Genomic DNA, 71,701 nt, shown 5'->3' with positions numbered 1-71,701 from the left:
TCGCGCTTGTGAAAAGTTTCATCTTGAAAAAAAAATCATTAACCTTAAGATAACCGAAAACATCACCTTCCCAGAGGGGCGAAAGAGGTTCGCCTCTTTCCCCCTGGGGAGGTATGCCGACGCAGCTCGCCGGGGGGCAGAGCGGCGTTTGGTTTCGGCGGGGACCCAGTACCGCGAGTCGGACCTGGTCCCGCCCCCGCCCCCCCCCCCCCCTGGGTTGCCTGTGGCCGCCCAACCCGCCACCACGCCGCTTGCTGAGGCAGCAGCGGTTGTGGTGGCAACCTCTTCCATCGGGACCGGTGCCGCTCCCGTCCGTGCCTCCCCATCGTCCAGTGCGTTGGAGTGTGCCATGGACACCACGAGCCCCGCACCGGCTCCCACCGCCACCGCACCGCCCGTGCCGCTTCTGGTGCCTCCGACACCACCGGCGGTGGCGGGTCAAACGAAGGGCCCCCGAAGGGGGGCCAAGTCCGGGGGGCCCGGTTCGACGGGCACACCCAGGACATCGGAGGACGAGATGGACGTCGTGCCGTTCTTGCCTGCAACGCAGCGCATGGAGCGGCCTCCGACGTCCAAGCCTTCAGATAGGCCGCCCAAAAAGCCCAATCCAAGAGTCACAGCCCCGAAAGACGACACATAAACATACACACTCCAGTAGCTCTCACACTAAATAATGGAAAGAGAAAATATTGTTCAATGGAACTGCAGAGGCCTTCTGAATAATCTTGACGACGTGTATGAGATTCTGCATACCAATCAGCCAAGTGTAATGTGTGTTCAGGAAACACATTTGAACTCTAAACACACAAATTTCTTGAATAGTTACCTGGTATACAGGAAAGACAGGGATGGCTGCACACACTCTTCTGGCGGTGTGGCCATAATCGTCCGGAAATCCTTAGCATGCCACCCTGTCACCTTGAACACTATCCTTGAGGCTGTAGCAATACGCTTAATAATATTTAATAGGTTGATAACGGTATGCTCCATATACATTCCTCCTGATGTTTCACTTACGAGCTCCGACTTCGAGGCGCTGGTTGACCAGCTGCCCGAACCATACATCCTTACAGGCGACCTTAATGCTCACAACTCTCTTTGGGGCTCTTCCAGAACGGATGCCCGAGGTCGCCTGATAGAAAAATTCCTTACATCTTCTGGAGCATGCCTTTTCAACAATAAACAGCCTACATACCACAACATAGGTCACAACACATACTCATGTCTTGACTTGGCTATTGGCTCCGCAGTTCTCTTTCCTCTTGTCGAGTGGGGAGTGGGAACTGACCCATATGGCAGTGACCACTTCCCCACCTCACTCACATACATAGGTAAAGGCCCAAGCAGTCCATCTTCCCATAATAGGTTCAATGAAGCACGAGCTAACTGGAATACATTTACACAGACATCCGAACTACACCACACATCCATAGGACACCTACACGTTGAAGAAGCTACCCAACTCCTCACGGCGCACATCCTCGACGCCGCCGAAAATTCCATCCCCCACGCCTCTGGTGCCCCGCGCAACCAGCGGAGGCCGTGGTGGAATGAGGACTGTAGGCGGGCGCGAGAGGCCCAGAACAACGCGTGGGGTATCCTTCGTCGGTACCCCACGTCGGGAAACCTCCTCTTGTTCAAACGGGCCAAGGCGTTAGGAAAACGTGTGCGCCGTGAGGCAAAACGAGAGAGTTGGCGTACATTCATAACATCAATAAACTCCTACACAGACACAAGGAAAGTATGGACACGAATACGGAAACTCAAGGGACAACAAACACAGAGCCTGCCTCTGGTCAGCACTACAGGGGACACACTCGAAGACCAGGCTGACACACTCGCACAACACTTCCAACACGTGTCCAATTCAGCACACTACACGAACACTTTCCTGAAACATAAAGCCTGTTGTGAAAAGAAGTCCCTACGCGACAACAACAAATCACAGACTTCTTACAACTCCCTGTTTTCACTACATGAGCTGAGGGCTGCTCTAAGCACGTGTAAACCCTCAGCTCCAGGCCCAGACAACATTACATATACAATGATACAACACCTGCACGCAGACACGCTTCTAACACTCTTACACCTATATAACAAGATATGGCTTTCGGGGCTCATTCCAAACTCTTGGAAGGAAGCTATAGTTGTAGCTTTCCTGAAGGAGGGAAAGGACCCGTCATCCCCCTCAAGTTACCGTCCTATTGCCTTGACAAGCTGCCTGTGCAAGCTCTTCGAGAAGATGATAAATCGCAGGCTCGTGTACTTCCTTGAGTACAACGGTCTTCTCGAGAGCTGCCAGGCAGGCTTCAGGGTGGGGCGATCGACGAACGATCAATTGTTAGCTCTTGACTCGTACATCAAGGATGCCTTCGCGCACAAGCAGTATTGTTTAACTGTGTTTTTCGACCTTGAGAAGGCATACGACACCGCTTGGCGTTATGGGATCCTTAGGGACCTCAAGTCATTCGGTGTTTCGGGTAACATGTTGAATGCTCTTGTCAGTTACTTGTCAGACAGAACGTTCCGAGTAAGAGTCGGTAATGCACTGTCAAAGGTTCACGTGCAAGAAAATGGCGTGCCACAAGGTGGCGTGTTGAGCTGCACTCTCTTCATAGTAAAACTGAACTCTCTTGGTAAGGCACTGCCACCTACAATCTCTTATTCCATGTATGTAGATGACGTCCAGATATCCTATAAATCATGCAATATGTCAATCTGCGAACGTCAAGTCCAGCTTGGTGTAAAGAAACTTGCCGGCTGGGCAGACAAGAATGGTTTTAAATTGAATCCTGTAAAAAGCTCCTGCGTTGTGTTCTCCAGGAAGCGCGGGGTCCATCCGGACCCAGACATTACTCTGAATGGCGTGTCGCTTCCTGTGAACAAGGAGCACAAGTTCTTAGGTGTTGTGTTTGATCACAAACTCACATTCATTCCCCACATCAAGGAACTTAAAAATAAATGTCTCAAAACAATGAATATACTTAAGGTTCTCTCCCACCAATCCTACGGTTCCGACAAAGAACTCCTGCTTCGCTTGTATACTGCATTGGTTGGGTCTCGTTTAGACTATGGCAGTGTGGTGTATGGGTCGGCGACTAAGACAGCCTTGCGAATTCTGGACCCAGTGCTACACTTGGGGCTTCGTCTTGCTTCGGGTGCTTTTCGCACTAGCCCTGCCGAGAGTCTTTATGTCGAGTGTGATAAGTGGAGCCTTGAGAACCAACGAACGTACATGGACTTGCTTTATGCTTTTAAAATTTCTTCGCTGAATAATCATCCTTTTTATCCTGTCTTTAACGGTACATCAACATCTCTGCTGTTTGTAAATCACCCATCCGTTCCTCTGCCTTTTTCACTTAGAGTGAGAGAGCGAGCCTCGGATCTCAGTGCTTCGTTTTTAGATGTGTACAGGACATCCTTTTCTAACAGTTTACCGCCTTGGCAAGTTCGCCCTGTGTCGTGCGACCTTTCTTTTATGAGACTTGACAAAAATCGTGTACCACGAGCTGCAATACTGCAGCACTTTCTGTCATTGCAGTTTAAATACACATGTGCAGAATTTTATAGTGACGCTTCTAAAACTTCCACTATGGTCTCGTGTGCTGCTCATGGTCCAAACTTCAATGCAGCCAGAACCATGAGCGTGCACACAACAATTTTTTCAGCAGAAGCGTATGGAATTTTACTGATTGTACGACACATTCTTGAAAATCTTATTCCCAATTCCATCATCTATACAGATTCTTTGAGTGTTGTCCGCGCACTGTCATCGCACAAGCCCCCCAAAAACCACATAGTTAATCTTGTATTCAACACTATCATGTCCGTGTATGCACAAAAGCACGAGCTGGTCCTCTGCTGGGTCCCAGGACACGCAGGGATCGCTGGGAACGAGTTGGCAGACGAGAGGGCCGCTGCAGCTGCACTCAGGAACATTGTAGACATTACAACGATACCCTACACAGACCTCAAGCCTCACATAAGACAACACCTGCGCAGAACATGGCAAACACACTGGGACGAACAGACAGACAACAAACTACATGTAATAAAGCCACACTTGGGACGGTACACATCTGACTCACACAACAGACACACGGAAGTCGCCTTGGGTAGGCTGCGGATGGGGCACACCCATGCGACGCACTCGTATCTGCTGACGGGATCTTCTAGACCCCAGTGCAGCAGGTGCGGAGAGGCCCTATCCGTAGTGCACATACTAATCACATGCAAGGCACTTCACACAACACGACACAAACACTTCAGAGAACTCTACAGACAACATATTCCCCTACATCCATCGTTTTTCCTAGGTGACGAAGCCATTGTTTCCGTGAAACGTGTTTTTGAGTATTTGTCGGACGTCAAGTTTTCAAACCTCATTTCCTATCACGCATCATGAAATCTGGCCCTATACACCAGCCATGCTCATTGTCGTGCTGTGATTTTACTTTTGTTTTTGCTGATTTTACTTAGTGTTTAAGGTTCCACCCCTATCATCGACTATTGTTTTGGCGCTCTTTGCCCCAGTTGGCCTTGCGCCATAAACATCCAACGATCATCATCATGGTTAGACTAAGCAGTGCAAGTGACCAGCGGAGGATCAGGCAGATGTTTGCCAGGCTGACTGCTGCGGCTAGGTCCCATCGCCACAGCCTGGTGAAACGGGCCTGTACCGAGGACTCCACCCGCAAGAACCGTGAGGGTGCAACTTATGCAGCAGGAGCGTTCTAGTTTTAGTACCTCAATGTGGACATTTCAGACTATATCCCCACCAAGCTTCATGTTGTTTGAGCAAGAATTTCTAAATCTGCCAAAGAAATAAACTTTCAATTGCGTTTTTCTCAGTTTGATGTTTTTGTCCGTTTTCTGAGTTTGTGCACACTTATTTTCCCACTTAAAGTTGTTGTATCACGATGAAATTTTGCACGGATGTTCATTATAACACGTAGAGTGCACAAATCTTGTTCATTATGCAATTTGTGTCCTTAGATATTTCTGACGGTCATAAAACAAAAATATACAGAACAAGAAAAGGCACACTACCAGTCATTTTTTTTTCGTGGTGAGGAAAATGAATATGAGGCTTTTTAGGTAGTTTTGTGCACTCTGCAGATCCTAAGGAACCACCTAGGCTATTTTAAAAGTTTCAGGAAAAATTTTTACTATAAAAGAAAGTGTGCACAAAAAAGCCATTTTTCTGCAAGTCATGCTGCATAACATTTTATCCGGAGCAGCTATTCTAAATCTGATTGCATATATGACCAGAGGAGCTCAATCTCTACAAGATGTGAAAATTTCAGCCTCCTAACTTCATTATTAAAAAAAAAGTTGTTTCGAGGAGCATGTCCCCTTTCATAACGCCGTGTTCGCATTTCTTAGTTGGTGGCGACGTAACTGCCTCCCTTCCATTAGTATTCTGATTGTGCGCCTTTAGGCTAAATAAAGCGAAGCTAAGCCGTATCTTTGCAAGGTATGACCTTCGCGTTGCGCACATGCCGTCATACAAGCTGAGGAATCAGTTTGTGAACGTGACAGATTGCTTGGACAGCAAGAGATACCCCGGTGTTGTCTACAAGATACCATGTGCAGACTGCAGCTGCAGTTACATCGACGAAACTGGCAACTTCATCAGGAGATAAAGGAACATCAAAGGGACGCAGGCAAGAACAGGAAAGTGCCGAACACGCTGGCCGTGCACGCCAATAATCATGGTCATCCCATCGATTGGGATAACGCCACCAGTGGCGTAGCGAGGGGGGGGGGGGGGGGGCTGAACGGGCTTCAGCCCCCCCCCCCCCCCCCCCGAACTTTTTCCGGCCGTCGCCGTGCTGCCAGTATGCCTGGTACGTCGCCTGTGAACAAAGCTGCATATGCTTCGAAAGTGCCACCAATGGCACTTTCCACGAAATACTACGAAAATGCCACGAAAGTGCATCTCTGCCCTTCCCATGGGTGTTTACACAAAAGCACGGCCGGACTCGACTCTTTTTCCGCGCTGCGGAAAGGGATTCGAGTCCGACCGTGACAAAACGAAGCGCCCGAGGGGTGCGAACCGCTGAGGGATGATTTCGGAGGGGTGCAGCCCCAAAAGCGACGGTGCCTTCGGGTAAGCTCAGCGCACGGTACGCCAAAGGCATGCGTTGTACCCCTTGTGCGAGACATGCAGCAAGACAGAGAATCTCAGCAGAGGAGATTGGCTCTGCAGGGGAAGCAAGGAGTGGACCGCACTAACTCGCGGCGGAGAAAAAGAGGGGCTGCCGGCCATTGATGGTTGAAGACTGGTACAATGCAGGTCCGATAGGAAACAGACGATCTTTGTGTGTTAAGCAGAACAACGTGCAAACGGGGGTGGCTGACCACGGCCGCTCCATCTCCTAGAAAGGGAGAGATCAAGCGGCCATGGGCACACATTCAATACTCCTTCAAGGTAACTTTAAGAATGCGACGGGGCTACGTTATGGTTGAAACGTGCAGTTTAGCTGGATGAATGCCGTGCGCGGGCAGATGGCCTTTGCGAATGAGACACACAGCACGGTACGCCCCTCTTCCTCGCGTCAGCCCTTCATTCTTCCTTTTTCACGTTTCTGTCCAGCCCGGGAGGGTTTTGTTGGAGTAGACTCAGATTGCGCGCACTGAGTGTTGTCCCCTTCCGACGGCGATGTTGCGACAATCAATTTCACCCCTGCAATTAGGCAGCTTTGTAAGCGGTATTCTCCCCTAACCTAGGAAACTGGAGAACAGCGGGTCGACAAAAAAGGCGCGCTGCGGCTCCTTGAGCTGGTCCCAGACTTTATCCTAAATATGAAGACACGACGGTCACCAGTCCTGCCACAAGCAGACGGCGTCGCGACAGTAACAACCATCAGATGGTCATATTCTACCTCGATCACAACTAAAGCCCCTCCGTTGCGTCCACGACCGCTTTTTCCCTGGACGGCGGCTGCCCAGAGCAGTGTATATTCGGGCCGGAGTCACAACGGCGATATCGAATTGTAAGTCATTTTCTTCCAGTGAATAATATCCTTACATGATCACTGATGTCTTTTGACGATGGAGGTTGCATTGTACGTTAAGTTGTGCGGCGCAGATCAATTATGCATTCTTTGATATTTAAATATTCACTTCCTAATATTTACACGATACCACAGTACCTTGTGTCTCCGAGATAAAAAATGCCTATCTCGTTTTATTTCGAATGCAGTATTTGCGTTTGAATTGGTAATTGAAAGCGCCCACGGTGGAGCGGATAGGCGACTTTTAATGAGGGAAAACGTAAATTCAACTCCTGTAAACGCCCAAATATTTTATTATGCACGAAGTTGGAGAGGATTACTCAGAGTGTATCGGGACAGCGTTAGTATCAGTACATGAAGAGTGAAAAATATATTTGTTCTGGCTGCAGTTTTAATAGTTTGCTTTTACTGGGACGAAACTCCATGTGAGATAGCCGCTGTCGCATGGTGTGCCCGTTATTGGGACTTTTGTTACCGCGTTTCATATCGACGCGTGCATCTACTGCTACACCCAATTTTAAAACCAAAGCAGCGTGCGCAGCGCAAGTGAAGGACCTTCGTACTGGTGGCGAAGAAACGAGCGTGCCTTTCTGATAGAATTTTCCTTTAACTCTTCCTGGCCTTCTTTGAAGTTCTGTGGGCGCAGGAGTATCGTTCTTTCAAGGCTCAATCGGTCGTGCATGACAACAGAATTTTCTAATTAAATAAACGGGCCGCATACAACAGGCCATCTTAAGAGCACCAGCACACCTCCACCCGCCTCCTCCCCTCTACGCCCCCCCCCCCCCACACACACACACATACGGGTGCGCGCTGATGTGATTCTTCCTGGATCCACAACTGCTACGTATACATTCTAAAATGTTGCATGAAGGACATTTTGAGCAATCGTCAGCATTTCTTAAGTAACCGAAACAACCGAGAATTACCACGGTAAACAACTTTGCAATTTTTATCCAATCTATCCTGTCGTAGCCTGAAACCATGCTTTAGTTTGAACATCATGGTCGCTGTCAACCAAGGAAATAGTGTAACTGTGTCATTACTGTCCACTTCATGCTAAAGCATGGTAGTCTTTGGTCTTTCTGTATGCGGGGCCATGCCAATACGCATGTTTTTTGGTGCACTCCGGGAAACAAAATGCTGACTTGTTTCGGGCATCGCACCATGCCCGAAGGTCATGCTGGCTCTGCACAGCTGCCCAATCCTCCGTTTTCTAGTGGACCAAGGAGATTTCAAACATAATATCCATTTCCCGCTTCTGCAACGAAATGTACAAAACTTCTGTGCGCCCTATACATTCCAGAGCCGCCCATGCTCATGAACTGCAAATACTTTTTTATCGTTTAGCTTTAAAACCGGCAGTGTGTTCTCGGCTGAAAAATGGCAATGCACGCGTCAGCTAAAAAACTATGTCCTTTCATTAAAGTTTGAAACCCAAATGGTAGGACCGCATTATACAGTCAAACCCGGCTATAACGAACCCGGATAGAGCGAATTATGCTATATATCGAACAAAAATAATTCAGTTACGGAAATACATGGGAAACATATTCCCTATAACGAAGTTCACATCCGACATATTGAACTCTGGGCGCCTAGAATGGCCACCGAAATGCATGATTTCGAGCGGCGATTGAGATGTGGATTGGCCGCGACCACGGAGCAAGAGCCGCGACTGAGACATTGCGCCTCGCACGGAGCGACGTGACGACCAGTACTTTCCGTAACTGTTTCCGATGCGCTGGACTCGCGACCGGGAACCCGCCCGGTCAGCGAGTCCGGACCAAGACAGCAGCATCGGTGAACGGTGGGAAGAGCTCGCCAACGTTCCCGATGATGTCGCGAGTGAAATCCGTCCGACGCTTATATTGAAGCGCTTTCGGCAGTCGATGTGCTCCGCCAATGCTTCTTAGATTTTTGAGGACGCGGAATCGAACTGGTGCAAACCATGTTTTGTGTCGAGAATGCTGTGCTAGTTGAAAGCCGCCAAAACGAAAGTGAAAACAAAAATCACCGTTTTTTTTTTGCAACGTGGGCAGTTAAGGCGGAAAGTAGCTTTATTACTTGCAATAAATGGATTATTTTGGTATGGTAATGGCTACTGTACTGTGTTCGTTTCTGCATACGCGGATGGCGGAGTTGGGGATGGGGGCGGGGGGCTCCTGCGGATTGCGAACTCGTAACAATATATGCTCGTTATAGGCGGGTTCGGCTATATCTAACTATTGGATATACCGAACTAATCGCGGTGCATATTGCAGTTCGCTATAAACGGGTTTGACTGTATATATCAAACAAAAATACTTCAGTTACGGAAATACATGGGAAACATATTCCTTATAACAAAGTTCACATTCGATATATCGAACTCCGCGTGCCTAGAATGGCCGCCGAAATGCATGGTCTCGGAGCGGCGATTGAGATGTGGATTGGCCGCGACCACGGAGCAAGAGCCGCGACTGGGTCATTGCGCCTTGCACGGAGCGCCGTGACGGCCGACACTTTCCGTAACTCTTTCCGACGCGTGGGACTTACGATGGAACCCGCCCTGTCAGCGAATCCGGACCAAGACAGCAGCATCGGTGAACTGTGGGAAGAGCTCGCCAACGTTGACGATGGTGTCGCGAGTGAAAGACGTCCGATGCTTATAGTGAAGCGCTTTCGGCAGTTGATGTGCTCCGCCAATGCTTCTTCGATTTTGGAGAACGCAGACTCGTACTGCTGCAAATATGTTTCGTGTAGAGAATGCTATGCTAATTGTAGCCGCCCAAACGAAAGTGAAAACAAAAATCACCGCTTTTTTTTTTCAAAATAGGCAGTTAAGGCGGAAAGAAGCTGTATTAATTGCAATAAATGGATTATTTTGGGTATGGTTAATAGCTACCTTACTGTGTTTGTTTCTGCATGCGGGGATGGTGGAGTTGAGGAGGGGAGAGGGGAGGGGGCTCGTAACAATAAGCTAGTATAGGCGGGTTCGGCTATATCGAACTATTGGATATATCGAACAAATCACGGTGCATATCGCAGTTCGCTATCAACGGGTTTGACTGTAACTCTTTCCTCAGATCTCACGACAAAATTCAAAACGCAGCAATATTTTGCTCAGCTTGCACAGAACATGCCTAACCGCAACAGTATGGTCAGACATCGCCGTATATGCGTTATTACTTTTTCTTGCTAAATATAAAGTTCGATACAGCATTGAATTGCGAACTTTGCAGTGACTTGCTCTATCTCATCTGGGAGTGGTAACTAAAGGGGGTGGCTGCTCCAGAAAAGGTATAACTTGACAGTACACGCATTCAGGCAGATAATAGGGCATTTATGCACGAAGCATTGGAAACTTGACCGGTAGTAATGCAACTATTTGAGAACACCAAGCTCATTACAGCAGACTCTACATTTGAGCTGTGCGGAAATGTCAACCAGATTCATTATGTTACAAAGCACAAGCTTCTCATGTGCGTCCCGAGTCCTGGTAGAAGCTATAGTATACGAAATGGACCACGTTGAGACTCGAAACAGAAGCGCAAATTTAAACTGGCATGACTTAACAAATGCCGATGGCTGAATTATTCAGCTTTGCGTGTGGACTATTACTGCCAGGTTCGTGTAATTTTCGCCCTTAACAGCGCTGTTCTTGCGCGTGGTGTCTGTCTGTTTAGGGTTGATATTTGTTGAAATATTGCTGGTGATGTAACGCTTCTTGCATGCATAATTCATAGCCACTCGTTTTTTGGAGATAAGACCTGCGCTACACATAACTCAAGTGCTAAGATTCGATGTATACTGCACAGAATGAGCTCCATTGGCTTTACACTGGCAGCTAACGTACGGACGTCGAATGCAAAAACATTTTACTTTGCATTGTGGGCAAGATTAACTAAATAAAAAATCTAATTCTTACGGCCTACGTCATTTTATTGCTGATGTCACACTCATCATACTACACACGTTGAAATAAAACAAGTAATTGCATGAAACTATGACCGTTTAATGCAATGCCTGCGCAAGGTTCCCGTGCGTGCAATGTACGTCCCGTATCACGGGCATAGATTTATACCACCCGGTCTGCGTATTTTCGCCCAGTTTACAACTTAACCTGGCACAAATACAATCATAATCAACACCAATATTATGAGAGAACCTTAAAGGGCCTTTTAAAGACAAAATACAACCTTGTTTAATTGAATAGCAACTAGCCTTTGGTATAACTCGCACAGCTCCATTACAATCACGGGCGTTTTTTCAACCGAAGCAATGCAACAAATGTCAGAAATCTTCAAATTTAGCGCTGCAGTGAAGTGATATCAGCAGGAGTGGTATATATATAGGCTGGCACTAAAACGTAGTTATGAGTGTGTTAACTGCACGTTAGAATTCAAATGATAAGATCAATGGAGGATACAATCGCGCAATCATGTTACTTGGCGGTGACTTAAGTCGTTGGGCGTCAATCGTACAAACAAGATCCTGAACTGTCATAGTGAAATCGCCGCCGGAAAGGGGGCGGGGATTCGCCATTGCTTCAAACGTTTAACTTATATATCGAATATTCCTTTGAAGTTTGCGATAAAACTGGTATCATTGTTGTCGGGACAAGGCAGACTTTTTAATGAACCAAACATGAATTTTATCTTCATAGCCTTTAAGGGAGCTTGCAAACTACCGCGCTTTTTTTTTTCTTTAGGGGGGTGGGGGTGGGGTGGGGGGAGGAGGCGGAAAACAACCTTAGCCCCCCCTCCCACCGAACAAAAATCCTGGCTACGCGCCTGCCTTTCAGTGCCAGCAACCCAAACAACAAGTGAAACGCTGTTTTCGACAGCGGGTGCCATTGTAACCTGCAGAAGGGAGCACCTCCTTCCCCAGCATGTGGAAGAACTAGTTTTTCTCCATGAGAATTTCTGAATGTTGTTTTATTAACTGTACCTTTTACTTGCATGTAGATCTGTGATATATTTTTATTGAAACGTTATCAAACAAGTTCCTGTTTTTTTTTCTGTGTGTGGTGTAAACTTTTAACTAGTAGATATGAGTGCCTTCTTCACTGCATGTGGAGCTGATTGATGGTAGGGCTTAACTCGCCGACGCAACGCAGGCGATGAGGTGCTCCATAGTGGAGGGCTCTGGATTAATTTTGACCACCTAGGGGTCTTTGACGTACACCGAAATCTCGGGCACGGGCGTTTTTGCTTTTCGCCTCCATCAGAAAAGCGGCAGTCGCGGCCGGGAATGAAACCCGCGAGCTTAGCAGCACAACGCCTTAGCCACTGTGCAACCGCGGCGGGTGCATGTGGAGCTGCTAGTCTATATGCCAATGTTTTTTTTTTTGCTTAAAATATGTAGCCAAATTTTCAGATTTTTTTTGTTCTGTGTTGTAACCTTGAAACTAGTCACAGGGAACGTCTTCTTCACTGCGTGTGGAGCTGCTAGTCTTTAAAGGAGCCATGAACAGAAAATACAACTTCGTTTAATTTGAAAGAACTGGGATTCAGTATCTCACTCAGCTCCATTACAGCCACAAAAGATGTTTTTTTAACGAAAAAAGCAAGTAGTATTTAAAAACTTTCAAATTTTGCGCCACGGTGACGTGTTATGAGCAAGAATGACGTCATACGGGCCAACAATAAAACATAATTTTCTGTGCGTTAACTGCACGTTAGCATTCAAGTTATGCGGTCAAATGGAACTAGAGGCCCCATTACAGACGTCCAGTCATGTGTCGTCGCGATAGGTCAGTTAGGCGGCCGCCAATCGCACAAACAAGGTTCCGTGACGTCATAGAAAAGTTGCGGGAAATTGGATAGGGGGTCGCGACTGCTTCACACTTTTTTAATATCTCCGTTATTTGTTCGAAGATTGCGATGATATTGGTATCATTGTTATTGGGACTAAGCAGTATTTCTAATAAACCCAACTTGTATTTTGTCTTCATGGCTCCTTTAAGCCATTATTTTTTTACTTGAAATACGTTATCAAATGATTTTCTGTGATGTTTTATGCATGTATGTGTTGTAGATTGTTTACCTGTGTAGAAGGAAGCATGCTCCTTCTACGACTTGTCTGTATATAGAAATCTTTTTTATCATGTTATCACAGGATTCTCTGTGATGCCTTTGTATGTTCTAACCTCACAAATAAAAACTTTTGCATAGAACAACTTCAACTGTTGTTTTGTTCTTCGGACACCTGACAACTATTCGAATTCATCTTCGCAGCGCACAAATGACAGGACAAAGAGGAGGAAAACACTGGACAAGCGCTGAAGATGAATCCTGCCTTTCCTCCCCTTTGTCCTGTCATTTGTGCGCTGCGAAGATGAATCTGTACCAACTAACCCGGTTTTCTACGCGACTATTCGAATTCGCTTCGAAAATATTCGACCCCAGGACTATTTGCTTCGAATTCGCTTCGAACTAAAATAACACTATTCGCACAAGCCTAATATTTTGTCATTGCAAAATGCACAATTTTTCCAAATGGTCAGGTGTCCACCACACAAAAAAAAAATGTTCCATTGTGGGTAGTAGCGTGGAAGAGAATGCAGCCAATATTCCACACCCCCTGTGTTTGTGTTGCCCCTCTTCTAAATTTGCTTTAATATTGTGAAAATTGATGAAATGATTTTATGCTGCTTTATATTGCCTAAAATAGTTGTCAAGCAACGTTTTACTATTTCCTGCAACTAATTTGGATTATTAAACTGACGTTGTCTTATTGGGCATATTATTGGCATCTTGCATAAGTGGCACTCTGAAGCCTCTTAAATGTATACCCACTAGCCCCCTTCCCCTATCATCAGTCGCTGTTGACTTCCCCTACCCATGGCCTTCCATGTATCAAAAGGAAAGAATGGTTCATTAAATTTTTTTTCAGCAAGAGTTCACTGGTTACCTGTAAAATAGTAGCTACCTTAAGCATTTACCTTTGCCCTGCCTTGTGGTCTAAAAAAGTCTCCTTACACAAAAATGTGTCCATCGGGCGTTTCATTTGGGTGCGTGTCTGTGTATACTCAGATTAGTGTGTTTACCTCATCGCAGGAAGGTTAAGCCTCCGTCATTGGATCAGCCTACCTGGATTTCCAGCACTTCAAACATCATCAAGACTCGGCCACTATGAATAGGTTTTCACTGTAATGCACATGTTTTGATATATTTTCGGTGATCCCTAACTTATTTTTTATGATCATTCTTTTTAGTTCTTGCAGTTGACTTTTTTTTTGCTATAACATTGAAAGGCTGAAAGGCATTCAGTATCTAGTCATTTTTTATAAGCATGTTTTAATTGCTATGGCAGCCAAATAGAACGGGTTGTTTCTAATTTTTGCCTTTTATGCATATCAAGTTTTTTTTTTTTACCCCACATCTTTTGGCCACCTTTTATTCTATTTTGACTTGTCATGTGTATTTTGAATAATAAAATTGCTAGTCTTGCAAAAGTTGCTCAGTGTGCTTATTGGTGCATTTAAGGTGTGTCTAGATGCTTTAGCTCAGTCAGATTTGTCAGGCCACACGAAATGCAGTAAAATGTGGTTATGCTGTCCCATCTATACAATATCAAAGTTGTTTTAGATGAAATAAGTTATATATGTGCACTCTTATTCTGATAACCACATTTCTATATACCCCTGGGCGTAAAACAGGAAGAGAGCTATAAGAGTCGTCTTGATGACATCTTAATAAGATGATAGCAAGATGGCTACAATGCCGCTGGCGTAAACTGCTGTGAGAGGTTTTCCTTTATGTCTCCACAATTACTAGAAAACATCTTCACAAAACATTATGTCTCTATCTGGCATGCTTTGAAGTCTTCTCGTAGATTGCTATTCAAAATTTTTGAGAATGTCGTCAAAACGGAGAATAAACGTTTTGTTCCTTTCAATCCAGATAGCTATGAGGTGTTTAGTATTCGTCCTGTAAACGTCTTGTTGGAATTTTTAGCAGTCTCTGAGATATCATCAAGAATATCTTGCAAGACTTGTAGCTCAGGCATAGCGTCGCGTTAGCCGAGCTACAGGATGGCTATCTCCAGTCTTGGCAATGTCTATAAAAATCTTCAGGTGTTGCGTAGACATCTTGGAGGTCTTGCCCAGATGTCGTATAGAAGTGTGGTAGCTGTCCTAATGTGCAGATCAAGATGTCTTGGACTACTACACAAGATAAGTTTGAAAATTCTACAAGACGTGCTTGCGTTCACTGGGAAGTGAACTGCGAGCTCAGAAACTTATCTGAGCTATTCGAAGCGGGCGTTTTGGGAGCGGGTTGAAACGGGAAGGGTGTTTTGGGAACGGGTTGAAGCAGAAAGCGGCCAAACGGGAAGGGCGTTTTGGGAACGGGCGTACACGGGACGGGCCAAACGGGAAGGGCGTTTCGGGAATGGGTTCAAGCGGGGCGGGTTCAAAAGGGAATGGGTTGTTTCGGGCTACACCCGTTGTCACGGTTACTGGACAATCCATATGAGTGGGCATATACGTGGGAATTGTGGACGAGGGTATCGACGTCTCAGCCAATGGGATTTGTAGTTTCATCGAAGGCACGCTGGCGACGCCGAGACCGGATTGTGGCGGAACGGGAGATGTAAGGATGTGTCCTTACAAAACAAAAAGAAAAACCGGAAACTTGGCATTCTATGAAAAACCAACGACGCTAGTAAACAGCGGAGCTGTTTAAGCTTTGTTCTGTATGTGTGGACCGTTAAAAGGAAACTCCGCTCGGCGAAGGGAAGAGGGGGAAAATGCTAGGCCAAAAAGTGTGAGGGAAAGTGGTGAGGAGGGAACGAGCCCACGAGCAGGTGTTTGGATTACGCGCCTCAAGAAAGAAACGCTACGCGCGATCACAATCGAACCTGGGTCTCTCGCTATGACCATACCCTCTCGTTGTGAAACCGCCGTCCGTCCGATTTCGCTAATAGAATTCGGGGCGCACAGCATTTCCTTAGGATTCGTACCACGGGCGTTGGCTTCGGACTTTTGCCGTTTGGATTTTGGACTTCAGGAGTACGGGTTGAGCGCTTTGATTTATCTCCGTTTGCATGAAGAAAGCTTCGCTTTTTAACCGTCTTCCTCTTTAAAAAGGGGCAGACATAAGAAAAGCCGAGTTAAAGCCAGTCAAGACCCTTAGCTCCGATGTCTCCTCAGTCTTCGCATCTCAATTGATAATGTGACAGTAACTTTTTCTCGCATTTTTTTATAGCCAGCACTCAAGGAGATCGAGCAATTAAGCGGAATTTTTATACTCTCCTACTTGGACTATAGCAAGGCGGCCCGATAGTTCCACGGAAACACCCAGACAATGTACGACTGATCTGAAATCTGACTCTTGATAAGCGGCGTCTTTGGTGGCTAAATTTCAGCTTGCTTCAAGTGGTTCGAAAGCCTTCACACCTCCATAAATCACAGGCCGTCACAGGCCGTTTTCCACCGACTGATTAGTCTTCACTACAACGCTGGCCTCAACCATACTAGCCGTAGCCCGGGGGTAAACCGCTGCCACACCCCAAACGACAAAACTGAAACCTCACAAACAAATTCGTTCTCCGACCGGCTCACCCAAGCCTTTGTCGGCCCGTGCTGTTTTTCAAGCGTTGATCAAATGCCGTGGGTGTGCACGCCGGATCTTTGCGTCCTTCGCCGGAGTAGATTACAAGGAACGAAGTGACACCGCGCTGCCCGGGCCCAGTCCCAGCTGTGTTTGCAGTCAAATACTGGCGGCATATCCTGGCCGCATTTTTTCGTCCCATAGGCGGCAAAAACAATAACGAAACGAGAAGAAAGCGACTAAACCGGTGACGTGAAGTTGGCGGTGACACTGGGGATCACTAGTGTGTGGATAGATGCAATTAGGGCGCAGCATCGCCGGTACCGGCGGTGAAATTTTGGCCCTCGGGGGAGTGGCTCTGATCGACGGGCGAAGACAGCTCAGGGCCGTCGGATACTCAGACTAACGCTCGAGTGCGTGCATGTGTTCGCGCAAGTAGGCACGTGCGCAGACTTTTTTCACATCGCCTTAAATGGAATGACAGTGAGAGAAGCATAGCGCGTAAATGTTGAACTTCCTGTAGACATAAAGATGAAAAAAATGACGAGTGGCCGCAGAGCGGTGCTGCGATTTTCAACGTTGAGCTGAAGTGACGTTTTATTGCTTGGTTGAATGAAATTCGGCTTGATTAGTTGTCTATTGACTGACTGATTGATTGACTGCCTGGCGCTTCATTGATTGTGTGTGTGCGCGCGTGTGTGTGCGTGTATGTATGTATGTATGTACATACGTACGCATATTTACGTATGTATGTAGGTATGTATGTATGTATGTATGCACGTATGTAAGTATGCACGTATGTATGTATGCACGTACGTACGTATATGTATGTATGTATGCATGTACGTATGTATGTATGTACACCGAAGCATACGGAATAAGGTTATGCGTCAACTTTATATATCGGTGGTGGCCCATATATACAGCAAGGTGGTACCGAGAACCGACGGTTGCATGGGAAAACCAATTTGTGACCCTGATGCCTTATTTGCGCGCCCAGCCTTGTAGCTGCATAAAGCAAATGGGGTGGGGCTCTCGGCTACTGACTGAACATACTATATGGATAAGAGCCAGGACCACCGGGCGTAGGGGTAATTGATTCATCGCACACTTTGGGCAAAGGCGTGGCTCTGACTTTTTTTTTTCCTATGTCGCGTTCTCTAAGGGACGAGTTAGACCTGACACCCAAATTCATTGTATTGACTAGCTGGTCACTTCGTCATTCGGCCTGTAGCAGTTTCACCATTCGATGAAAACGTGCCACCTATCAAAGAGATAGCCAACCACGAATCGACCTTGCCAGCGGGGAAAAATGGCTTCCGATTAACTCTTGCGATATCCTAAGCTATCAACGTGACTTTACTGGTGGTCTGTGCTTTTTAAACTGTCTGATATATGGTATATTGGACAAAGGGAACACTGCGTAAATGAATTCCCGAGAGAGCACCGACAAAGCAAGCCGGTCATGCTATTTAGTCTCCCACAGAGAAACACGTGCATGCGTGCAACAGGGTTTCACTGCACGTAACATGATGGTGCACGTAAAGGATGAAGTGATCCGAGAATAAAAAAAAATTTTTGAGATTCTTGTTGTGCAATGAGAAGGAGTCGTGATCATCTCTCTCCTCTGCTAATGAGGGACAGCAATTGATCCAAGTAGAGGCGCATGCAAATTTTTTTCCAGTGTTTCTTTCTTTTATCAGCTGAGCTGTGTAAGCCGAGCGTTAACCGTCCGTCGCACCAAAAAAAAAATTACACCATCTTCCCGTAGGGGAACCCTGAGTATTATGCAAAGCAGCCATGGGGTCGTTTCAAGTGCCCATTAGTTTTCAGTTCATTGTTTCCGTTAGGTTGAGGTACGTAGCTACCGTTATATTTACAGTTTGGTTTCCATGGTAACTACCACACTTTTCACTTACCGGAACTACGAAATGGGAAATTGCGTTGAGCCCATGGCTGTTTCGCATACTACTCAGGGTTCCCCTTCGGGAATATGGTGTAATTTTATTAGACGCGACGGGGCTATGTCCCTCTTTTGTCGTTGTTGCGCCGTCCACACCCCCACTGCGCATGCTCGGCTTGCTGAACGCCCGGTGGTGTCTTACCCTTTAATGGCTCCTGGAGCGACAGTGTTACCGGTGTCTTCCTGGGCCGGCCCGAGATGAGCCGAGCATGCGCAGTGGGGGTGTGGACGGCGCCACAACAAGGGAGGGACATAGCCACGACCATGAGATGCTGGAGCGACAGTGTTGCGGGTGTCTTCCTGGGCCGGCACGAGACGAGCACGCTTCCCCTTAAAGGGCTCCTGGAGCGGTAGTGTTGCCGGTATCTTCCTGGGCCGGTGAATGGACGGACGATGTACGACGGACGACGGAGCCGTGAGCAAGAGATGCTTTGCATCTAAAACCTGGCGGCGCAATGACGTCATTTCGCGTTGCCCAGCAACACCTGGCGCAGCTTTGCATAGCTTCGCGCTTGCTTCGCTAGCCTATAGGCATGGCTTCGCCGAGCCTCACCGGCGCCCTTCAAACTATGACGCCCCTGCGCAACACAATGCATAAAGGCTAGTGTACAGCGGCGTCGACGAAGAGAGAGAGGCCGCCAGCTCTGCCGTTTCTCTACAGCCTCCCACCACTAGTGCAAGCTGCACGACCTTTTTATTGCCATAATAATCCCTTTCAATAACTTCGGACAGTCCTAGAGATACAAATTGGCACCCGTTTCGCGGACGAAGTCCAGAGGAGAGCGGGGTTGAAGCCCCCAGAGCTGCCGGCGGAGATCGGGAGACCTCCCAGGATGAAGGCCTGTGCCGTGAAGGTGTTGTGATCTCGCTGCTGCGTTCAGGGAAAGAAGTGATTTGGGTCAACGTCTTCGGCAGGAGCCATACAGGAGGGGCAGTTGTTGGTAAACGGGGCATGGAATCCTGGTGGCCACGCGTGTGGTGCGACGCAGATATTATTCTCTTTGGAGGAATCTCGTTGGAGGAATCGTGTGGATCGGTTGTCAGCAATGGCAGCGGTCTTGCAACAAACGCAAGACGGCAGGCCCTATCCGCCGTGATGTGAGGAGAGTGTTGTATTACGCCGGATCCACGACAGTCAGAGAGGGCAGAGGTACGAGACCAGTATTTTGTAAATGTCTCTTTTAACGGACGTGTTGTCTACGCGGCGCAAATCCCGTATGGCCGCTGTAGAATCTGTGTAGAGTTGGACAGTGGAACCTCCAGGGGCTTGAAGAAGGGCCGGCATTAGAGCCTGCGGCCCGCCCCGGATGGCCGTAAACTCCGCCAGAATAGAAGGTTGGATTCGAAGTGTTTCACAGACGCAGGTTTAATTCGCATCTGAATGAGCGGGACATTGTACCCTTGCAGTTAAAGCACTGGCATAACCACGAAAGGCGCACCTACCTTTCCGGTCGACCGAATCTTGAGTCGAGGCAGCGGCCGGTTGTCGGTCACTTGATGGTACAGCCAAGGCGGCCTAGTTTCAAAATTAGCTGGTAAAACGGGTAGCGAATGGCCGATGTAAATCACTAATGCCGCTTCCTCTGCAGCGGAATTAAATTTGGGCTTACAGGCGGAGCAAGGTTGATGAACAAACTCATCCAAGGTGTTGAGCTCGGCTTCTGCCTGAAAAGATGGTACAAGCGTTTTTTGAGGGAGGCAGGTGATTGTGCGCATTGCAGCTCTATTAAATGTTTTAAGTGGGGCCCACTCCGCATTGGCTGTGTGCTGGAACTGATACTGGTAGACAGTTCGAGGCTGAAGTATTTATCGCACCAAGAGTCGAGCCATTCCGGAGCAGATACTTTTGTGAAATACGTCGGATAAGCTGGAGCATTTGACCTGCTTGTTGGGGGGCGGATCGGAGTCATAGTGCAGCTGACCTAAACGAGAAAATTTCCACGCGAAGAAAGGTGGCAGTGGGCACAGGACGGACGGAGAGTTGTAGTGCGATTGACGACGGCCCCAAACACTGGCCATGGACATAATGGCTGACTTTTCGACTGAAATCGTAAGACAAGCGCATTCACACCATTTCTGCGGGTCATTTCAAGCTTGTTGAAGACACTTAGCCGAATCCAATCAGGGTGTACGGTCCATACCGTAATATTGTCCGCGTACATGAGAAAGCGCAGGTCCGATATGGAACCAAGATGGCAGGCATGCTTAACTACAGCGGAAGGGAGAAATCACCGACCCCTGAGGCACTCCACGGTCTGGGGTGAAGTTGCCATAACTAGCCCCACCAATCCGTACTGAAAATGAGCTTTTAGTCAGGAAGGCCCGGATGACAGAGCGGGCCTTTTCCGGATCAAGTAGGCTTTCGAGAATTTCCTGGCTGGCTCTGTGGCTGACGTTGTCATACGTGTTGTGAATGTCCATGGTAAGCAATTCCGCACTTTGTGTGATCGGCCGCCAAGTCGCACCATTGGCGATAAGTGGTCAAGCCAATCCTATGCACCCATACCTGATCTGAACCAAATCTGTGTCGTGTGATGCCGCCGGAAAGTGTCCATCCACCACTGAACCCGCGTCACCAGTATGAGCTCTAACTATTTTCACGAGGTACATGTTAAGGCGACAGGGCGAAGTTTCGGGAGGAGGTCAGGTGGTTTCCCTGGCTTTGGTATACGGAAGATATATCTTCCCGGAGCCATGATCCTGGTATTTGGACCGAGAGCCTCAACTCGTTGATAGAATCGAGGAGACGGCCGAGGGCAGGGTCGTCGAGGCTCTTATAAACCTCGTACGCAACGCACACGATTGACCAGGCTACGAAGCCTGGTCAATCGTAACCAGGAACCCTGCCATGGTGAAAGCCGATTGCATTCCACTGACCGCGTCATCAGAAGGGGAAATACCGTCGCGGTGCGGCAGAGGAAACGTGCACGTGTTGCTAGCAGGAAGTGTGTCAAATGCAGGGTACAAGGCGCGGACCACATCGGTGGCAAATTGGTGGGGGTTCTTGCTCGACTCAAGGCACGCACTTGCGGCCGCATCCGGAATGCGGCCGCCAGTTTCTATTGCCCGAAAATGGCGCCAAATAGATGCTGTGGTGAGCGAAGGGTTCTGCCTGCGCGTTTTGGTGTTTTTGTCGCCCGCGCGCCTTCATCGCTCCTCCCTATTGCCGCCCGACACATATTTACCATTTACATTACCCAGAAAACAGTTGAAATCTTGTTGTTAATTACGAGCGTATCATTATTTGTGTGTACTACTACTACTTCACCGCACAGTGAAACAAGTTAAGGCGATTCTTCATGGTACAAACCGTGCGCAGCAGTACTCGAAAAACAACAGCCTCTGTTCTTGTTAACTGAGTGCTGTTTTTTTTTCTTTTTCCCTCCTTCTTGCACACGTTCTTCCCTAGGTCATAAATTACCCTAGGTCATATATTTCAAATGAAAAATTGCCTGCCTTATGAATGCAGCTGCCTTTAAATTTGATAGGAAGGAGCACTGTGGCGCTCATCAATCAAGTAAAAGCGAGGAAACAAAAAAATGCGCCAGGAACAAGGAGAATGCATACAGAGGGTCGTACACGCTCACAACAAGGTTTTCGCCGAAACACTCATGTGGGCGGCTTTTCCAGCCATTTCTCCTTTTTTTATAGCCGAACACGGTTCGAAATTGATGGCGGAGGGCGCCTGAATGTTCCACCGAGACATCCACGGATACATGTCAGCTGCCGTTAGTGCAAACAATAGACGATGTTCGTGCCTGATATGGGTGCAAGGGACGCAGTAAGGCCGCTGGCGCTTCGCATATACTCGCGTGTATGGCAACTTATTTTCGGCGACGGGGAAAGACCAGCCATAGTGGACGTTTCGGGACTCTCCTTCGAAATTCTCCTGGTTCGACAAGCATGTCTGCTCTTCCGGAGACGCTGATGATTGTGGCATTGCTACTCCTTGCTAAGACCGAGTCAACGAAGAAGGCTCAAGAAATGCGGTGGTGCGGGAAAAGACCGAGTATGTACTCGATAGCTTGCTACCGCGAAGCCGCGGCAACCTACCGCAACCGAAGCTATACTGCAGCCTCCGACACGCTAAATGTAGGGAATGCACTCGAACGGGAACTAAACTGAGGAAAAGTAAAGGAAGCTCACACTAACACATAAGACTTGAGCGTAGTGAAGCTGTACGCAAACTTCGCAACCATCACGAACGTTTAATTCCACGATTGCCGCCGATTTGCTACTTTTTCGCTGCCGCAGCGACCTTTTTCTCCGTCCCTGTCGCTGCTATAAATGTGAGCTTCCTTTATTTTTCTTTTTTTGGAAGTTATAATCATTGGACGTCACCTTGAAGGGCGTACTCTATGACGAGTCCCTCTCGTTCCGAACAAGTGTTACCACGGTAACGGCGGACGCTGGAGTCTTATTCCGTGCAAGTGTTGCCACGATTACGGCAAACGCTGGAGTTGCTGTTTTGACAAATCTCGGCCAATCCTCCTAAGTGGCTATGCTTGGCTTGACAAACGTGCGCCGAGGACGCTGGGCAGTCGCTACGAGGCACGCACAGACGAGCGCTCAGCATTTTCTTTGTTTTGTTAACTGCCGGACGGTCGCCGCAAGGCCCGCGCCAACGTGCGCGTGCTCACGTGCTCGCGTTCTATTTTTAACTGCGGACACAAAAAAAAATACGATTTGCTAAACAGCTTCGCTTTTAATAGAAAATTTTACTTGGCGAAGAAGGAGGAGGAGGAGGAGTGTAGTTTTATTGTAGCAGCACTGCGCGCTGCAGACGGAGTCCTTTGTCCAGGAACCCGGTTAATCTTGCTGCCGTCGTCGCCTGTATCACCAGGCGCAGCTGGACGTTAAGGCGAGAGCTGGTCAGCTATCTCTCCCACTGTTCTCACCTGGGGTCGGAGATATGATCAATCCCTGTTTTCCGTTCCCAGGGTCACACCATGTGGGAAGAGTAGCAGGCTCTCCCCAGTCTGGACACGTGGAAGTGTAAAGAGCAAACAAATGGCATGTAAGTGGGCGGGGTGTGGTAAAGTGTTGGTTGGAATCTGTCGGAGCACCGTCTCCTGCTAGGGAATTGTGGCCTGATGGGTACCCCTTCACGGTGAGTCTATAAAACTTGGATCATAGCCTGGTGGTTTGGGAGTAGCCGTGCGTCCACACACAGCCCATCGTTCAGCTAAGCCCGGTCGGCTAGTTATCGGCCACTCGAGTGGGCGACGATGTTCCCGCAGGGGCTCTATAGAGTGAACGGGTGTCCAAGCAGTGGTGACCTTTCGCGTTTGTGACCGTTGTCGGAGGAGTTTCGATGCGGTAATGGAGAGTCATCCGTTGATGAACGATCTACACGCCCCTTGAGAATCTGTGAGTATGGTAGTTGTATCGGTGTGTGCGATGGCCAGTGCTATGGCCGTTTCTTCCGCTCGCAAACATGGTCGTACGTCGGAGGGTAAGGTTCGCTGGAGCATTTTCAACGTTAGTGACCACAGCCATTATGGCATGCGCACGATCGTATACTGCCACGTCTGTGTCCACCACTTGATCGTTTGAGGCGTACTTTCGCTGGCTTGAGTTTGCATTTCTTTCCTGCCCACGTGACGCTGAGGGTGCATGTTAAGGGTAGGGGCGCCATTTGTATTTTGTGTCTGGCGTGCTTGGCATGTCTTCCATTTTGGGACTTGATCGTTGCCGGATCGCGTATCCAAGCCGGATGAGCAATTTGTAGTGGTGTAGTTAGTAGCTAGGCGTTGTTCTTGAGCTGTGAGATGAGCCCGATGAGCTCATCCACGGTAATCTGGATTCCTATAGATATAGTGCGAATGCTTGCACCAGCGGTACCGTGTCCTGCTGTTTCTTACGGAGCGACGTTTTGGTGATTGTGTGAGGCATGCAAGTGATATGAGTAGTTGTGAGGGCAATTTTTAGTCGCCCTTGTGCATTGCTGCAGCCACCATGAAAGGTCGCACCCAGGAGTTTTACGGATGGGAAGATCGGATGGTGATACCGTCCAGTTTAATTTCAGTGGTGGGGTAAGGAGATTTCTTGGATGTCATGCCTCTCCGTAGCAGGCCAGATTTTTGTGGAGCACAACGCATCCCGCACTTTCCGGTGTAGGCACGGTTTGTGTCTGCAGCCTATTGCACTGTCTTGCATCTCTCCCATGGATCCCTTGCGAATCCACAGTGTGACGTCGCCAGCATATAAACCATGGTGGAAGTCTAGTATACAGTATTTAGTCCTATAATCGTGGGAAGTATATGAGAGCGGCACTCGAAAGAATAGAGGAAGGCCCCACCTTCTGCCCTTGCTACCATTGCCTGCCAATCGCTATGGGCTGCGACTGCACGTCTCCAATCTTAAAGGGACTCCGCAACACTTCCGATAAATGCTTTCACTCTTTCCTGCGCGTCTGGAAGCATTGTCGAAGCTATAGTTATCAACTGCACGGAGTGGCACTGCGTGATTTGGTCGTCGGAGCAAAACTATGCGCCTTCCGCTTTTGCTTTGCTTTTTGGCCTTTTTTCTAAAAAGGCTGTCAAATGTTCTTATTGCTCCAGCAGAAAGGAAGTGGCCAATAGCGGCTACATTCCTGTAATGACGTAATTCGAATGTTCAAAGTACGCCAAGACTCGGGAAAGAGACGAAAATCTTTTGAGCAGGTTTTCAAGTTACCATGGACATAGATCAGTAATTTTTGGCTGAGGTACTTCGTGAGTCCCTATTCTAAATACTGAATGTGTTTGTTGACTACGTTCTGAAAATATTTAGGATTTAGAAAAAAAAGTTTAAAAAAGTGTTGCAGGGTGCCTTTAATAGTTGCTGTGCGTCATGTTAGAAAGTCTCAGATGTGCGCATACATCCAGGCACCGCACCCGAGAGTGACCAGGTTGCCTGTGTGGCTGACGTTACCAAAGGCCCCTTTGAGGTCAAATGCCAGGGTGGTCTTGCTGTGTGTTGGCTTTGTTCAGGATATCTTCTTTAAGCTGCATGAGTATGTCCTGCGTTGAAAGGTGTGACCTGAAGCCGAAGTGGTGTGGGGCATGCGCTCTGTTTCTTCCAGGTATCCTAGCAATCTTTTTAGGGAATTATGCTCCGTAAATTTTTGTATGCATGACGTCAGAAAGAGCGGGCGTAAGTTATCTATACTGGTTCCCTTCCGGGACGGGGAATCAGTCCTTCTGCTTCTTTCCACGCTGCGGGTATATAACAAGCTCCCAGCATGCGACTTTCTCGGGGTAGGGGTGACTTGCGGTTACGGCGCTTCACCGAGGTGTCGTGTGTGGGAGGAACTGCGTAGTCTTGTTTTTACGAGCGCATGGTGCTCTCGTCTAGGTTCTACCAGAGTCCTTTAAGACTCTGGTTCTACCATCAGTTGCTTGGGGCATTCATGTCCCAGCATGGCATGAATCTCTCGACATGCTGTTGCCGATTCTTGTGGGTACACGCGAGTTGGTAAAGAAGGGGAAGCTTAATTCGTCAATGCCCACCGCAAAGCTCGGTCGTCCGCTCGTTCGAGTACGCGTGCACCCACGTTGAGTGGGCCGCGTTGAAATCGTTTCTTATCAGGAGTGGACTCGAACACGCTTTTGCGACTGCTTTGCGAGTAAGCGCTGTCAGAACGCACTTTGTTGCATTTCGGTCAGCAGTGTACGTTTAGCACGAATGTGCCTGCTCTTCTGCGGAATGAGCTCCGTCAGGACACAGTCGTGTTCAACCATTGTGAGGGTTCGTTGTAGTGCCACTAACATTTCGTAAGTAGCATACGTACGTCGCGGCTGTCATGCGTAGTGTGCGCGATGTATCGCGGAGTTTCACTACGATTTGGCTTCTTGCACAGGACGTCGGGGCCGATGGCGCGATCGCAAGGGTCGACATTGCTTTGTAACAGTTGCTGCTTTTTCTTGCAAGTTCTACAGCTCCATCGCCAGATCCGTAGAGCGCGCAAGTCCCGTTATTTCAGTCTATCCATTATTCACCACGGAGAGTTCAACCACGTGGTTAGTGTCGTCGGAACTAGAGAGTTGGTACAATTTTTATTTCCGGTACAGCGTGCTGAAGGTTGATGGCTGCTGGGTTTCTTGCTTTTTGATGCGAGAGTCTAGATTCCCGAAGGCTTGCTGGTTCTTCGATACTGTAAAAAATTTCGCATTATCATCGCTGCTGCACCGATGACATCATCGGGGCCGATCATCACGCGGGCGGCTTACTGGAGCTGCTTCATCCTTCTCTAATCGCCATTAAAGCTAGCGATCCCAAAGGTCACCTTTGTGTGCATGGAGGTCTTTGTCCCTCGAAGCCTAGATTCCCGCACATACATTTTCAACCATCTGGCTAGTTTGCGCTGGCGAACATCTTCCTATTGTGCTCATGCAATTGACAGTTTGATCAAGTAGATTGTCGGGTTCGGATACCTTAGACCGTCGGGAAGTCTCTGGCGTGCTCTGAGCGTTGTGTCGCGATTCCTCTTTCTTAGCTATGTCAGGAGTACGTTCATTTTCGCAGACTGGGTGTTTCGAGCTTCGGTTGGAGTCTGTGCGGCTTTTTGTTTCTGTGTTAGCTACACAGCACCAGCCATCACACGACTTTGAGAGTTGAAGTTCCGCACGGAGTGCCTTGATTTCTTGTTGCAATGGGTTAGAATCGCTAATAGCCACTGCAGCTGGCACGAGCAGGAAAGAGAAAGCATTCACCCAGTCTCACTGCAAGTCTCACTCACTGCACCCAGTCTCACTGCAAGTCTCACTTGGTTGTGCCAAGTAACTTGGTTTTACCACTTGGTTTTGCCAAGACTTCCTCAGCCGAGTAATGTTCTGACACGCCATGAATGACCCCTTACATGAGTCACGGGGATAAACCCCGTACAGGCCTATTGGATGTACCGTATCTTGAATCTTGATTTGCAATATAATGTTGAGTTCTTGCTCCGATTGCGTGTGCGGCGTGCTGATGGTAACTATGTTATGCTTGGGTTAGATGCGGACGCGCAATTCGGCGCCTTTCTAAGTGATTTTGGCGGCCGATTGACTGTTGTAGGGGAGTAACGCAGGACTTAGCCTGGCTTTCCTTCCTAGGGTCGAAGCCTTCCTTGGGACGGGTGAATATTCTGAAGTCGTTTTCGGGTTGTGGCGGCGGCTTGGGGGCGCGACGGGCTTTGTATACTTAACTTTTTCATCCGTGGTGACAAGGGGCGTACACCCCGTCTTTTCGTTTATGAACATTTCCCTCCGGCTTGGTGAGCCTCTGAAATAAAATGGGGCACATATGAAGAGCTATGAGTTATCGAGCTGCGGGCTTTGTGGACGCATGGCTCTTCCAACTGAAAAAAATATACACACACGCACCGTACGGGTTCGGAAATGTCTTCTATACCTTTGTCGACTCGGTCAGTGATTGCTTTGCTGTTTTTTTCAAATAATGTTGTCGAACCCTTGACTGAAGAGGTTGTTCGCACCTTATTTTGCAGATCCAATTCTTTTAGCCAAATCGGCAAGATTTGCCACCGAGCTGTTCTCCTCGTGCAAGGAGCACTTCAGGATGCTTGGCATCGACCCTAACCTTGCGAAGGTAACGGAGGTGCATGTATTTCTTTGTGGCTCCCTTAATGGGGCGACTGCGTGCAGAATTTTTGTTTCACATCTATCATCATGAGCCTGCAGCGCGATCGCCGGGGCTGTGTAGCTTCTACACTTTGTTAACACTAATCACCATATTGTTTTGTCTCCGTCTTGGCCCCTGCATTAAAAAGGAGACTTTTGAATAACGCAATTATTTCTTAAATAAATGTCGAAAGCTGCTGAAGGCAAAACAAGCAGGAAACGCGACATTTACTTTGTTCTGTTCCATGAAACATACTGGCCGTTCATTAGCTCAGGCTCTCATTTAATTATATTACATGTATTCTTTGTTAGTTTGTTTGTTTGCTTGCTTGCATGGTTCGTTCGTTTGCTTGTTTGTTTGTTTGTTCGTTCGTTTGCTTGTTTGTTTGTTTGTTTGTTTGTTTGTTTGTTTGTTTGTTTGTTTGTTTGTTTGTTTGTTTGTTTGTTTGTTTGTTTGTTTGTTTGTTTGTTTTTACATACTGCAGCCCCAACTCGGGGCTGTGGCAGGAGTGAGCATTGAATAGAAAAAATAAAAAATAAATAAATAAGAAAACAGAGCAATACAATCAAAAAGCACAAGCACCCGCCGCGGTGGCTCAGTGGCTAAGGCGTTGCGCTGCTGAGCGCGAGGTCGCGGGATCGATTCCCGGCCGCGGCGGCCGCTTTTCTGATGGAGGCGAAAAGCAAAAACACCAGTGTGTACGATCTTTCGGCGCATGTTAAAGATCCCCAGGTGGTCAAAATTAATCCGGAGCCCTCCACTACGGCGCGCCTCATCGCCTGCGTTGCGTCGGCGCGTTAAAACCCTACAATCAATCAAAAAGCACAAGCACAATCAGGATAAATCAGAAAGGGCAAGTACATTTTTTTCCAGACGAAGCGAACGTACGCCGCCAGGTAATCCATTCCACTGTTCGGCAGTTAAAAGAAAAAAAAACTAAATTTGAATGCGTTGGTTCTACAATGAAAAGGCTTGATGTTAAGAAACTGATTGCTTCTAGTAATAGACGGTGAGGCAGATGGTATGTATGTATCGTCAGACAGGCGAAACGCCGAATGAATAAAACAGTGAAGCAATTTCATGGAAATATTGAGTCTGCGCGTGCGTAGTGTCGAAAGTTCCGGGAAAGACAAGGCAAGGGAAGGCGAAAAGTAGCGGTCATAACGATTGGAAATAAATCTGATAGCTTTTTTTATTGGCCTCGATTTTATCGATTTAGCCCTGCTTGTGAGCGTTCCATACGGGACATGCGTAGTCAAGCACAAAACGAATCAGCATTTTATAGATCAGTAATTAAGTGCTTTTTTGGGGATTGAACAAAGTTCATCCTAAACAACCTAATTTTTTTTAAGATTTCGTGCAGATAAAGTTGATGCGCTGAGACCAAGACATATTGATCTAAAGGATAACCCCAAGATATTTGTAATATATTACTTTTCTCTGGGCGGATCATTTAAAAGTATACGTTAAGCAGGAAGGGGACTTGCTATTGGTGAAAGACATAAGCACGGATTTGTTAAAATTAATACTCATTTTCCAGGTTGCACACCATTGACAGAATTTAGTGAATTAATCATTTAGACGATTATGAGCTTCAGTCAATGGATTCATACAAAACACAATCATCGTAATGCAGACTATTTTAGAACTGGCGTTACAAGGCAAATCGTTAATGTACAGTAGAAACAGGAACGGTCCAAGTACACAACTTTGTGGAGCGCCTGCACAAAGATTAACAACATGGGTGTCATCCCAGTTATAGGAAACGTATTTCGAGCGGTCTGAAAGAAAATTAGAAATCCATTTAACTAGTTGCGCATTGTTCAATATGGTGTTTAATTTACATAGTAATTTATAAAGAAGTACAGTGTCGAACGCATTCGAAAAGTGAATGAATAATGCGTCAACTTGATTCCCAGTGCTCATGTTACTTTTAATATAACCCACGAATTCGGTTAGCTGGGTAACAGTACTACAACCTCGCCTAAATCCGTGTTGGTAATTGGGCAATGGATATTTAAATGCGAGAAATGCATTGATATGCTTGTAAATAATGTGCTCTAATAACTTGCAGGAAGGAGGAATAACAGGGCCCGTAATTCCTGAAGACACAACCTTATGCACTCAACCTTATGCACACAACGGTGTACAGAAGGTTGTTATTATTCCTACAGATCGTGCTGCCCTTTATAAGGCTTGGCAAAAATGACCATACCGGCCACAGGTAGCCCGTAAGGCAGGCTTTCAAATATTTTTTTTCTGCTTTAATGCTCCAACTGAATAAATTTGGAACAACTTGACAGCTATTCTGTTTTCTGTGGCATGGTGTTTACAGAGAGATAAACGTTTATTTATCTTAAAGAGAAAGGAGTAAGAGCGAAAGCGGTCAGCCTCCCAAGTCTAGGAGGCCGCGAATCCGCGCTGATTCCAGTGCCCGGTTGACCAGAGCTTGTTGTTGCTCCGGAGCCGAGCTGGTCAGCGCTGACTCCCACTGCTCAGGTGAGGGGTTGAGGAGGGGTTTAGGGCTATCTGGGCACGAGTGCACCAAGTGGTAGGTAGTGAGAGGGATGTTGCAAGTGCGGCAGTCGTGTTGTAACAGTGATGGAGAATGTGGGAGAGAACCGTGTGGTTAAAGTAAGTACCGGTCTGTAGCCGGCGCCAGATATATGAGACTGTTGGTTGCTGAGAATAGGGTGGGGCGAGGGACAGATCCTTCTGGAGCGCAGGTAGTGGGATAGGATGACATTGAATGTAGGATCGAGGGGTGTTAGAGAGGGGATTGTGGAGCCCGGGCTGCTCGTGGCATCTTGCCTTAAGGATGGGAATGCCCGGAAGTGCAGATCGCGGGCGGCAGCGTGAGCTGCCTCGTTCCCTGCAAGGCTCGAATGGCCTGGGGTCCATACGATGGCGATTTCAAGATCTTCGGGCAAGGTCCGGAGGAGACGAAGGGCGCTTGCCGGTACCCTGCATTTTTTTTTCTCCAAGCCTAACCAACCTGAAATATGGAGGCTCTACCTCAATTACCTCGCGCCATTGGTATACAATTGAAGCTTTCCGTAGAATTCAAAACATTTCGTTTGTATTGTTTGGTACTTAATGGCGACATTTGTTCTTTTGGTTGCATTGTATGTGCAATAGTCCGACGAAGCTGGGCCCGACATGGAACTTATTTTTTTACGCAAATCTTCCAAAGAGGTAGTTTAGGTGCCCAACAGATTAAACACACACACGCACAAAAAAAAAACGGCTTGTGTGACAATTTTTATTATATTAGGTGTTCTACGAATTTTTTTCTCTCGAAGCAGCCACAATGCAAATCCTGAAGGGAAGAAAGGATTCTATAGTACTCAAGAAGCCCGAAAGACGTCTGTATAAATGAACGACATTCACAAAAACGGTGTTCTTTACTTTTTTTCACTATCACCACAGATACTCATCCCTATATTATTCGCATTTTGGGAAAACAATGAGGAAGTTGTGATTACTATACATTTTTGCAGGAATCAAGAAGACTGTGCACCATCAGTCGCATGTGCTATGCGTACGTGGACGATCTCGGGGTAAGTAGAGGTATGCTGGAGCACACTTGCAAATCCAACTTACCAATACCACTTTAACCTTCCAGGATAATGGGGACTTCAACGCAGCATTTACGGACTGTTTTAAAAAGCTAATCGATGGCATGGAAACGACGTCACGCGTAAGTAAAACCACGTAGTAATTCGATATCCCAAACACATTATGTTAATGCAAACAGAACCGTCGATTAGGTCTCTGTCATTTTCTGACCTCTGACACATACACACCATCTCGCACGTGATTAGGATGGTACTCTCTAGGTTGAAGATATGTGTCCTAGATAAGGGCTATCGACCAAGAACCGCTCGTAGTTTTACCTACGAGCGAATTTTGGTGGATATATCCTTTATCTAGGACACGCATCTGCAGCCTAGGCCTCTAACTGAGACCCCCCTTCTGTTTTCTTCTTTCTGGCAGAGGTTGGTCACAGATTACCACGTCAACCTCAGCACGCTCGTCGAGAAAGTGCAAGTGAGTGTGCAACCTTTACGTATATCGGTGGTGTGCTTTTAACGATGCTCACGCCCACCATCCTTCTAATGTCACGGGAGCGCCATTTGATGCGATAGCTGCTGATAGCACAACCCCCATGCCTCCAAGCCTGCGAGGGGACGCTAATACCAAATATGCTTTTCTGATTTCTGAGCGCGTTTTAACAGCGCAGACGAGAGTGTACTTCAAATTGTCTGTTGACTGCGCCTGAGGGGAGACCGCAGATCGCGTGCATTGGATCTTTTTCTAGTACTGGTCCTCCTAGCGGCCGCCACGGCGAACTAAAAATGACATTTAGGCACGCCCCCAAGAACGTCTGGCTGTCGAAAAAATCGTGCACAAGACATACGCGTCTTTCAATCCCTCCTGCAAACGCCCGAGGCGACATGAATGCCACGGAAGCAGGGGTACATTCCCGAGACTTATCTGCAATAGGCAAAGCGCCCTTTTATTTACTTTTTTTTTTTTTTAGCTTTGTGTCTTCCTTCTGGCAGCCATGTGCTCACAGCGCGGTCATTTGCCCCTTTCCTTTGTAAGCCTTTTTTGTGTGCACCTAAGAACTAATTACGAGCTGTCGAAAAAGAGGAAATAAAAACACGCAGTGCTAAGAAGCATATCGGCTCTCCGAGCAGCAAGCTGAAGGTACGCTCTTTTGCTTATTTTGCACGAGTCGACTGCCAAGAATGGCAGACCGGCAGCCCGCGCATGCGCAGATCGCTGCTGGAGTAAGGTAGAATGGACTTTCTCCAATGGACTAATGCACCGATAGACAGAGAGTGGGAGGTATGCATGACAATATCGCTGGAACAAGCTTCCGCTGCTCTAGAGGCAGCTTGCGCTAGACGTTACTATATATGAACTAGACTTTATGCTCTAGCTCCTTTTTAAATTTGGCGCGCATGGTACATGGCGTAGTGTCCTGCACCGCTGTGCTTTGTGGATCATAGTTATGATGTCCATGCCAGAGGTGGCTTTGAGTGACATAGTGATCTCGTAGATGTGATGGAATATTAATGTTTAATTATAAATCAATCACATTTGCCGATAATGGGGAAGTAGCACACAAAAAATGCATTGCCTCTGGAAGTCGTAAAGTCGATTGATTGTAGGGTTTAACGCGCCGACGCAACGCAGGCGACGAGGCGCGCCGTAGTGGAGGGCTCCGGATTAATTTTGACCACCTGGGGATCTTTAACGTGTGCCGAAATCTCGTACACACGGGCGTTTTTACTTTTTGCCTCCATCAGAAAAGCGGCCGCCGCTGCCGGAAAACGAACCCGCGACCTCGTGCTCAGCAGCACAACGCCTTAGCCACTGAGCCACTGCAGCGGGTGGCTCAGTGGCTAATTTTTTAATAAGAATTTTTAATAAGAAAGCAATAATGAATATTTATGCGGCATGCTGGCAGCGAGAAATCTGCACTGAAAAAAAAGGGGGTAGGGCTACTATAATAATAAAAGCATAACATATCAATAGTCCTGCTCCGCATAGTGTCTTGATCGAGAACGTTATCAAGCCACAAGATACGGATACTGACCGACTGCAACACAACGCACCTATGGCAAAAGTTCACCCATAAGGTACTTTGGTATTTGAAGTTCATTCTGTTTTCTGACCAAAATTTACTCCATACGATGCATATTTTGTATCCGTAACTAGATGTTTCACGAACAGTTGAGCCAGGGTCGGCTACTCATTTCGTTGTTTTCTTCTCATTTTGCGTGCACTGGATAAAAAAATGGTAAGATAGTTTGTGGCTGTCTTAGAGAAACTGTCGTCCAGTATTTGTATTAGCAGCAATATCTTTCGCAGGGCTATATTAAATTATGCTTTCATGAATTTTGGTTCTCTGACCTTCACAAATTCGGAGCTGCTACCTGAATAAATTTCGTTATTGTCAGGCTTTAGAGACGAATAATTTCACCATCTGCGCGCGTGATCATTCGTGTCACAAGTGCGTAACATTTTTTAAACATTTCATACCCAACATATATATATATATATATATATATATATATATATATATATATATATATATATATATATATATATATATATAAGCTAAAACTCGCTCCAGTCTCACACCCGAAGTTACAGATAGCCCATGGCACCATTTTTTTTTAATTTTAAATCAAATATACCGCTGTTCAACGACAATACTTTATTTTTTCTGTATTGCAAAGTTAAATAAATAACTATTTTGCGCTTCTCTGAGTTCGCTACAAGTAAAGCAAATTAGGAGCGAAGAAGCAGAAGCAATTTCTTAGACATTGAAACGCATGCAGACGAAGTTGTAATAGTTTAAAATAGCCTCCATATAGACATGACTACATTAATTATACTACTTCCCCCACATCGTGTTTATCGTCATGTGAAAGCATCAATGTGAAAGCTAAAAGGCCACCGTGCTAGAAACCCAGAAGTTCTCATTAGCCACGGAAATGAAGCTCCTAAATTCTCATTGGCTGAAACGGGAGTATGCGTCAGCCTGACCTCCCCATTGGCTGCGAATGCAAAACGAAGACAAGGGGCGCAGCGTTCAATTTGACACTCATCAGCCTGACATTACGCTTCGCGGTTTAACATCGTCAACTGGCTGCCGCAGTTCCGCGCACAATGGATATAATGTTGCTTGGCGTTCAGTTCATAGAGTTCCATACTAACTTCGGGAACAATTTAAGAACGACAAGAGCTCATGTGGGGTATCATTCCGCCGAAGCGACGGACTCGGATGTCATCGTGCGCGCGCGTTTTGAAACGAGATTGCGCCTAATGCGCGTGACATCGTCTCCTTTTTCACCCCTAGTTTTCTTTTTGTCACCTCTGCAGTAGTCTATAAGCAGATTACCTCCGAAAAATCACGGAATCAACTTGAGTCACATTCAAAATACTCGCTCTAAGGCACTTTTTGCGCCACGCGGAGCAACATTCGGCTGCGGTGCTTTGCTTTTTGAGGCTAGAGCAGGTTGCTTTCGAACTAAGAGCTTTGTGGGGAAGTATTCACAAAATGATGGGGTATGCGTGGTCTGCGGAAGAGAAACAGAAACTATGCTGCACATAGTGCGAGGGTATCCATCCAAATCTACATGAGGGAAATATTCGGCTTCCAAAAGCCCTACGATTTAAGGGTAGCACAGAGGAATTGCTAACTTCATGGCTGTCGAGGCGACGAAAAGAAGATTAGAATGCTGGTGGACGAAAGTCAGAGAGGGGAATATTGCCTGGGACCGTTACCACCTGTAACAGGAAAAAAAGAAGTATTTTATGCCCAATAAGTTTTTTGTGCCTGCCCTAAGCAGCGCTAGTATTAAACCAAGAGTATAAAACATTGGTATATTAGTCCTTTTTGCTAAGATGACACGTCATCACCCCGCTACAAAGGGGAAACCAATAGCAATCATCATCATCGTCGTCATCATCATCATCATCGTTCGGCTTCCAGAAGCCCTAGGTAAGGCCATTCTAGCCACCTTACCCTAGGAATCTAGATTTAAGGGTAGCAGAGAGGGAGTTAACTTCAAGGCTGTCGAGGCGACGAGACGAAGATTGGAACGCTGGTGGACGAAAAGCAGAGGGGAATATTGCCTATGACAGCTAACACTAGGAACAGAAAAAATATGCTGTGCCTGCCCTAAGAGCAGCGCTAGTATTAAACGAAGAGTATAAAACATAGATATATTAGTTGGTTTTTTTTTTTGGGGGGGGGGGGGGGAGATGACACGTCATCGCCCCGTTACAAAGCGGATGCCACTAGCAATCATCATCATCTAGTAAGTCTAGTCATCATCTAGTAAGTCTAGTTGTGCCCAAGTATAGAGGGAAATCTGGCGCTGCAGTTGCGCGGGCCGTCGTGGGCGTCGCCATTGCAGCTAGCAACATTCCTTGCCTATACTTGTATAGTGCCAGTACTACTTTATATTTGGCTTAGCGAGCCAAATGGCTTCTTTATCGTCTCGAAGCCAAAATCAACAAAAAACTAACATTTTTCTTTTTTCATCTTGCATGAAGCTTTTAAATATTCACTGACAAACCCTTTTTCGAAGCTTCAATTTTAAATAACAAAACAAATTTGATCATTCTTCTACAGTAAAGTTGCTTTTCTGCAGCCAGAGGCAGCTTTTCACCTTGTTCATGAGCCATGCCAAGGACAAATGGAACGTGCCTTCCCGGTGCATGCCGGAACGCTCGCCGAAGCGCGGCTCCCCTAGACAGTGGCGCCAGATTTCCCTCTAGTATATATTAGTTTGGAACTTCAGTTCGTTACGTCTAAACACTGGACGTTACGCCTAATGTCGCGCTTTGAGGCCTAATGTCGTCATATCGTACCCATTGGAAAAAATACTTGCAGTACTTCAAGCTGCGGGTACTGGTGGCCATTGTAAAACCTCAAAGCATAACATTAAAGCTGAGCTCCTAAACTTTGTGCATGCCCAACAGTTACTGCTGCTGGTCTAGAAAAATGCTACCTACACATTATAGCAGCACATAGCTGCAGTGGTGCAAGTGGCCTTGTTCTATAAGAAATCTATGCACTTTTTATTATATATTTGAGCCTCAATATTAATTTTAGGGAGCAAATTGCAGGTTGCTTCACTGCAATATATTGCTTACCCATGCCAGGAATAGCTTATTCTGCATTTCTTCTCCTTACATCCACAGATCACTGGGGATTCACGTGAATGCGCAACTCCAGCATATAAATATCATTTAGCGCTCTTTGCCCTAGCTTCGGTGGCGTTGCTCCATAAAGCCTAAAACCATCATCAACTCCAATATATATATATCTACTTTTCTGTTTATTTCCCGGTGGTTTTGCAAGCCTATTTATGTTTCCCTGAATGTTTACTTTTTGTTCTGTAGAAATGCCGTCCGATGAACGTGCCACGAGAAGAAGCCTACCTGCTTGGAATGGTCGGTTGGTTCGCGGACTTCGTAAGCGCGTAGCTACCCAGTCCTAGGACAAAGCCTCGCAAATATATATATATATATATATATATATATATATATATATATGCAAGCACACAAAACTGTCAAGCTAGTTAGTTTGATGAAAATAACATTAAATCATCATTCAACACAACAGTGTCACCAAATCATTTTCTGCTGCAGCACTATGCGATCCTCTTGAGAATATTTATGCTGCACAAGGTTTGGCTAATATCTTTCACGCAGCAACGCAACCACATTTTTTGTGTGAGAGAGGGGAAGGAGTTCCTTGATGCATTTCATCACTATTTTTGGTTCGCATATTTTTTCAAGCAGTCATGCAAATGCGTAACAAACATTTTATTCAGCAACAATATAACGTCTTGGATACAATGTATAGGGAACAACTTTCGTGGTAACAACGCTTTTAAAATATCACTCGGAGAATTCTGCAGTAGTGAAATTCACGGTCCACTGCTCCACCCTGTAGATTCCACCAAACAGGATCACAGAAGTGAACACCGCCTTCATGCACTTCAAAAACCTGTAGCAGCAAATTCTACAAATGCCCCTGTTTTAACGCTTGGACAGCTTTGCAGAAATTCGGCTCCTGTACAAAAACACGCTACAAAGACTGCAAGAAACGTATCTCAGCTGGTTAAACCGGTCAAGGGACTATACAAAGGCGGAAAAACAATTGAACAGAAAAATCAATAGCAGTCTGTGTGAATTTTTTTAAAAAGAGGAACAAAAATGTGCGTAGAAACATTACATTTTTTGACTCACATAAAAGTTACAAGTTTCCATCGACTTTTAATTGTGCATTCACTACGCAACTTGTAGCTGGAACAGAAGGCTATACACAAAATACATACAAGTTTGTATACAATGGAACACGATTCTGCAGGATCCAATACAGAAAATTTTAAATTTGCAAGAGTATTTGTGGTGATTTTTTCTGCATAACAAGGCAGGATACAAAAAAAAACTGTTCTTGTTACACAAATCTGTGGTATGTAGCTGGACATACACTGCACCTCCTAAAATTTGACAACCTCGCATATGGACCACTAATTTTTGCCTTTCACAAATATTTCAAATGCCAACAAGAAAAATCTGACATATATATGAATACTGAATTGCAGTTAGTGAGGTACAGGCCCATGAAAAAGGAAGTTAAGCAAGTGAATGCAGAAATGTGACACTTTGTTTCATGAGCTGGTTTAATTGTACCTCAGTAAGTGCACTTCAACATGTCACAGGAACCAGGCAGCCTTTTTAGTACGGATACACTGGTGCCACAATTATGTCACCAAAAATTATTGTTGCATTATGCAAAATTAATTACAATTACTTAATTAATTTTACTTCATTAGCCCTATCAAAGCAAACAATACTAAGACATAAAAGCTTGGGTTTAACAAAAACTGTGAAAGAGCTAGTGCTATATCATCATAACATGACTGCATTTTCAGGCGACATTAGTAATATCGAGGCATAGTGGAAACACTTCCGCAACAAAAATTGTACAAAGGTTGTGAACATTTTGTGTGAAGGTAAAAGTGATGTTTCATTGGGGCATGACTTAATGATAGGCGCTGGTGAAATCGGTGTTAAACTAAGACAACGTACACTGTCCCAACTTCGAGATTACAAGACATCACCAAATTTTTTTCTGAAAATGCAATATGGGCATAGACTAACACAACAATTTTGGGAGTGAACTTTAAAAATATGAAAGGAACGCTTATTCTGCATAATCTATCACAGTGACGTCACTGCATTTGGCTGAAAATGCAAACTAATAACTATGACTTCTTCTGGCAACTGAACTTTTAACTAGTAGTGCCAAGTCTATGTGATGCACTATCTCAAGCAAAAAGCACTGAAAAACGCAATCCACTACACACTTGCACTCATGCAGCAGGAGCATTTGAACTGCTTTTGCCAGCATTGGTCACAGGAGACACATGTAACACAACAGTAATTCTTCACGTGCATTCACAAACCAAGATGCAATTCTGCCTTCAAATATTTCTAAATGATTGTCAAATAAACTTATACCCTGGCTACACTAGGGTCCGAATGTCATTTCAACCAAATGTCATTTGACTCAAATGGGGGGCTTCGAATGGCATTCGCTCCACTACGATTTCGATGACATTTGAAAGCTTTAACAATCGCTCGCCGTGCTGCGAGGCACTCCTGCTGTCGAGTTCCATTTTTACGCATTAATGCAACAATCAAAATGAGCAGCAGTCTTCGGCATTAAAATGATATCAAATTAAAAATATCGTAAGCTTTGACACGTTTTTTTGCTTAATTCTGAATCGCAATCGAGGTTTTCTTGTGCTGTCTGGCCACACTGGTTTGTCGCTTGCTCGCACTAGTGCTGAGAGTACGGAATCATTACATCTCGATATCACGATTTAAGTGAACGAGAAGTAAACAAGGTCCCACCGTTAAGAATATTTTGTTTGTTGTAAGTGTGCCAGTAATGTATTTGTTTATGCTGACTTGGAACGCTGTGCGCGAGAGTGCTAGAAATGGCATTTCAGCGCCCCAAATGTCTCTCTGGTGCTCATTTGGCCCCAATGTCATTTGAGCCGGATGGCATTTCAAAACCCAGTGGAGCAGCACAACTTCGCATTTGAGTCGAATGACATTTGGTTCAAATGACATTTGGATGCTAGTGTAGCAGGGGTATTACTCAGGTAATCTATAAGACATAATGTATATGAACTGGATCTCGCATGTCTGTCTAATATACAAGAAAATCAACATATTCATTGTTTGCAGGTTATAGGCTGTCATATAATTAGACACTATTTTACACGTACTTAGGTACCTTTGGTGTGCTGGTAGCATTAAAAACACCTTGATGTGGGAGGCAATTCCTGACTTGATTAGTAAACATAACAGTCTTTCAGTCAAAACGTTTTTTAAATGTTCCTGCAAACATACAAGTCCAGCATTCATGAGCACAATATGTAGGCCAGAATGCTGTGCATACCAATGCCTAACCAGATTTATGACCCTACGACGATTATTCACTAGAATTTCCGCACTATAAAAACAATACCCTGCAATGGTGTAGCAAGATGCGTCACAGCCACCACTGTGAATAGGCGGGTACGGTGCAACGAAAATAGTTGCTCCCAAAGCTACCATATCTACAAATGACTGCACTAAGTTTTCATGCACTTCACCAAAAGAAATGAAGAGGATATTGGTCGCCTAAAGAAAGAATGGCCCACTACTCCATAGCTGCTCTGTCATTTATGAACTGCCCACTGCAAAAATCTACAGGTCATTCATGGAGCACCTGGAGTAAATGTTGACACCACCTGGCAGCTTAATGTATGCTTCTTTCGTCGATGTTGCTTTTTGAGGCTGTGAAGTATGCACAGCACATTTCCCAATTCCAGATGGCCCAGTGACAAATTTCAAACATCACCCCTTTACATGTTATGCTTTGTGCTAGACAGTACTTTAGACCAAGCCACTAAAAAGTGGAAACGAATTCAAGGCCGCTTTGAATGATTTCATTTGCTCATTGCAATCCTTTGATGCACATGCTTCGGATTATTCACTTCGGATCATTCCATCTACTAATGTGGCTTGCCGGAACCACCATCCCCTTCTCTGCATCAAATATATCCACTCACATTACCCAGCTCTTTCCAGAAAAGAACTGCCTCAAAAGTACAGCTGTGCCTTTCCTCAGCCACTATGCATGGCTGCCTTTTGTGTCCAAACCAAACTGGCTTCAGTATAAGTTTTGGGTCTGACATTTGCTTCAGTAAGACCCAAGTAGATTCCGATCCAAGACATTAGAAAAAAAAAAAAAGTAAAACCTAAGAACGTGCAGGTCAGGCACAAAACAAACCGAGTAACATCAGTCCAGCAGTGCGTGAAGCCTTTTAAATTCTGCTTTTCTGTATAATCTCAGTGATCGCAGTTATGTGCTTTAGAGCGAGCACGCATCTTCTATCAGAGATAAGTGGCCACATTACACGGTAGTGTTTAAATTGCTGCTAAACAGTTTTACCTTGCATATTCATCGCCAAAAGTCCTTACTGGTGCATTTGATGTGGTGCAACGCTTATGAATCACATTCATCTTCTCGGCAATCCCCTCCACTGTGCGTGCAATCAGAATGTACTGTCTACGAACCCTATGACTGAATTTTCACTTGGAGCCTCACTTAAGCCCAATTCTGTTATAACAACTACTTCACAAATTTCAATTTTTGCTTCTCTGGCAGTCATAAAAAACACGACACTCGTGATTACAATGTCAGTCTCTTGCATCAACTGAGACAGCAACCAATAGGCGGTGCTGGAGTTCGGCAGGCAAGACGGGATTTTCCCCGCACACCTTCTCGTCAAAATCTGAAGCTGTAAAAAGTTTACTAACACACCACGGCTCAGCCATCGTGTGTGAATGGAGTTGATTATGTGTTAATTATTCAGACAGCATAACAAAGAGGTGAGTGGGGAGGCTTGAGGGAGCAGGAGGGGAAGTGAATTCAGGTAAACACAAATCTGTCACACAACCAGACTCGATATAGGAACGACTGCCTGTAAATACTTTTTTTTGGAAGTTTCACGCAGAACTTTCCTTCCAGGAATGTTGCGCTGTGTAGGTTCTTTCCATGTTACGAATACTCGTAAACCTCCATTCACTCGTAAACCTCCATCCACTGTTTGCATTTAAGGGACCTGCATTGCCTGAGCTAATAAGAAATTTAAGGCGACATCTACTAACCTCTCAACAGTTCGGAGGAACCTTCCAAGCTTGATTTTTTCATTTTTGGTCAAAGTTATTCAAGGATTTTAAGTGCATGTACAAATTCTGGCAGAAGCAATGCATGTCAATTCTGCAGTTCCACCACATTAAATGAAATAAGCCAATTCAAGGAAATAATGAAAAAAAAATTCTTTTTTCGAAAATGCTTTTAGGGGTCTTAGTTCAAGCTAAGGTGCCGTTTGCATACATGCGGTACACAGCTGTGAATATGACAACTTCGATGGTTTAAATCAATAAATGGGGTCTAGTAGTATTGTTATTTAACCCGTACCTCCTTTTAAATTCCCACACGTCTCCATCTTTCTGTCGTTCTCTGCCACCTCGCTATTTCCACTCCCCTGTCCTTTCCCTCTAGCCCTCCTCTCCTCCACTTTTACACTGGATGTTCCGCAAAAGGCTAGAAAGTATGTGTGCATCATACCAAAGAATAAATTCTGCAGCTAAGAAGCGTTTTTTTTCTGGCATTGCTCGAAAGTAATCAAAAATATTTGTGCTTCACTTCTATGAATTGCTCTGAGGTAGTTGTTAGCTACCAGCATCACCATATCGATGATTACGTATAGTGACTTTAAGTTGCCTCATTATAGAGCATCGATTTTAGAGAACGGTGTGTGGCGGCGTAAGCCACTTCTGCGTGCCTTTAACCGCAGTGCTGGCAAATTCCAGGCAGCAAGCACCCGTTGATTCACCGCCACACCTACTTCGTCGTGCCAGAAGCTTAAATGCTAATCAGCTGATTTGTAGTTCAAAGCAGCAGCGATGGGTTGACCTTGTGCGTAGTGCCCTATAAACTGGATTATATGAGTCGAGTGGACGTACGGGTCGATTCCTTAACCTAAGGTGGAAAAAATGAAAACCAAGGCCAATACCTCTGCACGAGATGAAGGGGCACTTTTCTAGAAATCTTTCTCATTCTGGTTTATACCCTCATTCTGGTTTATACCCTCAGTCTGGTTTATACCATAGTACAATGTTGGGGAGCTTATAAAGTGCTTTGTAAAGGGTTGCATCAGAATAGCTATCATCCTCACTAGCAAAGTTTAATTTCAAGCTCCAATATACTATCAAGTGCCGTTAATACTTCACCGTTCACGTTTACGCCGACGGTGCCTTCTCAATCAAGAAGTCGTTAATAAGCGGCGCCACACGTTCGGGGTGGTTGAGGTGCACGTAGTGGTTCCCCTGGACCTCGACGTGCTTGAAGCGGGAGCAGCAGCGCTCGTAAAGCGCGAAGAACCGCTCCATGCTGCCGCGCATGATGCGTTCGTCTATCTCGGACGCCGTGATCATGATCAGGTCGCAGCGGAGGTTCTCCATGAGCGCGTACTGGAAGTCTGCGTCCAGCAGCACTGTACTGATCACCTGCAAAGGACACGGGATGCCTTCAAGCACGGCTGTGCAGAGTGTCCGTGTGGTAGCTAGCTAGGCAGGAAAAGAAAAGGAAACCTGCACTGGGGCTGACGCTGAAATGGGGCCGATCATAAAGAGATCACTGGGAATGAAGGCAATCAGATCAACATCAATGAGATAGTAAACTGGTAAAAAAACTGAGTCATGAAGTGGGAAAAGTTGGCCATACAGTGGTAACCACCTTTGTGAAGATTGCAAACTTCAAGCAGCTTAGTGAAATAGCTCCACAAAAGGTGTTTAAACATTCAAAAATGACGCCGGCAGAAAAGTGGCAGGGTGACGATAGCGAAGGCAGTGAGATTGAGATCCATGCGAGTAAAAAAGAAAGAAAGAAAGAGATCTATTGGGTAACAAACTGATCAGTGATGCTGAAGATAAAGTGCGATAAGTTGGCCATGCTTTCTGGACCCACTGCACTTCTTGTTTTAAGCCATCCACGGACAAGGGTCACCTACAACAGTGACAAGGAGTGGAACTTCAACAAGCTCGAGGGGTCTGACAAAATGTGCAACGAAAGGTTTGACTAAACGAGACCCGAGGATTGCAGCGAGCATAACATGCAAGGCAATCCACTGTACAGAGTGACGAGTGTGAAAAGAAGTCCGCGATAGCAATGTCCTCAGGCGTACAAAAAGAACCACAGTTCAAAACTCAGCATATCTTTCTTTGTACTGTTCTGTTTCCTACACGTGCTGTTTGGATGCAGGCTTCTGCACAGGAAGAGGCCTGGGATGTCGGAAGTGGACATATGGGTGTATAGACAGGCACAGCTATTGATAACGGTTGGCCTTCAGAATTCTACCACGCTTGAAATGCAAAGTAGGGATGCGCAAACACTCGTATATTTGAATACAAATCGAATAGTACCGCCATGAATAATTCAATTCGCGAATCGAATATCCACTATTTGATTTTTTTAATAGTCGAGTGGATTTTCCGAATGCGCCCGGCTCTGCGAAAGCGAGAGATTCCGGCGCACGCTAACGCACTGCTGCTACACTCTCTGCTCGGCAAGTTTCATCTTAATCGTGCTTTCGAAGAGCATGCCTTGCAGAGGTCGTAAATTTTATCCTGCCGCACTGAGCAATTTGCGATGGCGTCGGAAATATCTTTTCTTCGTGCCGTTGCCGCCGACTCTGGCTGCCATATTGAATTCTGCAACCGGATGTTTACATGTTAGAGCAGCTTCCTAGGAAGCAATCGCCACCGCTTTTGTTGTTTTGACAGCGCCTCCATCAACTTAAAATGAATAGCTGTTCTGGCCGTTTTTAGTGCAGTTGGTGTATGTTTACTGTGTTTTTTTTTTTTTAGACTACAGTCGATAACGCAGATTCGTGCACGGCGACTGTAGTGCGAGCTTTCGCTTCATGGTCCCCATGTGCTTCCAAAGAAGTGCCTCGTCGTTGTTTGTGGTTGTGCTTGTGCCGTGTTGTCGCGTCCTATTGTTCATGCCTGCAAAAAAAGCTCCCTTCGGAGTTATGAGGCGCTGTCTAGTCATTGCCTAAAATTGCAGTAAGTGCAAGTCTTTCTTTCTTTTTTCAAGTGTGTTTCGCACCCGCTCCGTATTCTTCAAGTACCGCCACATAGTGCAGGGTTCATACAGGATTCAGGGACAAGAATTCAAGGATACTCAAGGACTTTCAAGGCCCTGCCAAGGCATTTTTAAGGGTGAAGGGGAGCACGTGTACTCTAGTGTTTTCACACACTAAATGTTTGCTTCCTTGTGTCTCAAAAAGTAACCTCAAGAAAAACCTCCTTGGAATAGCTCCACCCTTTGGAAGCGGACAAGTTTACACCCGCCTACAGTAATACTGAGGGAGCTTTACAAAAGCCATGCCATCTTGAACTTTTTCGAGCTCTGCAAATGCTCTTAATATACTGTCTCGAAAAACAGTCTCGAACAGTCTGGACGACAGTCTCGGAGGAACATAACTTGATGCCCCCTGCCATTCCCATCCCCCCAAATTTCTGTGTTCATTAAGGGGGGGGGGTGATTAATGACTATACTGGCTCTGCTCACCATCAAACCGGTCAACCTAGAATATTACAGCAAAGCTTAGGAGCTAGATGCACTGTGTTCTAACATTCAGGGTCTTGCTTATCCGTGCTCATTTTTCTTTCACCGTAAAGTGTCCGCACCATTCGTTTTCGAAATGTAGTGGGGCATAGCTATGGCGGGGCCAAGCACTGGGAAGATATGTAAAATTAATAACAGGATGAGGCAATGCAGGAAGCAGTATGGAAAATTGGAAGGAAACCTATGCTAATTTCTGCCTAGTCCGATGCAGGGATTTTGTTCCGTACGAGCCAATGTGCAAAGCAGCACACCTGTGCTCCCAAGCTCACTTTAAATTGTAAAAGCTGTATAAAGCAGCACTACTGCACCCCCAAGCTGGCTTTAAATTGTAAAAACCATGTTTTGGATGGGGAGTGTGCCGGGCCACACTTGATATAAGCCACAAAAACCCGGACACCTAATCGGGTCCCTCTTTGTTGCCCAAAGAAATCAAAGGTTTTCAAGGAGAAGGACAAAATTCCAGGCTTTCAAGGCCCTTGAAAACTCAATTTTCAATTTCTAGAGTTGTTAAGGTTTTCAAGGACTTGTACGAACCCTGATAGTGGCTCAGTGACTGGACTGCTGCGAATGAGAATTGAAAAGTGTGTTCCTCGGGTTGAAAAAGATCATCATACAACTTCCGAACGTGTGAAGTAGCCTCTATTTTTGCACAAGAACCTATAAAAATCTAGGCCTGTATAAAAAAAAAATTGATATTTGATATTCGATTTGATATTCGGCTTTTTTTTTAACCGTATTCAATGTGATATTCGATTCAAAAGTTACTATTCGGTATATGCACACCCCTAATGCAAAGCCAAGAGACTCCTAGAGAGTATGAATGGAAGCACTAGCCCTCGTGTGGACGCGTTGGGTGAAAGGGCATAAAACAGGCATCTAAATCAAATTTTCTCAGCAGAACACAAACAAGCACCGTAAACAAATCAAGGTGTCTTTAACGAAATTCAGAAATGGATGTTGTGTGCTTGTGCACATATAATAAATCTGCAACAGACTGCCTCAAAAATTTTTTTATCTCGCAGTTTTCTTCTTGTTTCACAGCACTCCCCACACAAGGTCTTAGGCACGTTAGAGTTTTTATCTCGCAGTTTTCTTCTTGTTTCACAGCACTCCCCACACAAGGTCTTAGGCACGTTAGAGGGTGTGAAAAAAGTTTCTGACGACAACACTCACTCCTTAACAAGCTGTTTCTTCACTCTGTGGACGTGCCTTGAAAACGGCATTCAGGTGCAATTTTAGTGACGCATACCGTACCGCTGCCACGGGAAAGAGATTGGTTTGTTTCTTTTCTACACGGCAGATAAGAGCCCAAGTTGGCAGAAATGTTCGTCATTAGTTGAAAAACCTATTGCAACAAAATCTAAAAACGCGTCTTTATGCAGATAACCATGCATTTTTCGCTGTGTCCCCAACTCAGCAGAGCCCAGTAGTATCATGAAATAGTTCACAGTGAAACGCATCCGGAAATTATTAACACACAAACCCTCTTTTCCTGCACAATGTCAATGCTCTCCCGATAGCGTTTAATGATGCTTACATTATGTTTGCTCGAAAAGACACAGAAAGAAAAGTGATTAGTGTGATGCATCAAAATAACAAGCAATAAAGCCATAATACTAACTAAAAAACGAGCCTGAGTGTGTGGCAACATTCCAGATCAAAACTTTTGGTGGACGTTACGTGTCTAACTGTCGCGAAATTCATGTCCCTCCTTGACGGGTTTTCTTGCCGTTCGCCGAGAGGAGCCGTACCGCAAAGCGAAGGAATGTTCTCGCCGCCATTGTCGCACCCGGGTCGGCTGGCCATGTGTTTCGGGGAGAGAGTTGGGCGAGAGTGCCGCGGCCTGCAGAAGGCTGCGCCCCGGGAATTCTTGGAAGACGCGCGGCCCGGTGGACGGTGTGCGTGGTGCAGCGCGGGGTTTCCGAGGAGAATGGGCTGAGAACTGGTGGTGGCCGGACGTACGGCCGGGACGCGGCGTCGGCCTTGAGGGCTGTGCTGGGGAGGCCGAGCGACGACGGCGGTGAACTTCGGGCCCCCGAAGATTCCTCAAGGAGGCGACAGTGCGCGGCCGGAGTTCACCCAAATTGCGTCGCTGATCAGCGGCGCCCCACCACAGACGACCGACAGCCTCCGTCACCCCGGCGAGACCATCAGCCGGACCGCAGCTAAGATGTTCTCCCCTTCTCCACCTTTCCTCGGACTCTTCCTATTCATCTTCTGTGTTGTATTTCCCTATGCGGACTGCACGGGCTTCTTATCTGCCTCCTTCAGTGCACCACGCTGTATGTGTTTCTAGCGGGCCTATTGTTAGTAGTTGGGGGAAGCCCCCAACCCCGCCTATTGTATACACTCTACTGTCCCCTTCATTTACTGTCGCCTCCTCCTCGGGCTCGTAACGGCGTGTACCGTTTCTTTCATTGTGATTAATGTACTTCGTGTTGGTATCTTGGAAGCTCTGATCCCAACGGGGTGTCAACTGCATTGTCTTATTAACTCGTCAAACCTTCTGTCTGTCTGTTTTGAATTTCCTGTGAATGTGAAGTAAATGTCCGTTGTTTTGAAACTGTTTTCCCGTGCCCCGTCTCGTGCCTCACGCCAGCGGCCAATCAGGCGTGGACCTATCGCCGGTTAGCAGGTCCGAACCACATCCTATATTCGTATCCAGGGGGGAGTTGTTTGTCGCTCCTCCCGTCCGAGGCATCGGCCCCTAAATTACCTCGCTCAATTCTGTGAAACTAACCTTACAAGAAATGGATGCTTAGAGGAAGGATACAGGGGCCCTAAGGAAGAGGAGGAAGGCAGCGCACTACCCTAGGGATGAGATAAGCAAGCACGTGATAGGCAAGTTCAAGGCTGAGATTAAAAAAAATTACAGTGTAGACCTAACGTAACTGCTTATGGTGCGGGACTGGATATAATGCGGGTTTTCCTGCCACCAGTGGGCCTCCAATAGAACTCCATGTATAAGCATACTGCTTATAATGCGGTTGCCCGTATCACAATACCGTTTATAGTGCGGTTTTTTGGCAGGCGTGCTGATCGGTCGGCGCAGATTAGCAATCATTTTAGGGTCATGAGAAAGAAGAAAAAAAAGACAGAATTGGACATCCGACGCAGTGCGCACTTCCTGCACTCCTCTAACTTCGAGATAAAAAAAAGGTGCCCTTTTGTTCGCATGTTCCGTTTGCTCTCACATGATAACCACAACTGCCCTCCCTTGATGCACATTAGAAGATAGCGAGACCCTCTTCCCACTCCCCAAGCAGTAAGTTGTTTCTATTAGAACGTTGTGCAGATAAGCAGCCACCTTTTCGAACATTTCGAGATAGCAAGCTGCACTGCCGCAGGTTGCTGATAAGCAACCACCTTTGGCAATGTGAACACAGGGTTAGGTGAAAAAAAAAAAAAAAAAAAATCCACTTGCATTCTTATCACGTTGTCCCGCGGCATCCCTTCATAGACGCTAAGAAACCCCGCCGTGCTTCTTCAAAACACAAACACAAAGAAAGTTAAAACCGCACTCGCGGTTTGTAAGACTGTGCAGTAGCTTGGAAGAAGACCCTTCTGCAGTGGCTGATAGGGAGAAAAGAAGATAAAATGAACGCCTCTGTTTTGAAGAGGCCCTAGTTACAGTGATGATAAACAAATAATGATTAAAAGGTGGACTGCGATGTGCTTTCGTGCATGTTTTGTTTATAGTGTGGTACCGCCTATACTGCAGATTTTCGCGGCTACCGCCACATACGTTATAAGCGGTCTACACTGTATTTAAGGACCCGTTGGTAAATCTTTAAAAATTCACGGGAATCTCATCCCCCCTCCCTCACAAACTTACGGCTTGACGCAACTTACTCTAGCTTCAGAATTCCATAACACATCGCTTCTCACATACAACTCACACATACTTCATAACCTTGTATTCTTATACACCGTGGCAACCATGCTTAGTGCTCTAACTGTCTCAGTGGACACATTTGCTTGCTCTAGCAGTGACACTGGAAGCCTGTCGCTCCTTTTGTTGCCCAACAGTGTCGGCCTTTTGCCACCATCATTTCCATTCCTTTCGCTGTGCCTCCCACACTGGCTGCAGACTAGACCCTCTGAGACAGTGGCAGTGGTGCTTTGCGCTTCTACTTCCACAAAAATAAAACGCAAAAAAAAAAAAGGCGCGTAAACGTGCCGCCGTAGCAGATGCCTTCAGAGCACCACACAAAGAGAACACAATTCAATGGATCCCAAAGCTTCCGCATTCTCAGCCTTGTCAGCTTCAACATCAACAAAAGTTTGAACTGCAGCCAATCGTGCCAACTCATGGCCGTAGAGTTGTGAAACCGAATAAATGAGGAGAAACAAGCCACGACAATGGCGACACTGAAGAAACGTGTCCTACAGTCGTAAACGACAAGAAAGCGAAATGAGAATGAGTAGTGACCGAACTTAACGGCTAGCCATCCACAGTAGCACAGCCGCTCAAGTGTTGCGCTCCCATGCACAAGGTTGTGGGCGTTTCATTCGCAACTGCGGCAGCTGCTTTTCTGGTGACGGCAAAAACTAAAGATGCCTTCATGCAAGAGATTGTCGCGCCTGTGACAAAAAAAAAATCCCGGGTGACCTATATGAAGCCCTAGCGTTCCACTATGGCAGGCCTTATAACCAGAGTTTAGCTTCAACGCAAACAAACTCCCCTTCGAGGTGTAAACAAACTCCCCTTCGAGATGTAAAGACTGAGGAAACAGCGGAGCTCGTGGTCATAACTAGCTTTAACCTTGCTTTTCATAGGTGTGCCCCTTCCTAAGTAAGGGTAAGGTGGTTAAAAAGTGTAGCTTTCTATATGCAAACTGGGTCAAATCAAAATCCACAATCGACACTCTTTTAAGTTTATAAAATTAAACCTGCCAAGCTCGAGGCCAAGGTCCCCTTCAACTCAGTCAAAGTACTTATTCAACACGTGCGCTATGAACCCAAAGCAAATGCTGAGCTCCCCGAATGCAACGATGCTGAAATCGGATAGCTGGCGGTTTTGTAACATGAGAGGCCCAGGTTTGATTCCGACCACAGGAAGCATTTTTTTTTCTCAAGGCGAGCACCTACTTGTAAGCTCCTTGCCTCCTCGCCACTTTCCCTCACACTTATTGGCCTACCATTTTCCTCTTCTCCACTTATATGCGCAGAGTTTTGAGCGACGCCAAGAACAAACGAAACTCAAGCTTAAAGGGACACTGAAGTGAATTTGTCAAGCTCTCGTTTTTGCTTGCACTGCGTAGACTGGCTCCAATTAGCACACTTTTCATCGTTTATCCGGTTGACAAATCGGTAATTATTTTACAAAGCGCGAAAGAAGAAAAACTACCATGCGCAGTTTGTGGCGGCCGCACCAACTAAGGCTGTGACGTTGGGAGGAGGGGGCACCGTGATTGGACGATGCCCAAGGTTAGCAATCAAACAAGTTTCGGTTTCGGTTTCGGTTCTGTAAAACACAACCAATGGCGTTGTTGGATGGGCATTCTCAATATCTCAGTAATCATCGTACCGCGCTTCTGCCATGTTGTCGGCTGTAAAATGCATAAGATAAGCCTCCCAGGACGGCATGGAATCGTAGCATTCACTAGCCGAGGCCTACGCAGTGCATGAACGCCCTCCGAGTCCCCGCAGACGCTCAAATGCCATGCGCTTTTCCCCTATATTAAGTGCGATGCACTTTATAAGCGACCCTGAATCCGCCGTCCGCATTGCTCCTCCTCCTCTCCCCTAGCAACGGCGCGAGGAGCGGAGAGGAGCGTCTGTAGCAACGGCGCAGCGACGTCACACCCCACGTGACCCGCGCGCGCTCCGCCTCCCGCGCCGTGGCTGCGCGCGCCCGCGCCGGCTCCCGCACCGCTCCTCGCGCCGTGACGTCACACTCCCACGTGACCGCGCGCTGGCGCCTTTGCGTCTGCTCCCCCTCTCCTCGCGCCGTGACGTCACATGCTCTGCAGCTGGCGCGCCTCTCCCCCCGTTAGGTTTGCACTCACCCTCGGCGCGCGCCTCTCCCCTCGCCTGACAGCTCCCCCTCGCCGGTACTGCGCCTCTCAAGGCGATGGCAGAATTACTACGCCGTGTACTCTCGGCGCAAGAAATGCATTCGCACTTCCTCACGATTCCCTTCGGGGAGGTGGGGGCATTTTTTTTTGGAGCTTGCCTCACTCATGCCTGTATCGTAAAAAGCGTGTTCGCACCAGGCCAAGGGTCTGTTGATTCTGGCCTGTGCCCACTTCCCGCAAGCAGTCGGTGCTCATGGCAACAGCACATCAATGAGAACTCGCTAGCGCGCCAGTGCCAGCCTGCGCGCGTTCTGTGAACAAGTTCGTGGAGCAATGAACGTTGCGGCCCCAAAAAAGGTGAACTCAGCATAGAAAACATCGGCAGAAAACGACAAAGTTAACTTATAAAAAAAAAAAAGCATGTACCCGCGGGGATTCGAACTTCTGACTTGCAAAATACTTGCACAGACATACCTAGCGCTCCAAACCACACGGCCACGGGCGAGCGCTGCCGACCTTGGAAATATAAGGTATATAATGTATAACCACTTTACACTTTTATTTAGTTTTAGCATTCCAAGCAGCTTAGGTGACTATTTGTTGTTTTGCGCTCGTGCAGTAAGCATCGCCCAAGTTTCCACAATATCTCACGTCTAGCAATTGCATTTCTTAGACGGAAAAGCGTTCGCAAATGCGTAGTCGTGCTGCTGGCCGCTGTGCTTGTTCGCCCAGCGCAAAAAACTGCTTCCCGCACCCTAGTTTTACGCTGTACAGTAAAAATATCAGTTGATTTTATTTCCTTAGTACCAATATTGACTTCGCTGACTCTTCTCCCGCCTTCAAGAGGCCTTATATCTTCCTACTGGCGTACCAGTCAGCGAAGCGTCGCATGTGCGCTTGTGCAGCGCTTGTGTGAAGCGACCTTGACTTGGAGCTAGATACAGTATACAAACTAACCAAGTAAAGAAAGGCACATTCTTCCATTCACAAACGTGTCCTGGCTTCGTTTCAACTGAGTGAATGAATTGCGACGACCCGTCAGCGGCCGGCGGACGAAACGCTGGGCCAACTGACTCTGTCTGAAGGCCGGGGAGCCGTGCAGTAGTGCAGCCAATTGCGAGCTCGGCTCCTCCCTACGTCACACGAAAACACCACAGAGGAGGACAGCATTTTTGAATTAATTTTTCTACTAAATAAAATCGCGTAAACGCACCCAGAGTGGTCGAAACATGGCCTGGGGACTCTGGACTACAATTTGCGCTAGTAATCCCGCAATGTTTACATATCACTTCAGTGTCCCTTTAATTTAAACAGCCCCGCTGTTAAAAGCAATGTTGTTGTCCAGCATTTAAATGGTCGCACTGTGCTGTAAAGAGTAACAAATGCTTACAAAAATGTCAGAATTTGTGCCAAAGCGCATATCTGGATTAACTTTGATAAAGTAAATGAATCAGGTTGAAAAGAAAAGTGGATATAGTGGAGTGGACACATTGGAGTCCATATGGCATTGAGCCTAGTTTTTGCAAACTAGGAGCTGAGTGCAATATCAGTGTGCTACTTAAGGAAATTAATTGCCCGTGGCAAAGCAAGGCAGAGCAAGCCTAGCGCACCCTGTATGACAGATGAATGTGACAGTACATAGTAGAACCGGTACACCCCTGCCACAGAGAACTCTAATGCTGGGGGAGCTGTGGTATGAGGTATCCTCAGACTGCCTGTCAAAGCCCTTTATGTCAAAAGATGAGTGAATGTGAAGGGAAAGATGCAAGCATGATGTTGCAGTGAACACGCAGTTTATATGTGCAGCCAGTGGAAGCCATGCCACTTTCACCTTCAAGGCACGTCAGCAGCTTTAGCCAAGAAATTTTTTTAACTCGACAGCTGCACACAAGTAGTATACCTTGGCCAACAGGTCCCATCGCATCACCAGCATCTTCCCGTCTCCCCACTGAAGAATACCAGGTGGCCGAAATATAAATCTGCAGCCCTCCATTACGCGGGTCAGCCTTATTGCCTACCAGCTGAAGTTTAGCTTCAGCCCAAAATAGCCCACAATGACTCCTTTGCCCTCAAAGCCCCAATTAGGCGTCAACACAAAATACCCCACTTTGACTTGGCAGCTGCCCTGACTAGAGTACCTTGGTCCTGGGGTCCGTGCGCATCCTCAACTTTTTGCCATTTTCGGGCCCGCTGTTGGCTGGCACGACGTCCCTGGCCATGAGGATGCGCATCGTGTCTGTGTTGAGGGTGAACAGGGTGGCCTCGTGGAGCCTCTTGAGCAGCTCCTCCTCCGTGTACTCGGGGGCCTGTCCCAGCTTGGCCTCGAGGTGCAGGAAGCTGCTCATGAGCTTGCTCGTGTCCTGGACAAGGCGCTCGCGGGGCACGTGCAGCGGCGCGTACAGGTCCAGCGCCACGAGCGCCCGCACCCGGTCGGGGAACAGGGCGGCGTACATCATGCCCACGGTGCAGCCGAAGCTGTGGCCCACGATGCAGAAGCGGTCCTGCCACTTGAGCTGCTGAACCACCCGGCACACGTCCATCACGTACTCGTGGTAGCTGTAGCTGCAGCCCGGCGGCTTGTGCGACGACAGGCCGTGCCCCGACAGGTCCAGCGCCACCACAAACATCTCTGGAGGGCAAGGAAGAAGCAGGAAGTGATGACTAAAAGCGCAAACACTGGACAAAGAATACACAAGGGGAGGACACAAACAGGAGTACTGGAGCAGTACCAACTGGCCCAGTTTTCGTCCCGTTTTGGCGCTGTTATTCGTCATGGAACGGTACCAACTAGCCCAGCTTACAATACTTCTGAAGGAGGAAGGCGCAAACCACAAACCATTCGTACAAATGAACAAAACTTAAGATATTAACTGCATGCAAAGTCTGAGCACCGAGATGGCAACAAGCTATGTTGGAAACCAAAGGACGTCACTGCTGCAATTAGTGAGCTGGCCGCTAGTGGCACTTGGTGCATTCTCTTCACTCTAGCTTCACAAACTAAGACTCTTGATTACAATAGCTAAACATTAAAATAAGTGAGCATTTGAGATGGACTACACAATGAAGCCGCAAACAAGAGTTCAGGAAAGTACCTTTGGTGTACTTTTTTTTTAAAGACAAAGCTCCACCTAAGTTTGCCACTTTGTCCCCATTAGCTTCTGCTTCCTTTTGGAGTTGCATAACCCAAGCTGCAGTCAAGAATTTGTTCAGCATTTTTCATCCTGGGCAATACAAAAAAATGGTTTTAACTGTAAGAGGCCGTGCTGACTTTACCTTGCCAATTTACTGTGCAAAACCTAGCTATTTGCGAATTCACACGTTCATATTCAAGTCACAGTGTCTCTTACATTTACAAGCACCGAACTGGTTTCAATTATTCGAATGAAGAAAACACCCTGTGCACTCTTTCAGAACATAGACCACTTAACCACTACTATATTTAAAAATCTCTAAACAGGCAAAATCTTTGTCATTTGGCGCTGACAAGGCCGCAAGGAAGCAAATTATAAAAATAAAAAATGCACCAACGGTTACTAGCTGTTGAAGTGTTTGGATTCTGCGATATATTGGGGCGCCGAATTTGAAAGAGACGTGCAGGTGTACATTGGAGCGGATGTTGGAGTGGACACATGGACAAAAGAAACGCAATCACAAAAATATGAACACGAACACACGAATAACTCATTTCTTTCCACGCAAGTCAAATTGATGCATGGCTTAATTACAGCGACAAAGTTGGTAAATGTGGCTTTCTAAACGTAGCTATAGTGTGCCATTATTGGACCTCCAAGAACAGTTATTTTTTCAATGTTGTGTGCTCTGGTTCATATTTTAATGTTCGCATTTCATTTGTCAATGACTGTACAGATGCAGATGCCTCCAATTTGTGTTATGATTTTAAAAAAATGCTTTGAGTAGCACAGCATTGTGCAGAACATTGCAGCTGAACAGAGTGGGGCATGACAACTTCTCGAATCAGGAGACTGCAGATGGGAGGGCAGAGGCGATATGTGGGCACCTTTCACGGATGTCACCACAGACAGACCTCTTAACAGGCCACTGCTAAGACGCGGCAAAACGCTTTCCTCCTGATCCTTTCCCTGTACCTTTCTCCACTTTGCTCCTCGTGCTCTCATCATCAGCATCATCATCCATCAGTATCTTTTTTGCTCCAAGTTTCTCTCTTTCATCACCTCTGCCTCTTGTTTGCGCAATTAAGCCAAAGCCGACACTCAACAAAAGGCACGGGCATTTTTCAAACCATTAAACACAAAATCTCATACAATACCAAGTTCCGGTCTCAATGCCACTGATTGTTGCTGAGAAATGATAAAATGGTTTCAAAACCACCGCATAAATATATACATACGAAGGAGACAGCGAGACCGATGACGTTAGGCAAGAAGTGGTTGTGATGCCTGACAAGCAGCACAGCCAATGGGAGCAAAGTAAAAGGTAACCATGGCACACACTCATCACTTGTCTTTGGCATTAACTTTTTCTGGGTCAATGACGTACATGCATGTCATCACATGTATGTTCAAAAAGCACACCTTTTTCGATCATTTCTCTCACTTGGCATAAGCTGCCAGACTGCGGAAATACATGAAATATCTTTCTTGCACCAATCTTTCCTTTCTTAATGTTTTTCTACAGTGGTGCACCGGCTATCATTTGCACATCTGGTCACGGTGGGGCACACAGCAGCTAGTTTCGGAAGCGGCTAGCTTCCCGCTTCTTGCGCCCGAGAAACTCTTTTAGAATTTTTCTTGCATTACTTCTGAATAAACCACATGTATGCAACAACACAGACGATTTTTTAGTCACTTTATAGTCGCCTTAAAAACATTTGAGCAATTTTTTCTCGAAATAAATTCCTCTGAAGAATTTAAATCAGCAATTTAAAAAATCAACCCCAGGGGGTTGCATTTGGCAAAAAAATTTGACCCTCAAAGGGTTAAAGACACAACAAGCTAGGCGGAAGTACAAAAAAAAAAAAGCAAGAAGTTTAAAATGAACAGCGGGCAAGGAAGGTGAGCAGACCTGATGAGAGCAGCGGGATGAGGGTGTCGAAGGTGCCCGCATTGTTCCTCCAGCCGTGCAACGCCAGGACGCGGACACTAGCCTTTGCGGGATCACCCCACAACTTGGCCGCCAGGCTTCCGTAGGGGACAGTGTACTCGGCCTCTGTGCTGTACGCAGGCATGCCTGTGGGCCAACGAAGCAACAAAGGCCACAAAAACCTCAGCCACCCGTTTTGCATTTTCAATGCAGAGCAAATATACTATACACATTTTTTTTTGACATCCGAGTCATTACATGATGGTTCTTTTAATTATTCTGCGGCACGTAACATCACTCGCCCAGTCAGCGCCAAAGCAAAAGCGACGCCTCCCGCAAGGTAGAGACCCCGACAACGTCCTCCTGCTCCCAACAATAAAATTCGTGTCCCTCTCTCTCTCTCTCCCTCTTCTAGACAAAAGAAAGGCGTCCCACATTGATTCGTCCCTCCAGTTTCATAATCACTTCATTCACTTACCTGAACCGAGCTTATGTCATGAATGTCGCTAACAAAACACCACTTGCACACTCTCTTGCAGCCTAGTAGGCCAATACACTTTACCCTCTCCAGCCTGGTATCCTCACTTGCTGCTTGTTCGACTGCAGAGGCGCACATATCTATGCAAGCTACAATTTTGTGCCACCTGGTTTGATGAGTACCCCCCGACCCTTACTACAGTTCAAATTCTCAGTTCACTTACTCATGGTCAAAGTTGAGCAGCCTTCTGGGACTTTGATTTCATAAGGCCAACTTTACTTTCAAGTGGGCATCAGACTCTTAAATATGAGGTGCTGACAAGGCAATGTCGGTTGCCACGGTAAATTTGGCAACCATAACGAAATGCAGCGCAAGAAAGGACGGGACAAAAGAAGAATTAACGACGACACGGCGCTGACTCGCAACTGAATTTATTAGAAAAAACACACACATATATATACTCAATCCTCGTGGCTTCCTATCATGTCTCTCGCGATTGCAGCAAAACTACAACGTTGTGAAACTATGCCTGCCAAATACATACCACACACTACGCACTGCACCAGACAGTAAAACAAAAATTCACTCCATCACCTTGGCAAACGCGATAACACCACTGACACAATTCACGTGCCAAGGACTACCCTATTGTGCACTGCGACCATTCAAGAACACATATTCACTCTCGGCTAACGACATTGACGGAATGCTGACGCACTTTTCTCCCTTCTTTCTAATGTGATACGCTTCTATAATTTCCCGCACACGTTGGTCCTTATGTTTAGCAATTATGACAGTGTCTTCAAACACAGGAGCACACCCACACTTGGCACAATGCTGAGCAGCTTGAGAATGCTTGTCACCTTGCAACGTGCGCTTGTGCTCCAAGAGCCTCAGGTTAAGGCAGCGCCCCGTTTGCCCGATATACACTTTCTGGTAGCACGAAAACGGGATCATGTACACTACTGCCACGCTACAAGGAACGCATGGCGACACGTGTTTGACTTCGCAACGTGTATGCTTGGTGGCTCCTGATATCTTCTTATCAACTGTGTTGCACAATCTACTTAATTTGTTTGGGGCAGAGAACAACACGTTTACTCCCTACCTTCCAGCTACATTTTTTAAACCTTGTGATAAGTGATAATCTGTGTACGTAGGGCATGACAGAGAATTTTTTCTTTCTGGATTCAAGCTCACGATTTTCTCGAGTCAGAGATCCGCATTTCACCCATTTTTGAACTTTTTCTACTGCGAGACACATAACTTGCCTATCATAACCAGCCTTCCCAACCTTTCCATTTGCGCACTAAAACTGTTAAGATACTTATGCGCACAAGACTTTGCAAATACGTTGCGCAGATAGGAGACAGCTATGCTAGCCTTCACAATTTTAGAGTGCCCAGAGTTAAGGTTCAGTACCGGCTTTTGTGACCTAGGGCTATATTCCCAGCATACATGACTAGCCTGAAGATCCAGCTTAAGATCCAGGAACTGGATTTGGTTTTGTTTTGGAAGTTCGAACGTGATCTTGAGCCCATAGCCACACTCCTTGAAAACTTTCAAGACATCAGGTACCCTACTAACAATGTGACAAGGTTCCGTGACAATAAGGAAATCATCGACGTACCTAAATACCTTAGTGCACATGCCGTGTAGGTTACGTTCAAGATCAAGTTCAAAAATGGGTGAAATGCGGATCTCTGACTCGAGAAAATCGTGAGCTTGAATCCAGAAAGAAAAAATTCTCTGTCATGCCCTACGTACACAGATTATCACATGGTTTAAAAAATGTAGCTGGAAGGTACGGAGTAAACGTGTTGTTCTCTGCCCCAAACAAATTAAGTAGATTGCGCAACACAGTTGATAAGAAGATATCAGGAGCCGCCAAGCATACAGGTTGCGAAGTCAAACACGTGTCGCCATGCGTTCCTTGTAGCGTGGCAGTAGTGTACATGATCCCGTTTTCGTGCTACCAGAAAGTGTATATCGGGCAAACGGGGCGCTGCCTTAACCTGAGGCTCTTGGAGCACAAGCGCACGTTGCAAGGTGACAAGCATTCTCAAGCTGCTCAGCATTGTGCCAAGTGTGGGTGTGCTCCTGTGTTTGAAGACACTGTCATAATTGCTAAACATAAGGACCAACGTGTGCGGGAAATTATAGAAGCGTATCACATTAGAAAGAAGAGAGAAAAGTGCGTCAGCATTCCGTCAATGTCGTTAGCCGAGAGTGAATATGTGCTCTTGAATGGTCGCAGTGCACAATAGGGTAGTCCTTGGCACGTGAATTGTGTCAGTGGTGTTATCGCGTTTGCCAAGGTGATGGAGTGAATTTTCGTTTTACTGTCTGGTGCAGTGCGTAGTGTGTGGTATTTGGCAGGCATAGTTTCACAACGTTGTAGTTTTGCTGCAATCGCGAGAGACATGATAGGAAGCCACGAGGATTGAGTATATATATGTGTGTGTTTTTCTAATAAATTCAGTTGCGAGTCAGCGCCGTGTCGTCGTTAATTCTTCTTTTGTCCCGTCCTTTTTTGCGCTGCATTTCGTTATGGTCACTATGAACCAACTAGCCCGACTTGCCATCCTTCCGCAGTAAATTTGGCAAATTTGATATCAATCTCCATGCTTTAAGGTAGGCCAAAGTGAGGTTGAATGTCCTAACCCAATTTTACACTTGAGCCCACTATCTCCCCACAACTTATAGTAACAACATCTTAAGCGACCACATCTCAAGCGACCACAGAAAAACAGTTGACTCAATATTTTACCCTGGCCGCTGCACTAAATTTGGAAATTCTATGCAGTAGGCATACAAACGAACACTGCAGTCAAAACTAGCAGGTTTTTAAATGTCTACCTTAACCAACACCGCTATACTTAAAAATAAAAACTTGAACATGGAGATCTACTTAGCAGTTGATATAAGTCCACTGATGTATATTTACTTATATAAAAAACTGTAACAAGATAAGCCCGAAGAGAACACTCACTGCGAACATTACTTTGGAGTCAGGTCACAAATAAGCACGTTTGAATTCAAGAAGTTTTAACACCCACACAAGGGCATCGGTGCCATCAAATGTGTCACGTGCTTGAAAAATTATGATTCCCATTTTCTGCCATGCCTGCCCATGCATCTGACCCAGCACAGAATTGGAGTGTATAAATACAGCACACTTGTGCAGAATAAACAAACAAATGAAAAAAGCACTTGTTACATAAAGTGCCCACAGTTTAACATGCCTTTACGACAGTCCCCCCCCCCCCCCTCCCCCCCCCCCACTTCTGCACTCAAATCAATACACTCAAGAGGAGAGTATACGTGCTTGCACTTTCACGAAACCACCGCCCCTAATGTGAGCAAGAGTGAAAGTCCTCAAACAGCTTCTTAACTGCCGCAGGGTTATCGAACATCTTCTATGACCATGCATTTGCCGAAACAGCCAGAAGGAATGGGCAACTTTGAGGGTGCGAGCAGAGAGTGGGTCATGGCAGCGACCGTTACAGCCCGCTGGCAACCTTCAGTGACAGGCTTTAATCACACCCAGAGCCGCACCATAAAGAGCAGTGCAAAAAGTATGTTGTTCACTACCAAGGCCACAGTTGCCTTGGCCATCAGTAACTAGCTTTTGGTTGCTTCTGTCTTGTAAAACCACATCTTGAGGCTTTTCTGATACCCAAGAAGAAATGGATGTTCCTCGCAATTTACTGTCCGTATCATGTGGTGTCTTTATTTAAAAGAACACCCCTCCTTTAGAATAATAACCTTAACATCTCAAAGGACAGTTATACCAGGGTGTGTAATCTTGGGTGTTCCGCTGTAGTTACTAAAGTCGTTACAGCTGGACATACAATCGATACCAGGAATTTATTTCAATTCAATTTATTTCCAAGAAATAAATGCACTCAGGCGTAATATATCAATTGGAATACAAAAAGAAAATAAGTATGCACTGCTGTCAAGGCAAGCGAGGATATGCATGCTGACCACAAAACTGTTCGAGCCCACTTCCTTTACATATTTCACATTGCCACACAGAATTCATATAAAACAGCACATTTTTCCCATGCGCGCAATTAGAAGTGCAGAGTTCATATCACCTTGAAGCACACATCAAAACGGAATGCAATTTTTCCTATTAGCTAAAACACAATGAAAAAGGGTAGAATCAAAAAACAAAAAAAGACTGAACAGAGGAACAGCGCATACAAAAAACAGCAATAGCTAGATGCTCAGCAGAAGGGTCTTTACTCATTGTTTAAACACAATAGTTGTCTTCGCATAATAGGCCATGACAGGTATTTTTGGACACTTTTTTATCCAGACGATCAGGTGAACAGGGTTGTACTGACTGTGGTTCATAAGAAGTTCACACACCTTTTTAATATATGGGCCTTTCCTGAATGTGAACTTGCACTCAGGACATTTGTAAGCTGATAGAAACAGCGCACCAACAAATTTTAAATCACCATATACCTGTAGTGCTAGTCAGTGGAGATAGATGTGCTCAATCATTAGCCTACCGGGCTTCCTTGGTTTTCGATGAAGCAAGAGATTTTCGATGAACCTATAGCCTCCATTTAGTAAAACCTGAATCTGTTCGCTATTGCCTCTTGCTGAAGCACTCCACACTAGAATAGGGCTTATCCGCACTAGGCATGAATAAACCACTGCATTAGACAGCTGTTGTTTGCCCCATATAGGCCAGGTGGACCTAAATCTGTTCAGCATTTTTATGGTTCTTGAAATTTCTAGTAATTTCGCAATGCAAGTAGTGTTTTGACGAACTTGGACATTCGTGAAAATAAATGCCCGAAGATCTATGACGTAGCTTGCTTTATTTTTTTCCACCCACGCTAAATTCTGTCCAATACCGATTTTTGTTTTCTTCTTGCTCTCAATGTGATGTGATCAGTTTTATTCGTGTTAGGTCTTTGGTGATTAAAAGACAACCAAAAGGAAAGTTCTTTTACTACTTATCTGACTGATTCACTACATCAGCGAGAGAAGCGTCCTAAAAAATACATTATTATCTTTAAAGCTGCATACTATGTCTTGGGTTCTTGGTACATATTAGTACAGTACCATTAAGGTTTAGATTGAAAGTCCCAAGCCATCTGCACCAACGTGAAACCTGGGGAGGGACAAAGCATGCTGTCTATAAGTGTATTCTTGGCACCTTGGAGTTTTCGCCCACGGAGATGAAACTGCTGAGGGGCATAGGTATACAGCTTTCCTGTAAAAAGTCTCGGGTCTTTGAAGCCCGAAGCATTATAGCGCGAGGCGTTGGAAAACGAGTGTCCCAGTGCTCTAGTACTGTGACTACATGAAACGACGACGACAAAAGGAGACGCCGACAGCCCGAGCCCCTAAAAGTAATGGACCCAAAATAAAGCCTTAGGGCACACCGTATTGTATTGTTTTTTAACTCAACTCAGCATTATTGAGCTGCACAAATCGAAAATGACTTTGCACGTACAAGTCAAGTGCTATGCCGTAAATGCCACACCAATCCGAACTTATGCCAGAATAGGTTTGTCGTACCAAATCAACAGCCACTTTGAAACCTGACAACCTACCGATTCCGTACAGCTTGATTCAATATTACTGACAGTCTGATCAATCGGCATCCAAAGAAGCATCGCAATGTGCTTGCAGCAAGGTGTGACACTGATATCAATACTGAACCGTTTGAAGATAAGAAACAAAAAAAAAGCTGTTGCAAATGTCAACGGCACTTCCTATGTACTGTTAATATCAAGATGAATAAAGGCTGCATATATCAACAGTATCAGACAGAAACGTACACAACGACAAAAGCTACAAGCTGCAACAAAAATAAATTGTAGGAGACGTGGCAATACCTAGAAAATACACAAGTACAAAGGCAGATCCCTGATCACCACCGGGTAGAAAGAAACGAGTATGGCAGATCAGGCAGGCTCCCTGATAGCTGCTGAAAGGTGCTTTCATGGAGCCTGATAGCACCTCATCACCGAGCAGACATAACAGATATTTGCACGGACTACGAATGTTAAGCCGCAGCACAACCGTCATGCATTTTATTTTAAAATATCCCATCTAAAAAGTTATTGCCGTCATTTGGAACCTTCGCCAATTTGAAAAGCTTACTGCAAAGAAGCAAATCTGTGCTGCTCCCTTTTAAGCATTGATTTATGCTAAACATTACGTTCATGCGACATTGAGGAACTCCGACCTTTCTCGTTTCAGCTTCACAAACACTTTGAAAAAGCCAATATAGAGGCCTCCTTCATACCAGGCACAAGTATCTTGAATGCACGCTTTGTGGTGTGTGCAAACAGGCCTCAATTGTGCACTGTGGCTAACATGAGGCAAGATAGAACTATTCCCCATGCACAGCACACTGCATAGCCTACCAGTGTCCTAGCACAATGCATCTTTTATAGATTACTGCTATATAACATGGCAGATCACGTCAACCACCCTTAAAATTTGATAAAATGCTGGAAAACGGCGGGCTCAAATAGGACCTATAAATTTGCTTTTCCAACAGACGGAAGGCTGAGAAAGCGGTTAATCGTCGGAGCCAACAGTTCAGGTTGGTTCAAGTGGACATAGTGGCCCCCTTTCAACTCAACATACTCGAATCTTTTGCAGTGCTTCTGGTACAACGCAGAGAATACCGCCTCCAAATCCTTCAGAGCTTTAATCGAAAGACCATCAGTAGCCCGAAAGATAAGCAGGTCTCCCCTGTACCGTGACGCTATGGCCTTCTGAGCTTCCAGAGCGAGGACGAATGTCCGGCTTGTCTTGGCTCGGATGTCTCTCTTGAGAACGAAGCCGCGCTCAACGGACCGCGTGGCACGACTTAGCAATACTCTCTTTGACTTCTCACTGAGCTGTCCCGGACTGGCAATCTCGAGGCGTTCCAGCAGGTCGTCCATGCTGTAAACGGGACTGGGGCTTGTGCTCAGAGCTTCAAGCTGCAGGAACTTGTTGATACCATGCGTAAGTGTGGAAGGAGCGTCGGAGTCGATCCTCACACTAGGCACAACAACATCTAGCAAGACAAGAGACAGGACGCGATCTGGAAACAACCCAGCGAATAACACCGCCGCAGTGCCTCCCATACTGTGCCCTATGAGGGTGAACTGGTCCCAGCCCAAGCGGTCCACAGCCCGGCGGACATCGATGACGTATTCGAGTGGGTTGTAGTGGCAGCCCGGCGGTTTGTGCGACGAGTCGCCGTGGCCAGAAAAGTCAAGCGCCACGATTCGCAGAGATGGGTTGAGAAGAGGACACAACGTGTCATAGCTGGCAGCGCTGTCGAGCCATCCGTGCAGAGCGAGCACGGGTTTCCCGTCGGCAGGCCCCCACACCTTCGCAGCCAGCGTGCCGAAGGGGACGTCTATGCGAAGTTCGACTGGATCCATGGCTCTGATTGCAGATACGTGCCCCCTTCTGCTTTTTGTTTTGTTTTAACTTAAACCTCTTTCATTCACTGCCCTGCCAGCTATTCACCACAGCATCAGCTCCAACGTCTGGTGTCTTGTGCACGAGACCTGCAATGCAAGCATCGCATTCTGTGGTCTGAGATTTTTGCAACCGTCTTCATAGCCCGAAGGGACCCGGCACAAAACATATTTTTGAAATTTTCATTTTTGTCGCAAAGTGACTACAGTGTAGTGCTTGTAAAAATGCATTGCTCCCACAAGATGTCGAGGCAAAAGTAGATGCACAGTCTATATGTATCTACACATGACGGAAAACAGAAAAAGGTCACGAGGATCTAGGGGAAGTATTGAAAAATGATATGACTCATACTGAAAAAGAGAAAAGGGAAAACTGAATAGTGTTTGCCGACATTTTGTTGGTGAACTTTCCGCTTTCAGAATAATAAGTGCTTAAGGCATTGCGAAAGCACGGTAAAATTGACGCGTTTTTTTCTACCTAGTCAAACAATAAATGATAATTGCCGCATCGATCTTAGGAGCACCATCCTTGAAAATATCCCCTTTCCTGTGTATTCATGTAACAGTGGTAAAAAGGAATGGCAGTGGTAAAAACAGAACGAAAAACAAAAAAACCTACGCGCTTAGGACAGCTATGACCCAAGCCTTTGTCAATTGCTTTACAGTTGCTTTACAGTTGCATTCACGCGCTGTCTCGATCATTGCACTGATAGTGATTATTTGTCAGCTATACAACTTCAAATGGCAGTCATGCACTGCGCACAGCGATATCGTTGGGAGATGATTCCGGGCGACACAAAGGTTTGCAAATAACCCCGCTGTCAATATCATTCGAAATATACCGGACTCTCGCCGCTTAGACTCCTTGAGCCCAACCATAAATGCTTCAGGAGTTCCAACTTCGATTGTTCACATGACAACATGTATGTTTTGTTTTTTTAGTTACACAAAAAGCCTTTCTTAGCCGTGCAAGGCTAGACAGAAAGGTTGAAACCTTTTCGCTCGCTCGATTGCGCATCTGAGAAGGCAGAACAGGAAAGGAAAACGAGGGGGATACAGACAGCGAAAATGATTTACCGACAGGCGCTCAGTAATTCTAAGCCTGACACGCACTTGTGGCACATGTATTCGCTCGATCGGAACGAGCAGCCCGCTTACATGTTGCAGGGGGTTCGACATTCCTAGGAATAAAGCAGACGGCCTTGCGCTCGTTCGCCAATCCGCGAAATAGGGTACGACGGTGCCATCTGGCAGCCCCATACGAGGCGCGCAAAGGTTAGTAACGTGCTTCAATAGCAGGTGCCGCCACATGCCCGGGCCGCTTTAGGATTGGCATGTATTGCAAGCGTAGCACTTTTCTCGTCGATCTTTCAAAAATTTCACGCCGTGAAAGAGCCGTTAGTACAAAACTGACGTTAAAATAAGCTTTTTCAGCCCCAGATTATTATGTCATGGACATGTATGCACCAGGAAGTACTGTACACGTTGAGGTAGCAAAGCAGTCATTCATTACTTTGCCTTGACGTAAGGTTGGCCTTGACAACCCGAAAAAATGCGATGGAAGCGCGTGGAAAACACTTGTCGCGGCATTAGACCTGCGCTTACCGTGCTTTCGATTCCGGGAAGAACACGTGAACCGACAATGCGACAAGGGTACAGTGATTTTGCGGTTTCCTTGTAACTCGGTTGCGGTATGCGCCTACGGCGTCCTGACTTTCCGGCCCAATGTGAACAGACCAAATTGGGCTTCCGCTAACCTTGAGAGCTCGACACGGGCGGCATCCATTGAGCTGTTCTCGTATCAAATTACACCCTTCTTTTCCCGCGCAGCTTTGAAACCATGCTTGAAACCAAGTTGGCATTCACCCGTTCTCACGCGTTTCTGTTCCCTTTGAACTGTATATTTTATGGTTATTAAACGGCAGGTTTAAAAACAATGAGATACGCTTGCAAGTAAAAAGTGCCTTTTTGGAGGAGAATAAACATTTATTGAGCGTAAGTGCTGATGACACTCACCCTGTGGAGGGAATCTTCATTCCGGGATATCCAGGCTAGCCACCATACCCAGGCTGCGACTTGCCGTCCAGCCCCTCTTTACCAGTTTTTGCTGGTGTGCAAGGTCCGGATCGACCAGACGAGCCATCCACCGCTCAAAAGATGGGAAGGGGATAGGGGGTAGGTTTGGAGCTTGTTGGCACTCCCTGATAAAGTGCCGGTCGTTGGACAGAATTTGCAAAGGGAGGGATACTGAGTGGGGTAGATAAAAGGGAAAAGGGGGCTGTGGGGATAGGAATTGTCACCATTACATTTTGTGAAGCTGCTTGTAACAATTTATGGCTATAACAGAATTATTACGCATGAATCGGATAGCGTAGTGCAATAAAAACGATGGCAACTAAGTGTGGGTTCTGAAGCTAGAAGGAGTGAATCTAGAACACACAACAAAAAAATTGCTATATGGCTTTTCATGGACTACGAGGCGCACCCTAGTGGAGGGCTATGGATTCTTGAATCAGTTAAAGATCTTTAGCTGTTTATGGGGGTGAACTTGCCGAAACTGCACAAGTTATGAGGCGCGTGGTAGTGGAGAGCTCCGGATTAATTTTGACCACCTGGGGATATTTAACGTGCGCCGAAATCCCTAACACACGGGCGTTTTTACTTTTCTCCTCCGCCAGAAAAGCGGCCTCCACGGCCTGGAATCGAACCCGCGCCCTTGGGCTCAGCAGCACAACGCTTTAGCCTTCGAGCCACCGCGGCGGGTGCGGTTCACGGTCTCGAGGGCAGCTATCCAAGGCCTGAAGCGCAATGACTGCTTCAGAATTCACAAACACGCCTTTCCTGAAATCGCATGCTTGCATCACCTGGCCATCGGCTAGGTGATGCAAGGTGATCTGGTGATACGCACCAGATAACGTTCCAGTGGCTTCCCGGCCAACGTGGTGTTCTAGGAAACGAGAAGACCGATGCAGCTGCTCGCACGGGCCTTGCAATGCATGATGGGAGGAAGATTTTCGTCACTAAGCATTATGCCTCAACTATAACGAGCGCTCATTTTAACGTAACAAAACCGTCTTTGGCACCTGTTAGAGCACATTTATGCCTTCTTGCCACACGTAGACGCTGACCTAAGAATGAAGCTGCCAGCTAGAACCACTTCCGCGCAGACTAGAGACTTTTTATCACCGACTGCGTCTCAACGCAGCGCCTGTTTCGACTTGGCCCGACAAGAAACCCTTCGTGCGGTATCCGCGGATCCCCGAAACTGTGGAACACCTGCTGTTATAGTGCCACGTTCATGTGAAACCAAGTCGCCGTTTGGAGCAGAAAATCGAGCGCCTAAGCCCAGGGCCAACGAGTTCAATTGATTGATTGATTGATTGATTGATTGATTGATTGATTGATTGATTGATTGATTGATTGATTGATTGATTGATTGATTGATTGATTGTGGGGTTTAACGCGCCGACGCAACGCAGGCGATGAGGCGCGCCGTAGTGGAGGGCTCCGGATTAATTTTGACCACCTGGGGATCTTTATCGTGCGCCGAAATCTCGTACACACGGGCGTTTTTGCTTTTCGCCTAGGGCCAACGAGTTTAGTACTTCTCGGTCCATGGCATCTCCCATCAGCTCAACGCATGGCTTTGACGGCATTGTTTGATGACCTAGAAGAGATCGACGTCACTGAAATAATTTTGAATGAAACCGAGATCTTCAGACTGCTTCATCAACTGCTCACACGAACTCGACGTTCTGAATTTTTTTCTTATTTTATTTCTTTTATTCCTTCGTCTTTATTCTGCTCTGCTATCAACGAGGCCTTTTCTTTCCTCCCTAACCCTTATCCCCACTCCCCCGAGAAGCATGTGTGTGTTAAGATTCCGGCTAGTATATCGGCTTTCTCCTGTAGTGAAAAGCTTTCCCTCCCTCCCTCCTTCCCGCCCTCCCTAAGCATATCTCTCCCTCTCCCCCCCCCCCTTTCTCTCTGCTCTTTATTCAGCTTGTAATCTGTGAATTAAAGCTGATAGTTTTTTTTTTTTTGTTTCGTACAATGCACTCCATCACTTTCTGATAGTCAGCAGGTGACCTTTTTTTTTTACAGAGCCAGTTTCAATGCCCGGCTTGGCTGCCTTCGTTTTATATGGCGTTCGCATACATCGAGTTTGCCTACGCCTCAGTTGTAATGGCTCCAGTGTACATGCAAACAGGCAAGGCCATATGAAACAGCTAACCAAATAAGTAATTACAATCAATTACAACATTGTTTCGGGAAAGCTCAATCGATCAAACAATCGACAGGTTATTTCAATCAACAGTAACTCAGACCGACTCTGAAGCCCGCAGCAGTCATGTCTCGTCGTATAGGGTAATTCGGTTCTCTACTTATTCAGCGCAATCAATATTCAACATCACAGGAGTACAAAAAGGTGCGACGTATTTAAGTCACTTTCCTGGGCGTGTAAAGCCTCGCTGCTTCTTAGTTGCTAAGGTCTCAAAGCCGTTGCACTGTCCTCCTGTACTTCAAACGACCACCTTAATTCGAACGAGCAGTGTATACACGCGTAGCGCAACACGTTACTCGAACAAATTTGCAAGGCTAATATCCTTCGTGTGCCCGAAATGGCCCGTAGCAAGAACATGACAAAGAGGTTTGCCTAAATTAAAGTACCCGGGGGAAAAAAAAAAACGAGGTACGGAATCATCCACCGTCCAATTGCGGCCTTATTCTCTCGCTCGAAGGATGTGAAGAAGAATGGGCGCAGTCAAAATCATACATTGCTCCCAACAGCGCGCAAGCGGGTTTCGGGCAGGCCGGTTTTCTCATTACCTTGTCGTCTCATTTCTCTCGGACACTCGAAACGGATCACTCCCTGCGCTCTGAAGCGCGCGCGCGCACGTAATAGAAGGAAATCCTTGCGGGATTGTTCGTCGCCGTCAGCTTATGGCGTTCACGCGCTTGCTTCGATGGCGGCTTGCGTTGATGGCTCCTCCAATTTTCCCCGTTTCCGCGCTACCTAGCTTTCGTTGTTAAACGCTCGCACATTACCCGGCTTCGCTGCGTAATATCTCAACTTCGCTCGAAGCCTCGCTCCGTGTTCCTCGTGCGTAGCGATACATCTCGAAACCCTCGGTAATGGACCTTGTTCGATTCTGTTTTTTCTTCTTGAGCTCTTTATCTAATACGCAACACCGGGAACCTCGGTTCATATCGCGAAGAGACTTGTAAATAACTTAAGGGCGCGCAGACATCGCGTTAGTCTCTCTGTTTGTACGAGGTCCTCAGGTTCGCGGAAAAGTTGGAAGCGAAGAAAACAGCCCGGGTGTAGCAGTTACCGAAGAAGGTGCGGCAAGTTTTGAGTCTATACGGTACCAACGCAGTGCGAACGAGGAGACGCGAGACGATATAGCTCACGCTTCTGCGCGCTCTAATGTTTCCTGCCACTGCTGTCCAGAGGTTCCTCGCCAGGAGCTAAGTAAAGCGAAGCATGAAACGTACGAAAACACCAAACGAAATGGCTTGAAAGGCGCTCAGATAATATATTGTTGGGTGGTTCACACATACGCGCCCGTGCGTACAGTACGCGTGCACGCACGTCCACACAGACGCTCCGACGTTGAGCTTTTTTTCTTTTTTAACTCCAACGACGCCGCTCACTCCCCCTGGCGGGTATACAGAGGATGTTCCGGCGCTGCCACTCTGGGAGCCGCCGTATAAAGAGGCGGCTCCCGGGCAAGAAATGACCGCCATTAATTTTGGGGCTTAATTTAATTATGAAGCGGCAGGGCGATACAGCTAAGCTTGTTTTTGTTATTCTCGGCTTTGTTTTTTTCTTCGTCTCTCAGTCTCTGTTCCCGCTTTTGGGATCTTCGTTCTTCTTTCGCATCTTTTGTTTTGCTCTGACGAGACACGAGGGCATCAAGATCCCCCGTTCCGTTTCGCTGTGTTTCTGTTATTACTCTCTTAGATTGGGAGAGTGCCTTTTCGCAATTGCTTGGTCCCTGTTCAAGTAGTTTGAAAGAAAGCCATTCGGTTTCATGTATGTTCCTAGAAAGAGTCTAACAAGGTTTCTTCGCGATTGCCGTCAACTGTTGCATTCACGCCGAAGAAGGCGTTTGAACTAGCGCTTCCAATTTCTTTCTTGCGCGTCTTTTTTCTGGCTGATTTGAAGAAGCTTAGAGACCGTTTATAGGGCGAGCTTATAAGATGTGCATTTCAGTCGTTCGCTCAGCTTGAATCGACGTTGCGGAGGAAGAGCGTAGTCTGCTGTGTATTTGTAAGAAAAGTCAGAGTGGTCAATTGCTGTCAACTCAGGCGCTGAATGCCACCCTATTGGTCGCAGAGTTCCAAACCGGCAAGAGGTACATTTTAATTGAAACTCTACAACAGTAATGTCATTATGCGATGTCATGGACGGTTTTCTAACGACTGAATTTATTCAGTAAGGAGCCACAACAAGCCTCGATTAGGAAAGAAAGGGTATACAAGGGGAAGAGAAAGTATACAGGCAAAAAATGCGGAAATAAAGCAAGAAAGCCCACGGGGTCTTTTGTTTTATGTCATGCAAATTAATTTATGCATGTAGCGCACAAGGGCATAAACATACGCTTGGCATATCCGAGCAGGTAAGAAATAACGCCATCAGGGAACGTCGCCGTACTACACGGGCGAAAGTCCCTTGTCGAGGATAAATGATCACATTTTTTTCATCACCCCCCCCCCCCCCCCCCAATCTAACCTCTCCCTCTACTCCTGCACTCTCTTAACTACTCCCTTAAAATCCCACTTCCCCATTGCAGAGTAGCAAACAGGCTCTAACGCCTGGTTAGCTTCCCGACCTTTTCGTTCGCTCTTCTCCTCTTTTTGCGAGAGCTCGAAAACACAAAACCGTCTTTCTCCGCAGCTGCTTCTCGACTTGGACGTCGATTCTCCCACCAAAATACTGCGGATATTGGAAAACTGCTATCACCGGCGCAACAATAAATGTTTTACTTGCAATAAAAAATTTGCTTGCTGGCTTAGCAGGATCTTTTCCGCTTAATTTTGCAGTGTGGCATCGTCTAATATCAGCAATAAATATCAATAGCGCACGGCTTGTTTCATAAATGTTACGCCGGAGTGAGGTGGTGGGGCAGTGACAACGATCACACGACATCATTGGCATTCCAACACCCTACTCCCAGCGCAATAAGTTTAACCGCTATTTCTCTGTCTGACGCTGTTAATGCATTGTGTCTGTCGGAGCAGATTGAAACGTTTGCCGC

The 71,701-nt window shown here is 46.4% G+C and overlaps 3 protein-coding genes across 3 annotated transcripts; 1 reads left to right on the top strand and 2 right to left on the bottom strand.

Annotated features, from left to right (window-relative positions):
* Positions 1 to 22,258: 22,258 nt before the first annotated feature.
* LOC144173341 (uncharacterized) lies at positions 22,259 to 37,209 on the top strand. The gene is made up of 6 exons (XM_077701820.1): positions 22,259 to 22,530; positions 27,991 to 28,091; positions 31,625 to 31,684; positions 31,750 to 31,824; positions 32,121 to 32,174; positions 37,056 to 37,209. Exons 1-6 carry the CDS (start codon positions 22,338 to 22,340, stop codon positions 37,137 to 37,139), a joined length of 567 nt encoding a protein of 188 aa, XP_077557946.1. The 5' UTR covers positions 22,259 to 22,337; the 3' UTR covers positions 37,140 to 37,209.
* Positions 37,210 to 37,466: 257 nt separating this feature from the next.
* On the bottom strand, positions 37,467 to 66,178 carry LOC144174919 (serine hydrolase-like protein). Its single transcript, XM_077703905.1, has 4 exons — positions 66,042 to 66,178; positions 56,484 to 56,648; positions 53,579 to 54,069; positions 37,467 to 43,295 (listed from the first exon to the last, which is right to left on the bottom strand). The coding sequence occupies exons 2-4, from the start codon at positions 56,644 to 56,646 to the stop codon at positions 43,029 to 43,031; spliced, it is 921 nt and encodes a 306-aa protein (XP_077560031.1). The 5' UTR covers positions 56,647 to 56,648; positions 66,042 to 66,178; the 3' UTR covers positions 37,467 to 43,028.
* Positions 60,849 to 65,624, bottom strand: LOC144174920 (serine hydrolase-like protein). The gene is made up of 2 exons (XM_077703906.1): positions 65,514 to 65,624; positions 60,849 to 64,526 (listed from the first exon to the last, which is right to left on the bottom strand). Exon 2 carries the CDS (start codon positions 64,395 to 64,397, stop codon positions 63,495 to 63,497), a length of 903 nt encoding a protein of 300 aa, XP_077560032.1. The 5' UTR covers positions 64,398 to 64,526; positions 65,514 to 65,624; the 3' UTR covers positions 60,849 to 63,494.
* Positions 66,179 to 71,701: the final 5,523 nt, after the last annotated feature.

The sequence above is a fragment of the Haemaphysalis longicornis genome, unplaced genomic scaffold (assembly GCF_048455015.1).
Source record: "Haemaphysalis longicornis isolate Haplotype H1 unplaced genomic scaffold, Haemaphysalis longicornis Haplotype H1 scaffold_3, whole genome shotgun sequence".
Classification (NCBI taxonomy): Eukaryota; Metazoa; Arthropoda; class Arachnida; order Ixodida; family Ixodidae; genus Haemaphysalis; species Haemaphysalis longicornis.
The sequence above is the reverse complement of the archived record's forward strand: the minus strand, read 5'-3'. Positions and strand labels throughout refer to the sequence as shown.

Excerpts from the sequence above, each read along its gene's own strand:
- LOC144173341 (XM_077701820.1), top strand. The coding sequence starts at position 22,338 with ATGGCAACTTATTTTCGGCGACGGGGAAAGACCAGCCATAGTGGACGT. Across the intron at positions 28,092-31,624 it reads TCGACCCTAACCTTGCGAAG|GAATCAAGAAGACTGTGCAC; the intron begins GTAACGGAGGTG and ends ACATTTTTGCAG. Across the intron at positions 32,175-37,055 it reads CGCTCGTCGAGAAAGTGCAA|AAATGCCGTCCGATGAACGT; the intron begins GTGAGTGTGCAA and ends TTTGTTCTGTAG.
- LOC144174920 (XM_077703906.1), bottom strand. The coding sequence starts at position 64,397 with ATGGATCCAGTCGAACTTCGCATAGACGTCCCCTTCGGCACGCTGGCT.
- LOC144174919 (XM_077703905.1), bottom strand. The coding sequence starts at position 56,646 with ATGCCTGCGTACAGCACAGAGGCCGAGTACACTGTCCCCTACGGAAGC. Across the intron at positions 54,070-56,483 it reads CATCCCGCTGCTCTCATCAG|AGATGTTTGTGGTGGCGCTG; the intron begins GTCTGCTCACCT and ends CTTGCCCTCCAG. Across the intron at positions 43,296-53,578 it reads GCACGGACCCCAGGACCAAG|GTGATCAGTACAGTGCTGCT; the intron begins GTACTCTAGTCA and ends TGTCCTTTGCAG.